Here is a 61,874-nt window from a genome sequence, read left to right as displayed (position 1 = left end):
GTGCCGAGGAGATGCAGAGCCGTGAGAGTTTAGCGCAACCTTATGGCCTTATATGACATGACAATGAACAGTTTTCAATTCCTTTGTACAACGACAACATGTGAGTATCGAGCCCCAAAATTTCATATGTGTATCTATCATATTAAATTAAATATATCGACTTTATTTGGTAAAATAGATTTACTAAAAATCTACCTCTAAGGTGTTTTTTAAGTGTGTAGATGGGCTGTGAGGCTTTGCAGTGAAAGATACATTCAGGCCTGCGGAAGTAACGTATTTTTGGCCAGTTTGCTATGTTTGTTTCTGTGGTTCAGTTCTCATTCACCCCACCCCATTCCTCATCCTCTACTCAGCGCTGTCAGCCTATTTTCTTCCCATTATCAGCTCTCTCAGCCTAGAGAGTTGCCACAGTGCCAGCATTAAATAGAATTTACGCGAAATATATAGACGCCCGTGCGTCTTATACCGGAAATACGGTAAGGAAAAGAATGTATGGATGTCAACTTCTTTATTATGAGGAACACAAAGTTTCGGAGTATATGCTTACTCCTTCATCAGGTGACGAAGGAGTAAGCATATACTCCGAAACTTTGTGTTCCTCGTAATAAAGAAGTTGACGTCCATAAATTCTCTTCCTTATGTGTATCACTTCTAAATGCCTTTAAAAGATTTGGAAATCATTTTCTGATATTTTCAAGCAGGTGAATGTGGTATGTATCTCTACCCATGTATCACGCGTACCTGATCTCACTGCAGTTATGGAGTATGCCCGGACTGCCATGTTTCCTATCTAATAAAATCTCACAATCTTGTAGAATACAATGAGTAAGATTTGTTCATACATCCTGCATAAAAAGACTAGCCACTTTTGTGGAAACGGATCAAATTATTTGGGAATATTAAGGTGTTTTCTCAGAAAGGACCGCTCAAAAATTGATAGTATTTTTTTAAAATTTACCAGCTTTGGTACGAAAACATACAAGAAGAAGACTGGGAAGATTTTATTGTGCCTTTCTTGATTTAAAAAAAGGGGTTCGATATGGTTGACAGAAGAATTTTTCTTTTTTTTCTTTTTATAACTGGTATACATGGCAAACGCCTCACAATAATACAAGGTATGTATGAGCAAGTTTAATCGATGGTTCAAAATGGATTTAAATTAGCTGAATATTTCTTTAGCAACGCTGGTGTTGGCCAAGGGTGTACTTTCATTGTTTATCAAAGAGATGATGACACATTTTACATAAACGAAATATTAAATTAGAAAATTGTACCGAATTTGACTTTTGGAAGTGAGATATGGGGATTTACACAAAGAGAAAATATCGAATTTGTCAACCGAAAGTTCTGTAAATTTGTACCAGGGATTAATTTCCAGAAAGTCCAGTTACCAATTCTTGTCACCTGTGGTGGTTGTAGGGCAGTCTCTTTATATATTACCCTTTGTATTGGCTCCGTCTGAATCTCACATCATCTCACACTGAACCCAGGCTAACCAACGACTGTGGAAATAAAATACTAGAACCAAAGATTTTATGCTGAACCAACAATATGTACAGGAGTTGTGTTTCAATAGTTTTCGAAAACTAGCAGTTCTACATCAAATTATCAAAAATCGAGAACATTTTACCCTAAATGTTCCTCTCAACACAATACAAATTAGCACAAAATTCATCAAAATATTTAAAGAAATAGAAACGTTCGGGTGTAATCCAGTTGTAAAGTTGTTTATCTATAAGACATTGTCCTTCTAAAGCCACTCAAAGAAGTTACCACATTCGCGTGGAATCCAAACCACGGTATTCAACCACGCGACTATTCGTCGTTTCCTGCTGTTAATGTCTCGGCGTTCGAAATCACAATTATAACTTTTTAGCTTGTTTGTTAGTACTCAGCAATATCCAAGTCTGAACATCCAGTCCAGTGACTGACATCATGGGCATCGATCTACGCAATTGTGATCCGATGACATGCATCACCCTGAGTCTGACCACCCGATCCCGTTGGTCGCCTCACGAAAAGCATGGGTTGCTGAAGACGAAATCTAACCCGGATCTTGACGAAGCATAACTTTTTCCAAGGTGCAATACATGTGGAGGTAAATACGAGGTATTAACTCGTTTAAACTGAACATTGATTATAATCAGGACAGACATGCGCCTAATCATTCGCGAAAACGACGTTTGTATACTGGGTTTAGCGCGTTTTCAGTCTCGTCTGATGTGTATTTATGTGTTTCTTATAATAGCAATGGATAACAGTTGTGTCCTTTCTTTATTTTATTCGTTTCGGAAACTCTATTTCGCGCCCGGTAAAATTCAGATTAATTATATCAAGGTTTGCGTGATATGTATGTGTCATAAACTATATATAACATGTTAAATAGCTGTTTACAAATCAGATGTTCAACCGCTACCGGTTTCAATCGATTTTGAGAACAACCACGCGGCGTCATATTTACTTCTTCTTTCTGGAGTTGACCCTTGGCCGAATGAAAATGCACATTCACCGTGCGTGAGCTGTTTCTTATCACACAGCCCAGGTATGCCTTACACTAATGCACCCGTGAAGATCCGGCTTGGGCTTGTCCTTCGTGTAGAATGTCACAGTAGATGTTAAAGGGGGGCTGTGCTTGGGAAAATTGGCAGTCCCAAAGTTTGATTCCAGTAAGTCAAACATCACAAACATCAACTCAATCCAGTATTTTTCGATAACCCTCATTATCGGAGACAATGTCTTAGTTCCACAGTTAAACTTACACTTCACGACTTGGACTGAATATGTGGAACAGACTGTGCAGCATAATACCTTTTTTCAGACACCATGTCACGCAACAAACATGGAAATATGGGGAGCCTCAACAAAATGTGCAGGTAGAGCGTCGTTATGCCAAGGTTATGGACATCTTATTACTTTTTCGGATCACCAATACGGTGCGTGGTTTTTTTAATGAAAATAGTGGAAGCTGCCATTGTGGCGGGATACGCTTGCCCTTTTAGTGAGCGCCTGTTTTATCACTGATTTTCAGTGATCCATATGTAATAAACTGTGAAGACGGTGAAAGAAATGGCAGAATATAAGCATTATTTCATAGAATAATAATGTTTGAAATTTTCAGCATGGCTACTTTAAGGCTGCATGGGTGCATGCATGTTCGGGCCGAGACGTTAAAACTGGTGATCTTAATAAATATGTTCAAATAAAAATATCGTTTCTAGTTTCAACAAAATCAGTAAACGTGCTATCGTCAATGAGTCGATTGTTTACAAGCCACTGTCGTATGACAGGAGTAGGGCTGTGCTGCGTTTTGCAATGGAAATACACTTACCTTTTTATGCAAATTGTGTGGGAAGTGGGGCGGGCGTGCTTGCCCGGTTCGTTGGCGCCTGGTATCGTCGCTGTTTTTCGAAGGTCAATTTGTGTGGTTTTCACTGTTGTTTGCCTGTTCCGCCAAAAGGAATATGTCCCGGCTAATGATTGGGTCTGGTTGTTCTTTGGCGTTGACACAGATATATACGAGTATATTGTTCATGATCAACATGCCCGCCGAACAGATAACAAATATATCTTACTTATCGTTTTAGATAGAAAAAAACTATTCAACGGACTTATTTGTCCTACATTTTAACCTTTGAGTGCATTTGTGTCTGTCATCGTCCTAAGAGATGAAGGAATGTTCGAAGTTAAAGAGACACTAGGCTTACGAATGGTGCAAGATCGTAATTTCAAGCTTTTGTCTGCCTTGTTTAATTCATATTTCTCTTAATTTACAATAAACTATGTCATTAAACACCCTGTCCTGACTATATATGGTGTTAAGGAAGGGAGATTCCCGTATGGACGGCTAACAATAGATTCACGATAATGGGTCGTAACAACAATAAGTTTTTCACTAAATAAAAGTGACGCAACACACGAATAACCAAGAACTACATGTATATGTGTGTAAATTTACTCAGCTCACTTTTTTGACAGACAAAGAAGACACAATATTCATCTTTGAATTAGACCATCTTGGCAGTTATGACATACACCGTCATTTACATGATATTTCCTTTTGCAACATATGTATTTCTGTTAAAGTTTTGACACAGATATTCTTAGTGAACTCATGGTCTTGATGAGTTCTTTATCTTGGAGATTTGAAATGAATCTACCTGTCTCCAATTGAGTCTTGAAAGTGTGATAACAACTTTGATAACACTGGTATATGCTGTAATTATGCCTGCCTTCATGTACCTGTCGGGGCGTCGGAGTAGTCTAGTGGTTAAAACGTTCGCTCGTCACGCCGAAGACCCGGGTTCGATTCCCCACATGGGTACAATATGTGAAGCTCATTTCTGGTGTCCCCCGCCGTGTTATTGATGGAATATTGCTAAAAGTGGTGTAAAACCATACTCACACACTTACTCATGTTCCTCTTATTCTGGGCCGGTTCGCTCTCATTGTGTTGTTCTAGGTTTGTCAGTACCAAACCCACACTCGTAGCGAAGGCCTGCATCAGTCCTTCCACATCAAGCTTACACACTGTTAAATAACTGAAATAGTGTTCAAAGCGGTGTTATATCAAACGCACTATTTGACGAAGAGGACACGTGGATCTATGCAATCTACTCGTCATAATTTTGTCATGTATAATCGATTATCCAGTGTATTCTATCTCAATTCTATTATGATAAATTTCCGGAACCCATTATCTACCATAGGTTCGTTCTGGGCCCGATTCGAATGATATGACGCTAAAAATAGCCGTCCAATCAAATTACTCTTAAGAGCGAGAGAAATTTTGTGCAAAGTTAGAGAGAGGAGAGAGAAGAAACGAGGCTACTGGGGCGAAATGGTCAAGGATATTTATCATAATAGAATCGTGATATGACACATTGGATAATCGAGGATGCAGTGAATGAGGACGGATAAATGTATTGAATAAGTTAACTTTGCTCACTGTTCCCGTTCCCTTTAATACTGCTCACTCAGCTCAAACTGTAGAAACATCAGGAAATCTATGATTGGTATATAAGCAGAACAAGACAACTAACTATTTGTAATGAAATTAGGAATGAGAATTGTAGACTTGGCACATTGACGAATACACGTAGAGCATGAACTCCACGTCCACTATTCAACTGTCTCAAAACTGCCGTATTACAACTTATAAACCCCAGTGACCTCATCCTATTGTTCTCCAATCAGGTTAAATCTCATATACGGGAATGTTCATAAGGAAAAGTGTGGAATGATGTTAAATCAAAAGACAAATGTTATCTAAACATTTCAATGGATCGAACTGGCAACCTAATTATCTGAAGCCTCGTGAGTAAATCACAATGCTTTTAAAAATCACTTAATTTTCAAGTACATGTTCGCTAGCAAGATATATTTTACGTCCGTTTGCCAAGGTTCATGGAAAGTATGTTTGAAACATAAACTATGTTTTCTTGATTTTCTTTTCGGTTCATAAGGTAGATAAAGAACATCCCCTCGAGTTTTTATGAGATTTAAAACCCTCCCTCAAACCCTCCTACACTGGGATGCAGACCAGGGCAGCATTAAACCCTACTGCCTGAAGCTCTAAAGCCCTGGTTTCAGGAATACATTTGCATACTTGTGTTTTACAAGGGTTTGCAAAAGTGAGCATATAAACGATTTAAGGTACATACGTTGTATTCATCGAAAGAGTGTTCCAGTTGAAACATAAGTGATAAAACGAGTTTGAAATATTCACAGAGAGAAACTTCACTTCCAAATTTGCCGCTTTGTAGATACATTGACATGATATATTGTAACCTCTCATTGAACACCTGTACTATTATGACAATACAACAGTACATGCGCCTATCTATTATCTCTAAAATCTAATCGTTATCATATGCCAACATGACATGTTATCCATTCGTTCCTATTACTTTGTACGATTACGAAACATTTAATTTAGTTAAAACATATTTTATTTTCATAAAAGGGATTGGGCACAGGTTCTTGCAACTCAGAACGCACTCTCTAATGGTATGTTTATTTACAATTAATATACAAAAGAAAGTGGTGGGGACTGAGCATGCAATTTCATAAAAATATCCCAAACATATTCATGATCCCAAAACTTTGTTCAGTATACATTAAAGGACAGAAAGAACGTGATTAGGTAAGGCTGCATAGTCACCTAGAATCAAGTCTCTATTAACATCGTAAGTATCTTTCACAATTAACTACAATGAGTGGATCAATTCGTTTCTAGCTGACGTAAAATACGGACATTCAATGACAAAATTATATTAGTTTTCACATGGGCTGCAACATTGGTAGTTTGGATCCCCTTCTTGAATCCTTTCTAAATAAATCCCCTTTTTAATCCTTATCTTATATGTATAATGTTAAATTTTCTGAGACCACATGATACATATTGTGGGCCATGTATAAGTTCTAAAACTAGGTATAAATCGAGGTGAGGTGAGGTGAGGTGAGGTGAGGTGAACTGAGGTTTAACGTCGCGTCCAAGATTATTGCACTTATATTGCGACGTGCATGCACGTGTGTGTGCGTGTGTGTGGCTGCTTGTACCTGTCCGGACTGATGCCGATTTATAGTGCTAGACCACTGAGATACAAAGCCGCAGTTGAACATGAATACCCCACTCAGACACAGTATACTGACTCCGAGCCGACCAGTCCTTGTTTTAGCCCCTTAATGCCAAGCGCCAGACAGGGTAACGTCTTTTGATATAACGCGGCCGGAAATGGAACCCCGAATCTTCCGCTCTCCGGGCGGACTATAAATCGAGAGGTTTCAATAATCCTTTGTTGATTGGGTATTGTATTCCAGAGTTTAATTGTGAACGTTGCACACCAGGATTCAGAAATCTTTATACGTAATAAGGGCATGGTTATATTATGAGCAGCCCCAAGGTTGTATGTTATGTTTGACCCGACAGAGTGGGGTACCAGATCTTTAAGGTATGACGGTGTCATGTTATTGAGTATGATATGAAAAATACAAGTAAATATAGGTAAAATCCCAAACTCAACATGCATAGCAAGTTCGTGGCTACATGTTATTATTTATTTTGTGATGACATGTGTATCTGAAATTATATAATGGACATTTAACACGAGCAAACTAACACATTCGTGACCAACTCGTGTTATTCCGGGACAAGCCGAATAGCGACTCGTGCCCCTTTCATGGCCAATTTGTGCGACCGGGTTCCGTCTTAGCGCAAACGGGCATACCTAAAACAATTGTCAACTCGTTGCCTAATGGTCCACATATATTTCCCCATATATTATATATATTTCAGATGCAATTTAAAGCACATCGGGACGTGCGGAATTATACAGTGTGATTGAACACACGTAACTGTGTCTTGGGTATATTTTTAAACGCAGGACATATGTAAAATCAAAAATTATTTCTGAGGGATTCTTTGATGAAGAACTTGAAATCATACGCGCATTCTGATTGGTTTGTCGTATTTTCGCACATAACATTCATCGAAAGGGGGACGAGTCTTCTTACAGGTTACGGAAAGGGGCGAGTGGTGACGAATGCAAACTAACACTTTGTGCCGGAACTACTTTCATTCCGCCTCAGTGATACATAGGTTGAGGTCAGTAAATATATACACCATAAACAGAATATTTTGGCTTTCTCAACTGCGACCTTCCCCCCATTGAGGTAGTTTTGTGAATATTATGTTCTCGCTTCATCTTCATCACTTCTCCTTTCAGGGTTGTCTCTTGCCTCTTTCAATTGACGCAGGCGTTCATTTCCCACCTCATTGATAAAGTTTCTTTTCTAATCTCCCTTTAATTTGATTTCTTTCTTTATCCTCTTAACAAACCGCTCAACGTACCCGTGTTTCTTTTTCAGTGAATTACGACTGTCTGGATTACAGCGGTCATCTTTCGTTGATCTTCGCCAATAGCTGATTTCATTTACTCCGCTAATGAGGTAATTCCAACGACCCTTTCACATTGCTGGTGAATTATGGTACCACACGTGAGACGGATAGGTTGACTGCAAGTATGACACAGTACTCCAAAAAAATTCCGAGATGATTTGAGCACACACCATTGCCTTCGCTGTGTGTTGATGTTGTTTGCTTCAACCAGACGGACGACAGACATCTATTTTCTATATTTAGAATCAGATCCGGTATCTTGTCTAATTTAACTTCAGTCGAGGTTGCTGACATCGGCTGGTATTTAAACTATTCTATTGGACACATGAAAAGTGTCTGGGTAAGTTAACTGTTGCCGCTGTTTAAATGTACCTTGGTAGACATTGTGTTTAAGTGTAAGTATACTTCTAAATTTTATGTGTGGTTGAGCTACATAGCGGGAATGGAAGGTGAGCAAAACAGGAACAGAATAGAATGCCTGTGATTAAGAATGGTCAGACGCAACAAGTATTTGGAGTATTGCTAACAGTGGAGTAAAACCATACTCACTCACTCACTTCTTGTCTTCTGAATATATATCTGTGATGATCTGTGATCCTTCTATCCTGCGAGAATAGCGCCGGTCCAGCAGCGCTATCAAGAACGTTTCCACAAAGATAGCAAGGTGGTTCCAAAAATAAATTGAAAACAGTTCTTTAACATTGTTTCCAAGTCAACTTACATCTTTCACCTATTATCAGTGCAAACAAATTTCAATATTAGTGTTGCTACTGTTAAAATGGTGGAATAAGCTCCGTTTGAAATCTTTATATATTGGTGGCAGTATTGCAGGATATTTCAATTCACTCCGTCAAGTCAAACAGAATACCAGTAGTTAAATGATGTTTCATACTTCATTTGATATGTTGGTATAGGCAGTTCTGTCAGAGTCAGTATTGCCCGGAACCCAAAAATGATGAACCTATAAACAATTTACCAGTTGTGATCAAACTGATTTGTATTTTTTTATTACCAACTGTTACAAATCTTGATGTGCTGAAAAGAAACATATTACTGTATGTTATTAACAAATACCTAAAAAAACAGGGAGGAAGGCCAGATCTTTCCCAGCAGATGTGACACTTAATGTATTTCCGTCGTGCAGTAGAGGACAGTATTGGTGTACAGGGAGAAAAGCTGTTGTTGGCCAGATGGACGACCTGCCCAGCAGATGTGACACTTACCATGGCCTCGTGCAGTAGAAGACAGTATTGGTGTACAAGGAGGGGGGTTGTTGCTGGTCAGAGTATTGAAGACAAAGCCCTTGAGGCCACTGCAAACAAGCACCAGCTCCATGCAGAGGAACTTTGGGCCAATGATGAACGCCCTCGATTGTTTCCTGGTCCTTCTGAATACAAGGATTGAGCCGTATACACTGTAAGTGTGGACGCGACATCCATCATATCTATGTACAGGAAAGCCTGATTTGGCATCATCTGAAAGAGTGAGAGTGTGAGTGAGTTGTTTTAACGCTGCTTTGAACTATATGTCCGTTACATCACGGCATGTCAGCTTGATGTGGTCTTGGATGAAACCCATGGGTATGGTGCTGACAACCTTGTGACATAATCAGGACATAACACTTCACGGCGAACTGCGGTGTCTTATGTGCATCCAACAGAAAAGACCACCTAATTATGTTCTGAATCTTTTTCTGATTAAGAGCTGATGATTGATGGTGATTAGGAGATTGTGAAAGATGAGATTTATTTTAAGGCAGGATTTATACATAGAAAGATAGTGGGTATAAGACTACTTCAAACTAGCAGGATGACAGGTATGAGCTGTATTGTAAGGTAGTAAGATGATGGTTATGAAATAAAAAAATGTTGGGCATGAGATATATTTCTAAACAGATTTGTTTGTTTACCATTCCCCTCACACATTTGTCATCAACCCACAACACAGCATCCAGAAGCTCGGTCTTAATATGACAAATTGGAAAACAGACATCTTGATTCTGAAGAGGTTCTTCCTGAAAGAGTATAATGTCATCATCAGAAACCAGCCAACAATTAATTTTAGAACATTATGGATGAAGAGGTTTAGTGTTACCTCAAAAATACGTATGTCCGAATTGGATGGATTATGTGAGATTTCTTACAATCGGGTTGTAACAATATTTAGGCATGTGTCAAGATGAGGGCCCATTTCGGCTCACTAGTAAAGTCAATTTACAAAATTGTGGATAACTTTGAAACAGTGGTATCAAAATTAGCAGATACCTACGTTAAAATGTCTGACAACCAACCTTTTTTCCCATCTTACACCTGTAAGTTTTAGACTTATGACATGATCAAATACATAAGTACGACTAAATTTAGTGAAAAAGCCCGGTGGTTGTATTTCAAGATAAACTCTAAATATGAGCCGAAACATGCATATGGTTAATTGTACAAATTGTAGTTCTCTTTCCGATATACGTATTTCACACATTTTTAATGATTTCTGGAGAATGTGCTCATTTCTTTAATTATGCAGACTCTGTGGACCGAACCGGGCCCTTATCTTGTTCTGTGGAAATCCTACCCTAAGTTTGGCAAACGCCAATAAGTAAGAAAACATTTATTACAATGGTTTCTCTTAACCTTGGGATTATGTGCGCGAATACTGAGTGCACAAGCTCGCCATAAATAGACAGTTATGAGTAGTGAGGATGTCTTAATCTAGCTATTTTGTCCTAAATAACACAACCCCTTTGCATAACGAATTTTCGTTTTTTATAACTTTAAGAAAAATATTCATGAAAAGAGACACTCGGGAATATTTTGATTCAAATTGGTTATCTGGAAAACGGTATTTGAAATAATCAATGTACTTACGTGTTTCGGGCTTAAGACCCAATATTTGAGTCTAGATGCACAGAACTTGATACAACTGGCCCACAGTGAATGGAAGTCAGGATACAAATGTTCTTCACTGGCCAGTTAATCACCAAGTATCTCTCTTTATATTATAAGGATTAGGAAAGGATAACCACAGTAACCAAACTCAAACCAGTAATTTATCTAGACCCGGTCTAGGTCCTTGTTTTTAAATAGCAATGTATGAACACGATGAAGGTATTGATGGAAGCGTAACATGCAATTGTAAATATCATTATCGTTACCAGTTAAAGCATCAAGCTGTCTCATTGGCCAGTTCCTGTCTTTTAAATATCCATACTAGTGAACGTTTGCGTACATATATGTACCTTCTGCCTCTGCACAAGACAATTCAACTCATGAAACTCGCCCTGCTATTGACACATGTGACTCCTTATATATACCCAAAGGTGCAGGATAGTCAAGACACTAGGTTTCAGGCTACAGATGACCAATGATTAACCACAAGGTGTAAATCACTGATTCTATCTTTGATTGTTGAAACAGTGGTCATGTGCACTTGTCCTGAAACGATGCCAACCTACAGATGTGAAATTTTACTGACAAGCGAGACTAATGTACATGTTTATTCATGTTTCAAACGGGACATATAATGTTTTCCAGAAACAATTTAAAAGTGATGTTGTTTGTGTTACTTGTACATGTACAAGAAATCAATGACAAATAACCTTCTAATCGTTTACGGTTTTGTTTGGCTTGCATCACAGGTTGAGTTTGATGTGAATCATCTGCTGTTCAAGAATGGGAAATATATATAAGGAACCAGTAATATAGGGGTGGGAGGGACGTAAGGAATCTGGGGAAGCTCTCTAAAGGAGGGCCCTAAACGATAATACGTATTTGTGGAAGGTCACACAAAAATGGAGATTTTATAACAAAATATATAATAAAAATATTATAAAGTTTAATATAAAGTTTTTTTAATTTTGTCTTTTCGAGGAGGATCATGAAAAAAATTAATAGTACAAGGACATGGGAGTGTCATTCAAAACTATGACAAGTACTCCAGGAGGGTAATTATGTTCATTACTTTATTTCATCATGAACCTCTTACCGCCTCCCCCACCATGTAATAAATGGCCGGTCCAAAAATAGGCGGCAAATTCAAAGTCGGAGATAAAAATAATTTAAAGTATTCCGAATGTGTAGATCGATGCTCATTATGTCAATCACTAGATACTGTCTGGATATTGCTGATTGTGGCGTTAAACAACAAACAAAGGAATAAAAAGATGATAATTATTAATTCAAAAATGATATCATATGAGTGAAATTTTGTAACACAACCCCTTATTGACATTAGTACACAATACACTCTCATAAGGGAAGGAGTTAGTTGCTGCATCAGGCTTTAGGAACTGTGTATGCACACAAAACAGTGACTTTGGAATAATTGTATGAATAATTTTGTTAAGCGTTAAATCTTACTTTTATTAACGTGGCAAATACAAAATGCCAAAACCAGGCCATACAAAAATGAAAATCACATCTTGAACCATCAACGCAACATGATATTGAGTAAAAAATTACTGCAGAAAAGGGTTTATGGTACACTCGAAAATGATGGAACGGTACAAGATGTAATCCAACACTTTGACACCCACATGACTATTGTCACTGTGTAGAAATACCGGTACACGAACAATCATCAATCAACACACACATATCGCATGGACATCTCTCCGCGACACATGGACGTATTTTGATCTCTGACGATTCCTTGCATGAGATCACATGACAAGACACGTTTTTATACACCATCAACTACATCACTGAGCCTGACAACCCTATCCTTTTATCACCAGCATAGGTTGTTTGGGACTAATTCTTACACGGAATCTCCACTTAGTCGCCTCCTACGCTTAACAAACGGGTGCCGGGGACACATTCTACCCGGATCTTCACGGGGTCAATGAACTTTGAATTGTTAACAGATTGACAGATTTTAATCGAAGACTGCCTCACTCAAAATTGGCACTTTTCCCTAACATCATCAAGGAAATGCAATTACTAATCACAGTTCAAGTCATTACTAAATGTGGAATCATATATTACTTGTGATATGTCTTCTTACCAACATAGCCTTATAGCCATGTTCCGGTGTAATAATTTCAGACTTGCTGTTGAACTGGGGCGTCACAACAACATCCCATATAATAAACGTTTCTGCACTTTTTGTTTTTCAAAGGGGCATAACCATGTTGAAGATGAATTCCATGTTCTTATGATTTGTGACCAGTATTCTAGAGCAAGAAGAAACTCTTTTCCCAAGCGTCTCGTTACCCCTCCCTCTATTGAGAACTTTATAAGACTTATGTCAGCTGAAAACGAACAAATTATAAATGGCTTAGGTAAATTTCTCTCCCAAGTCATGAACATCGAAAGGAAACACAGTGTGGAACGGTAAATCATTATTAAATCTCCTCAGCATGCAAATATATATACAGTATATTTCCATTGTATTATGGGCCGGTGGCCTGAAGTACCGAATAAATTTGTCTGTCTGTTTGAATTGTTAAAACTATTTATCAAGGGCCGACGGGTTATCCTAATGGTTAAAGCGTTCGCTCCAAAAGCCCGGGTTCGATAACTCTTTTGTGTACAATTTGTGAAGCCCATTTCTGGTGTCCCCCTTCGTGATATCACTGTTGCTAAAAGTAGGGTAAAACCATACTCACTCCATATTTATTCAACCAGTCAATGAATCTTAACATCATTCCCTTGTTGATTAAAACAACTGTTAACAAAATAGAAATAGATGGTATGTGAGGCTGTGCAGTGAAAGGTACAAGTAGGTCTTCCACAGTAACCGACTGTTGGTGTTTTGGCCTGTTTCTTATGTTTGAGTCATATTTATGTAGTCCCGGAGAGTCCGAAGCACTTAAGTAAGTAATAAGTACGACAAGCCGCCAATGCATTAACCCTTAACCTATCGCGGTATCAAAGTAGCAACACATGCACTTTACACGGTTACCGTATTTCCTCTATTACAAGCATGATCTCCATTACACTCCGGATGATATGCTCTGTCCAAAAACTAGAAGCCGGACCTCGGGGCCGGGGTGTGGGGGTGTGGGGTGTGGGGTGTGGGGTGTGGGTGTGTGTGTGTGTGCAATTGCCAAAATACAAGTTTGGGACAAGCGATACTTGTACAAATATTTGCCCCCTCCCCGGTCAAAAAAAAGTTAACTACGGTATCTTCATATCTCCTCGAGTTTATGGTCGTGATTAACAATTTGCACGTGCATTGTTAATGCATGGCGTATAATTTGAATGTTTGCGTGTTTGTTGGGAGCATGATATCCACACTCGTGTTTTTTTAAATGTAAACAGCTATCAGGTGCTCATAACACACGTTTTTGTTACTGTAAATCAAGCTTATGCAATGCCACGGCTTGCTGGAAATCAATCACGCGCCGTGGATATGCTGCAAAAGGAAATGGCGCAAAACGCTTGAGGGAGCACAACATCCGGCCCTGACGTCCTGCGATACGCCCATTTATGCTTCCACGTCACCGACAGGCTAGCTTGGTGAAGGCAGTATCTGAGGTTCAGAAGACGAGACCGGGAGAGTATACTGTTCGCAGATGTTTCCAGGTCTGGACAGCTCTGATGATTGTGAAAGGGTCTACAGGCGTCCATGAGAACGTTTTATCGACGCTAACGTTTGGCGGTGGAAGTGTAATGGTATGGGGTGGCATCACAGTCATGGGAGAACTCATCATTGTTAATGGGAACTTGAATGGCGTACGCTTCCGGGACGACATCGTTCGAGGAATACCCTTGTGTAAATGCGGTTACGTAACGTCACGTTGCAGCAGAATAATGCCCGTCTACATATTGCACGTATTGTAACAGGAATCTTGAGATAGCATAACCTTGATGTACTTCCATAGCTGGCTGTTTCTCCAGATCCCCCCCCCTCCCTCTGGGATGAGATGATAACGGCAGCACCAGAACCAGCCGATAACGCTGGCTTAGAACACTAGTTTGGCGAACCTCTGGATGACATTTGTGACAACATCCCCCATGCTGTTTTAAATTATCTGGTGTCTCCAATGCACCGCTGCCGCCTCGCCTGTGACTACGCAAATGGTGATCACACCCGATATTTACATTGGTAATTAGTTTGTTACACTACCCCACTCTGTGGGCGTGTCACTCCGTTTCCTGTTACTAGGTATGGATTTTGTCAATGGTTTTGTTATGATTTATTTGTTTGTTGTTCAACGCCGCAATCTGCAACATTCCAGCTATATGACGGCTGTCTGTTAAAAATCGACCCTGAACCAGACAATCCAGTGATTGACATCATGAACATCGAACTATGCAAATGGGATACGATGGCATGCATCAACCATGTCAGCGAGCCTGACCACCCGAACCTGTTAGTGGCCTCTTATGACAAACATAGTCGCCTTTTACGGCAAACATGGGTTGCTGAAGACCTATTCTCTGAATTGTTTATGATAAAACATTGATCAGACGAATGACGATGCTATTACGATGTTATTTTCAGTGACATAACATTTACACTACTTTATATGAAGCACGGTTACTTTTACCGCTTGTAAATATGCGTGAATATTAATGACCGTTTCCTGCAAATGTACCCATTGTATGACCGTAGATTTATGGGATTTGGTAAGGCATAGTGAGTTGCCACACTGCCAGCATTAAACAGAATAGACGCCAAACCTCTAAATGCAGTCCTTGATGCCATTGTTTACTGTTTTAACCTGGCCCAGGAGGTATGTACATGTATCTCATGTAAACGTGTACCCGATCTCACTGCAGCTAAGTATGGACTATGCCCAGACCGAACTCAGGCTATGTCATGTCCGCGGTTATATTTTACTGGAACAAAACATTTTATACTGAACCAACAATAATAAGAAAGCTATGTCGGTTTTACTGCTCCAAATGGGAGCAGAATTTGCGATAATATTTTACTCAATATTTGCAGTGTTTCGCGACTGTTTTCAGCCTATTAACGGTTTGATAACATTTACATCTTATGGTCAAATCCAAGTTCAAGTTTGCTTTTTGCCCGGCAATTTAGTTTTTCATGAAGTGCGTTTGGTTTCAAACTACCCTCTTGGGTGTGTTTTAATTAGGTCGATGTTTATAAAGACAAAACGCTGTAGACGGCGACCCAGATATACTTCACAATCAACGTGCACGCCTTACTTATCGTCTGACCCGGAGATAGATAAAATATTTAACAGACTTGTTTGTTCTACATTTCAATCTTTGCGGGCATATTTTTCTGCCATCTGTCCAAAGGACGAAGGAATGTTCGAAGTTAAAGGACACTTGCCTTCTTTACAAAGGATTCAAGATCTGAATTTCATGTTTTTGTCCATCTTACACTGCATGAAATTGTGCATTTCCATGTATGCCCTCATGTTTGGAATAAGGTGTGGAATTGTTAGATTCTATGCCCATAGACGACATCACCTATGGAAAAAAATATTGGCATGTGCAACTATGCCTTTATATTACACCCGCCGTGATGTTGCTGGAATATTGCTAAAAGCGGCGTAAAACCATACTCACTCACGCGCGGACTTTATATTACAAATGTTAGGAACGTATACTCTTAAAATGAATTATTTCCATGTATTCCTCAACTGTGTCCACAAGGTTTGTAAGTGATGCGAATAATAGTATTATTTACACACATTCCAAACGTGATGAGATGTTATTGGGAATGTTTGTAACTTGACATCAAACCCCAGTACTCAGATACTCATTCATGACGTAAGTGGAGAGGACATGGTGGTGGTGACTGAGGGGAGAGGGGTACTGGGTATTTAAATGAACAGCTACTTGGCTTCCTTTGTACCGAATGAGATGCATGTGCTTAGTAAAGACACCGATGGACAGAATGCATTGCAGGGATTGTGACCTCGAAATGAGCTTTATACTAATTAATTAAGTTATCCACAGAGAGTCATTGTTTAACTTTTAATTGTAGTTTACCACCTGCAGATTATTGGTTGGTTCTGCAATCTACTACGAGGCACTAACTCAGACCACTACTTGGATACGTGTCAGCAAAATAATATAGTCCTAAATGTCTGCACTACATTTATTATCGTCTCAATCATTTCGAGAGAAATATCAATAATTACAATGACATATGAAATGTTTCACTGATATACAAAACGTATAGCATAAATATTACTCTAAAGATAATGGCGTAACAAATAATAATCTTTTGAAATTTTGAATGTTATTTATCAAAATTGAAAGAATGCCACTAGTGTCATTGTCTTAAATTTAGATTCTATATGTCAATTGGAGTAGGTGGTTAAGAATATCCTACCCCAAAAAAATAATATGCTCTTTATGTGGTATGAAAGTCATCGGTGACATCTGCCAAAACCAGGCATCGCTACAATCAACTTTTGACTTGACTCTAAAACCTAAAGACATACCATTCCTCTTTAGTACTGGATTCCAAAGCTCCATAGAAGTCCATAGAAACAGAGATACATTGCTGGGTCCAGCAAATGTACCACCAAGTCCTATAACCCTTAAAACAATCAAGGAAGGACTATCTTTTCACAGAAAGTATTTGAGACAAGTGAAACTAATACCATGTGGATTCTCAAAAACTTAATGGATTTGCTTGACTTTTTGTAATCTATTAAAAAAAGCCATGTTCCATTCTGTCAAAACATTTGATTTTGATTGTACACCACAATCCCACATGGCAAACTTAAGGAAAATCTTCATTCCCTGCTCCATTTTGCCTTTGTTACAAAACTCAGAGGTTCAGGAGGATTGTAACCATCAACAGTGTTGTGTATGTGAAATATCCTTAACATGTGCCCATATTATATCTGTAGAGGGAGCATCGATGTCCCAGTTGTGTAAGGTGCAGTACTTTGTTGTAGTCATGATCACCATCTTGTTTTTGTAGCACCACAGAACTGTAACAGCGTTTGAAGTGGCACTAAACTCAGCAATAGTGGAACCATCAGGAGATAAGAACCACTGTAGAGTAAATACCTCTTATCTTTATTTAGGACTTTAGATATCTACTCTACAGTGGGACTACATCAAATTTTAAAACACAGTGGGTTAATCTGCATTCTACCCTGACGCAACAGCGCTTTGTAAACGGTGCTCTCTTGCAATGCGTAACTACACACAGTACAAAGGTAGGCTATCGTAGAACATTCTGAAAAGGGGTTGCATGTAACAAATATTACTAAAGTTCAACATTAAAATACCCATAGTCTTGACTAGTTATACAAAGTGTTCAAAACACATAATTATTTAAATATAACTTGACAAATAAGTCAACAAACTCAGTCCAAAGATATTTTTATGTATATTATATATGTTTCAATTTCATCGCAACCTGCTGTGCACTGTTTGGACTGTTGGAAAGTCATTTCTTGGAAATCAGCGCAACAAGTCATTTCTTGGAAATCGAATATGCCACTTCTCATTGAAGGAGTGACAAGTTGGAGTAATAGTTTTAAATTGCTAAACGAATATATTTCTCCAACAAACTTTATGCCTGTCCACGCCGAATTTGGATGTGGCAGAACTTGATCTACTCTCACCTTACACCAGTTAGGCAAGATGACAACTTCTGTCTAAGATGTGGTTCAACATTAACCTGTAAATTTACTGGGAATGAGCCTGACGTTACAATGTGATTGCCAACGGAACTTGAGCACGACTGAACAGCCGCCTTTCAGGCTGACGACGAGCCAGCTATTATGACCAGTCAATTCCAAAATTTTATGGATTCAACACCAGCGTGTGAAAGACAATTGATGTGACATTTGTGGCCCAGGAAAAGAGGTTCGTGTAAGATTTGCTTAATTGTGCGTGTTCTGAATTTCATCAGGTTTGGCAAAATTTTATGATCCAGTGACTGTCCTCTGACTTCAGTTATGTAAGGACATTGTTTTCATGGCCTTTCGAATGGAAGAGTGTTTTCGGATGTACTTTTAAATGCCCTCCTACCAAATCCTTACAGTGGTGGTTGAGGGAGATGGCAATGAATATCGATCACCAGATGTTTGTGAACAACATGTTTTCATGAATAAAGTTTCTTCAAACACGTTTTTTTTTATAATGTTATATTTTACTTTCATTGTTGTTTGTTTAAATGAGGAAATTGCCTGTTTCGAGTCAGTTTCATAAACATTTCATTTGTATGTAAAATATGTGCCTTTGTAAAGTCTTGTAATCTCATCATCGAAGCTGTCAGGGTTACTGCAAAGAAGATATCATCGGCAAAAACATCCGATATCAAACTACTGCATTTCCTCTATTAGATGCTAGACCATCTATTAATTTCATGAAAGCTGTTGACCCCACGTGTATTAGAGACCTGGCTTGTATTGGAGACCCAGTGTGTAATAGAAGAAATATCGATACGTTTTACAGTTCATATGGGGGTGATCGATCGGCAGTCATTTGTTTATGAATCGATATGTAGGCTATCGATGTATTCATACACACGTTTTTTGTGTGAAAAGACTTTTTTTAAACCTGTTTTTAACCAATCAGAATCAAGCAATATTCAATGTCATGGAAGAATTCTGAATTGCCAACCTTTTGGTTTATACTTTACTGTAGAGGCATCAGAAATATGTTTTGTATTATGTCATATAAATTGTCATTGTATCAACTTTACTGAAAATGAAATATGATTGCAATGTTTACTCTGTGATGACTATCCATGAAGTGGTGTTTGTCCACAGGCAGTTGGCAGTCACTGAAGGATTCAAATTGAAATATAATGAAACTAATATGGAAAGCTAGCTCAGTAGCTGAGACTTTTGATTTGGTTATTACAAAAGACTGAAAACCGAATGTATAAAGTTTTATTACTCTATAAAAGAGGTGCTTTGTTCAAATACCCATATGATTTCTGTAAAAGCATGATTGTGTTAGTTAATGCTCATAACACTTGTATTGGAGGACAAAAATATATACACATGTATGACAAAAATAATATCACCACGAACATTTTTAGTTCACATTATGGTTTACCAAATGAAAGACATCAGTGTCCATAAGTAACTGACACAATATGCATACTTATTTCATAAGTTCCCAGTCTTCTGGCCTTTAGGTAAAACACTCAAAAAGCATATGTATACATCAGACTTGGGAATTGGTATGTTTAAGTCTCTGCGTAAACACAGAAACGTTGTGTACTATACAGTGATATTGCGGGAATATTGTTATTAATAGCATATCTTTCTAACTCTAAAAGACTTGATACCTGTGACATGTATGAGTGGAAGCTGGGTTAAAATAGGTCCCCAGCAACCTGTGCTGGTCGTAAGAAGAGACCAAATAGATGGTTAATAATGTGTCATCATACCATGTTTAAAATATCACTGGACTGTCTGGTCCAGATGCAATTATTTACAGGCATCTGTCATCTAGCTAGAATAGTGCTGACTATTTAATCAAAAACAAACATATTAAAACATGTAGATGAGTAAATGTGTTGATATTTCTGTGACTAGTTACTCATTGTGCAACAGAAACACAGGCATACCAAACTAGTACAAGTGAGTGAGTCTATTCGGGTTGTCACCACATGTCATACAACTATTTACACGGATACAGTCTTGTGCACTCCAATCTAGACTCGACACTATGTCCGGTGTTTGTATGGCTGTTATAGAGCCAACACTGTTTTGGATGGCCTTTTTGCAACCTCACCAAACAGCCTTCATATTTCTGTGACTGGTTACTCATTGTGCAACAGAAACACAGGCATACCAAACTAGTACAAGTGAGTGAGTCTATTCGGGTTGTCACCACATGTCATACAACTATTTACACGGGTACAGTCTTGTGCACTCCAATCTAGACTCGACACTATGTCCGGTGTTTGTGTGGCTGTTATATTGCCAACACTGTTTTGGATGGCCTTTTTGCAACCTCACTAAACAGCCTTCATATAAAATGTGAATTGTGCGACTGGGTACCAAAAAGATATTGATTACCTGGGTACAGAGTAGTAATACCTGTGTCGTAAATGACCAAAATGTATCCCTGTGGTCGTGTACGTTTGCAAATATCGTTTCAGTGCAGCATTTTCCTACTCGAGTTCTTACACGTTATATTTAATCCGCTGATATTTTAAAAGCAACACTTATCTGCCATCACTACCAAATAATTTTGGTTTTTACTAAAGAAGGAACACACTTGTTTGCGTGTACTTCATTTAATGTCTTTTACAGCATTGACAAGGTGTTTTGATAAATGCGTATAACTCGAGTAATTTGGGAAAATACTGCACTGAAATGTTTGCAAACTTACCTCTTGCAGAGGAAAGAGTTCACTTCCTTTGTGGAGAGATCGCTTGCCATACACGATCACAAGGGGTGCAATAAGCTAAAGTGACATTCTTATCTGTTTCAAAACGAACGTAGCTTTCCAAGCATTAACATGCCAAGAATGGTATTTAAGTATTAAAGAACTTCATCAGAAAAAATAAATGTATTCAATATTTCTAGAAAACAACTTAACTGCACACCATATAGAACTGATTGGTTAACTACTGAAGCAGTTTTCCCATCTCTTTAGACTTCTTCAAATCGTTCCTTGATATTATGCTACATCGTATGTTTTTTGTGTCTATGTAAAGTATAATAACACAAGTCGTTTTGTGAAACACGGTCCTGTGCCCTGTGTCACAGTCCTCTGTTTCCATCAATCTGCAACATAGCAGTTCCTGTATGCACTCTACTCAACATCTACATGTAATTAGTGTGGTCCTCCGATTCCTTTTCACTGCTAGTGTGCTTCAATATGTTGGTGTCATTGTTCAAGGAAGAATTCTCGTGCTGTGCTGTGTTTTTGTCACCTGAGCTCATAACATCAACATCTGCGATGACCTGTGATCCATCTATCCTGCGATAAAGGTGCCGGGCAAGCAGAGCTATCAAGAACATTTCCACAATCATAATCAGGTGGTTCCAAACTGAAATTGAAAACAGCTTTTTAACACTGTTTAAAGTCAGTTTACATCTTTTAGCTTTTATCAGAGGAAACAAACTGATGATACTGATTTCAATATCGGCGATACTAGTTTTAAAAATGAGGAATAGGCCTTTTAAAGCTCTATATATTGGTGGAAGTGTTGCAGGATATTTAAAATGACTCCAAAGTATGCATACTGCAAGTCAAACACAATAGCAGTAATTAAATGATACTTCATTCTTTATTTGATAAATTATGTTGTTAAAGATAGTTCTGTCACAGAGTCAGTATGGCAGGGAAAGAAAATCAAAATGATGAGCCCATAAAACATTTACTAGTTCTGTCCAAATTGATTTGGATTTTCCAAAAACATCTGTTACAAATCCTGATGTGCTCGAAATAAAGTTGAGTTTCATGCCGCTTCGAACAAAGTAATGTGTAAGGGAAGCCCAAAGTGATGCAGGTCTTTAATGTTTAACACTTTTCTTAGCATGGGTATGACATCATCTCTGTTTATAACTCCTTTCCCCAGCAGATGTGACACTTACCTTCGCCTTGTGCAGTAGAGGAAAATATTGATGTACAAGGAGGAAGATTATTGTTGGCTAGATGGACTACTTTCCCAAGCAGATTTGACACTTACCTTCACCTAGTGCAATAAAAGTCAGTATTGAAGTACAAGGAGGAAGATTATTGTTGGCTTGATGGACTACTTTCCCCAGCAGATTTGACACGTACCGTCACCTCGTGTGGCAGAAGACAGTATTGGTGTACAGGGAGGAATGTTGTTGAGTGCCAGATTATCGAAGACAGCTGTCTGCATGTCGCTGAGGACAAGCACTAGCTGACAGCAGAGGAACTTTGGGCCAATGTTGAACGCCTTAAGGTGTTTTCTGGACGGTCTGAATAAAAGGATTGAGCCATAGATGGCTAGCATTGTGGACGCAACATTCAACACATTCAGGTACGGGAAGGCCTGAAGTGGCATCATCTGAAAGAGTGACAGAGTGATTTGGTTTAACGCTGCTTTGAATGCAATATGTCAGTTATATCAAGGCATATCAGCTTGATTTGGGGGGAAATCCCAAAGTGTTGCTGTTCTCATTTGACACTTTGGTGAAACCTATGGGCATGGTGCTGACAAACCTAGTAACATAATCAGGACACAACAGTTCACAGCGAATTGCAGCGCCTGAGACAACTGGGCCCATCTGACAAAAAGAATCCATCCAATGATGTTTAACATGATATGTTAAGAGCTGATGAATTATTCTCTTTTCAAATCAACCTAAATTGAAACATATCAAGATGGTGGCTATGAGGTTACTTGAATCAGAGAAAGATGGGGGTATGATATGTTCTTTGAAACAGAGAAAGATGGCATTCATGAAATGTATTTTAAGACAGCAAGGTCATGAGATGCATTTTGAAACATAGCATGATAGGGGACAGGAGATGTACTTTCAAACAGGAAGATGACAAGTGAAAGATTTTGAAACAGACTTGTTTACTTACCAGTCCCCTCACATATTTGTTATCCGACCACACCGAAATAGTCACAAGTACCATGATCGGTCTCATGATGGCAAATTGTAAAACAGACATCTTGATTCTGAAAAGGTTCTTCCTGAAACAGTATAATGCTTTCATCAGAAACCAGCCAAAGTGTTATTTTTCAAAAAACTGTAGATGAAGAAATTTAGTGTTAGCTCAACAAATATATGCGTCAGAATTCTCTTGAAAAATGATTGCAACTGTGAGAACTATTACAATCAGGTTGACACATGCAAAATCCTGAATTAATGGTGACAGTGACAAGTATTCTTATTACTCATTGACAGCTATCTTTGGGCAGCAGACGCAGCAGCAGGCGACGGGAGGGCTGCGCAGGTTGATTGTCTCCCCTGACATGTGATCGATGAGAGCTTGCTCCCCTCCATAGTAGTGGATCAGCAGTTTGATGAAGATAAACACACAGAAGGATGCGTAGCTGAAAAAAGCATAGAAAACACATTGCAGAAAATCAATTTTAGATGACCTTTTTTTCCAAACCACCGTGTCGGTGGTCCAATCTCATTAAAATCATATCTTAGTTCTTGCTATTGCTAAACAAAGATCTGAGGACATCGAGTAACAGGTCACGTCAGAACGACCTTTTATCCGACCAATCAAAGCGTCGCTTACCAGATCATGAAAGTGACAGTCGGAATGTCTTTTCTAATTATGCAACCTCGAAAATGTTAACACGGGGTATTCCGAACGACAGTTATGGCCCGTACGACAGATTCCGTCAAAATTATCGTCTATCTCTCGCTTCCGTGGCGTTGCACAGTACGTGGGAAGCACTGCCTTACAATCTAAACCATATATTAGACATTCCGGAATGTTCGTTTGTTCAGTTTTAAAAATTATAATCGAGAACTGTGTCAACATATGTTTCTAGCCAGGTTGAAACGAGTGACGTAAAGCTCGAGAAAGCTGCTTTCTAATTGGCTGATGTCGACTTCTTGTTCGTCGTTTCAGTGGTCGGTCAAAGTCTGCGAAAGGTCGTTCAGACGTGATCCGTAATGGGGTGTCCTCAGATCTCTGTTCAGCGGTAGCGAGTACTAAGATCTGAGTTTAATGAGATTGTCGGTGGTCGAAATGAACAAAATACAAACATATGTCTTACCATTGTTGGCCAGGTGCCAAGAAGAAATATATGAAAAAAGGCTATAAGGAGCCTATCATACAAGATCAGAAGGTTCACATAAGAGTAAAGAAATCACAGATGTCTCAGCTTAACAGATATCTTCAAAGTATGTTCGTTAAGGTATCAAATGAGACATAGATTACTGGTTTATATGCAGAAGGCCAAGTTACATGTTCATCAGCAGTGTACAAAGGCCGGATGTTGAAGTTGTGACAAGTTTCAGCAAAATCTAAAGTGACATTTTCAGTCATACCACATTGTATAATATCTATTACATTTCAACACGAAACGTGCAGATGTAACTAGGCAAAAAGTACGTTTTCAATATGACAGCCATATTAAAGTCGGATCAGAATTGTGTATGCACATTTTGGAGACACCATTGCTTGGATTATTCTTGGAAAGTTTCAGGCATTGTAGTTACGATATGATGTAAATAAAGCAAAAGTTAACCAAGGACGATAGACAACACACAACATATCCGCACATAGGTACTTAAAAAGGAATGCCTTACGTTTTAATGTTCAGATGAAATCTGACATAACTTTTGCGAATACGGTAGCTAGGTATCTCATGGCGGCTAATGATCAAATAGCAGATGGCAAAAGTGTACAGTGGCTATTTAAAAAACTTGCCTCCGAGATTCCTTTTGTGTCAATCCAAACAACATGAGATCGCATAAATCCAAACATAGAAAATATTGAAGTCAATTCTTCCATACATGAACCCCGGACATGTGTTGAAGTAATGAGCTTTGTCCGATCATCAAAGTTAACTTTTTCAGACAAGGCGTGAGGATCATATGGTGAAATATTGGGAGTATGTCTCACAACCTAAAGAAGTAAGTTGTTTATACCACGTTGGAACTGCTCCATTAGTAAATAAGTATTTGAGACAATTAAAATAACGCTTGTGCAAATCCTAAAGACATTTGTTTGTTTTCACTTCAATTTCCTCATGGTATGTTGTGAATAACTGCAAGACTGCTGATATGGCATAAGCAATAATCGCTCGTTCATTCCGGTTTAGAATAGGTCCCCGGTAACGGGAGTGCGTCTTTAATGAACCAACATGTCCTCATGATATGATGTGAATAACTGCAAGACTGCTGTTATGACATAAGCAATAATAACTCATTCATTCCGGTTTAGAATAGGTCCCTGGTAACGGGAGTGCGTCTTTAATGAACCAACAAATCCTCATGATATGATGTGAATAACTGCAAGACTGCTGTTATGACATAAGCAATAATAACTCATTCATTCCGGTTTAGAATAGGTCCCCACTAACGGGAGTGCGTCTTTAACGAACCCACATGACCTCATTTTATGATGTGAATAACTGCAAGACTGCTGTTATGGCATAAGCAATAATCGCTCGTTCATTCCGGTTTAGAATAGGTCCCTGGAGTGCGTCTTTAACCAACTAAAAAACAAATCATATGAACCGCTACAGGCGTAGAAAAACTAACTGTGTCAATATAATATACACGTCCCATACTTCCCACGTCCTTGTCCTCCCATGTATATCATGTGACATATGGGTCACTGACCCAAGTATGATCATTTGAACGCTTTCTGTTGACACAAAGCCTACCATAGTGCAGTGAAACTTGAATTCAATGTGTTGTTGATTTTTCTTATGAACACAATCCTAACCAAATAAACCTATGATCAAATTCAAAGCGCGTCATCAGGGTTTCAGATAGGTTTAATTTCTGGGACACTGTTATCCAAAATGTCCGAAAGATTGTTTCCATATTAATTTTTGTATTGATATACAAAAATATCCAATTATATTTGATATATATAAATATCAAAGGCGGAAGTAATAACGTTACCACAGCTTTACATTTCGGCTTCTCTGTCACATACTGTGATGTCAAGTGTACCGCGTCACAGTAATTAGGGGACGTTGTTTGAAGAACATTATAATGCCATAACAGTGACGTGTACATTGGAACTAAACATTGCAAAGGGTCGCTTCATTTTCTAATGCTTTAAAGGGAGGATCGTCAGAGTAATTCTCACAGGGTATCTGCGCTCGAGGTTTGTATTGGCTCACACTGAACAAAGTTCAGTATTATGGCGAAAGTTGTGGTTTGAGTGAATGAAAGCAAACATTCGTGGAAAAAAACCGATCCCTGACCTATTAAAAATATTTGACCCAGGGGATGCCTCATCAATCACCATTTCGAAGCGTTCGAAGCCTGAACACGTTTCAAATTCAAAACCTCTCGCTGACGCATTTGGTTTCAAAAGGGAACTTACAGGGATCGAATCCAACTTCAAAACCTCTAAAGTGAAAACATAGCAGGTGTATCTCCAGGTAGGATTTTCATTCCAGTTCTTCTCACTACCAAACATGGGGAGCGAAAGGTCCGTGGTTCGATCCCCGGCGTCGTCGTGCCAAAAGACGCTAACAGATTGTACTTGTTACCCTGCCTAGCACTCGGCCAGATAGGACTGGTCGTCTCGACAGTATACTGTGTTTGAGTGGGGTATCCATGTTAAACAGCGGCATGTTATCTCACAAGTGCATGTACATCACTACATAACTTTGCAATAGCCTATAACGCGACGTTTAACCCCATTTTACCACAACACAACGCACCTCACAACCAAACACCCTGCATCAAATCATGTACACAAGGAGCTACAGGTAATCGCTATGTCTATTCCCTTCTTTGTTTAAGGGGCGGTCGGGTAGTTAGTGGTTTGCTCTGTCACGCCGAAGACCCGGAATCGATTGTCCATGGCTACAATGTGTAAAGTCCATTTCTGGTGTCCCCCGCCGTGTATTGCTGGATTATTGCTAACAGCTGCGTAAAACCATACTCACTCACTCACTCACTCACTTTTTGTTTAAGTGATAAAATACGTCCTGACAATGTATATCAATAGCTTGTATGGTCAATGTAAATATTGCCTCCTAAAAGCATAGAAAGACCTTAGTAAATCCCTATATTTAACTTACATGGCCGCCAGTAGATCCGACAGCAAGGCAGATCGCGGTACTAACACAGCTACCAAGGATGTCACTGCAAACACCTGTTGATAGCAATTACATGTAGTCAAATACACCTACACTTAAAAAAAGCATCAAGTGAGTACATTTAACCTGAAATGAAGATATAAACATTGGGAAAGCTTTCCGTCTGAAATTTGACTTGTGTGTTGTTGATGTGACAATTTACTCTGGTTTGCGTGCCCAATATAATCAAATTTACGACAAATATACTGGTACCAACTTGAAGATAATGTCTACTAACTACTATAAGTACTTCATCAGCAGATTGCTATAATGTGTTTAAATTTGTGAGAAACACCTGTTAAAACAGAGCCTTGGGGCTACGTAGCTAAATCTCAATCTTTTTTGGAATATTTGCAGTATTAGATTAACATGATAAAGGTCAAAACAAAGGCTCAGATTAGAACTTTCAGAGATACCAATTAAGGAATCATACAAACAACATTTCAGCTTGATAAGCCAGCGGTTGCAGAAAAAAACCTTATGACATATTATTTTGCATACCAAAGATACTTCATATAAAATTTCATAATGTTGCATGCAGAAATTGCGAGATATGAGATGACAATGCATCTAAGTCTGAGCATTGTTCTGAGACACCATTGCTGAAATAGTTACATCATAGCTTTATCGTTATCGTAGGAGCGATGCAAACTTAATAAAGTATATACAATAAGGTGAGGTGAGATGAAATGGGGTTTAACGTTCAAGATTACTGCACTATGCACTATAGAGATGTGCATGCACGTGTGTGTGTGTGGCTGCTTGTACTGGTCCGGACTAATACCGACTTTATAGTGCTAGCCCTCTGAGATACTAAATCGCATTTATACTGTGTGGCATTTGGGGTTAGGTTGGTTGGTTGGTTTGTTGTTTAACGCCACACTCAGCAATATTCCAGCTATATGACTGCGGTCTGTAAATAATCGAGTCTGGGTCAGACAATCCAGTGATTAATATCATGAGCATCGATCCACGCAATTTGGACCGATGACATGTATCAACCAAGTTAGCGAGCCTGACCACCCGATCCCGTTAGTCGCCTTTTACGACAAGCATAGTCGCCTTTTACGGCAAGAATGGGTCTTTGGGGTTAGGCAGTCGTATAAATTTGGGGACGCTTTAATTTCAAGATTTACAGAAAATGAACAATAGAGAAGTGGGTAAACAATGGAGAATGTACCATGACATAAAGTCCAATGGCCCATGAGGATTCCGGGTTGGAATTGGTCCCCACAAACCTATGCTAGTCGTAAGGGGCGACTTAATGGAGTATTTTGTTGATCTTAATATCAATCACCGGTTTGCTGAGTCCAGATTGGATTATGTACAGGTCGCTGTCTATAGCTGGAATATCGACGAGTGCAGCGTCAAACAACGAATAAAGATAAGCTTCAAAGAACTCCAGGTAATCTGAAAGGTAAACATCTTGTTAACTTACTGTTGGTAGGCCAGTCAACCATATGGACAAAGCGTTTGCCTTCTGAACAGGCAAGTGTTTGACCAAAAACCTGGCGCTCTCCACAAACATGACGACATTAGCTAAAGTAATCACTGCACCAACTGCAAGTGCCGCCACTTCCCCGGTAGATATTTCTGCAGAAGACAAATTATAGTGTCATGCGGTTTTGTTTACAAACAAAGGGTATAATCATCATGTCGTGAACTTCTAACAAATGTCCAAGAGATGGTACAGGTGGTAATCCACAGGAGATATCGCCCTGGTGAATGAATGCTGTATGTCCCTCGCCAAAGACTCGGGAATAACACTATTCATTCACTCGGGGTAGGTGATCCTTAACCATTCATCGCTTATTGGTTATTTTCTAAATTTCACATACTTTGGCATCTTACAACAAACGCAAGGTATCTGTTGCATTTGAAAGGTGAGTACTGGACACTCAAATTAAGCCCATGTCTGTAAGCAATAAAGATATTTTCATCACGTATTTGTATTTTTGACATGATCCTGTTAATCCTGAAATCACATGACATACTGTATGGTAGGAAAAGGTTGCAATCAACCAGGACGGCAAGATGAATTCTAGAGAAATTCTGGTAGATATTTTGGGCTTAGTCCCTTGCATTGCACTATATAATCAGAGCCGGCAGTACCTAAATACAATCGATAAACTAAAAGTTCATGCAGTGTAACAATAATGTTTGTGATGTTAATTACCTGCAAAGTAGGTTTCTGAGAATGGTGCAACAAAAGGACAGCGTGCCATAGTACTGAAAACATACATGTACCATATAAACTCTTCAAAAAATGAAACGCAATACTGATATTTTTGCCATAAAGGCAAAATTAGCGGACCAAGAGGTGCGAAATGAAGAGGTTTAATCTGTTTTAGTGTCAGTGACAAATTTCTGGATCAAAATGATCACAACAAGGACATGCAAACCATTAGTCGGGAAACACGTACGATTCGCAAAAACGCACCCAGGGCACTAACAAAAGGGCCATTGAGCTGTACGCACTGCACACGTGCAGCAGCACTATGAACGTATTAAATTGCAGGGTTTTTGATTGCCTGGCATCTGCGTCAATCGAACAGTCATAGTTCAACAACATGTCAAGACTAACAGAAGTGCAAAGAAACAACATCACAAGCCGCTTGCAGGCAGGGGAATCCCGATCAGCTTTAGCCAGGATTTTCAATGTAGCGTGGGTCAACACGTGATCGGCCAAGGTTGGGACGACCAAGAGTAACCACCCCCAACCAAAATCGCTACATTCGACAGCGCCACATACATGAAAGGAGGACCACAGCCACCCCAACCGCATCCCAAATACCCTGACTACGCAGAATCTCCGACCAGACCGTACGAAACCGTTTAAGAGCAGCAGGTCTACGAGGTCAACACAGGGTATGGCCTCAACTGCGATGGAGAGATTTCTGGTTTAGCGAAGAATCAAGATTTCCCCTCCGTCGAGGGGATGGAAGAGCACGGGTCTACAGATGTCGGGGAGAACGTTACGCCGGAACCTGCGTACAGGAATTGTACAGGTTTGGGGGCAGCGTTATGATGTGGGCGGCTATCTCTCATCATGGCTGGACAGGTTTAGTATAGATCCAGAGGAGTCTTACGGCTCAACGATACATCAACGAAATTCTCCTCCCACACGTCCTCCCAAATGCAGCCAACGGCAACGGTGTACATGTGTTCTAGCAGGACAACACTCGACCGCATACAGCACGGATCAGAGCCTGTCTACACAATAACAACGTTGATGTTCTCCCCTGGCCCTCCAGATCCCCGGATTTGAACCCGATAGAGCACCCGTGGGATGAATTGGATAGACGGCTACGCTGACGTCAACCACAACGCCAGACGTTGAAACAGTTGGTTTTTGCGTCGCAAGCCGAGTGGGCTACCATTCCCAAGGATGTTATGCGCATACTCGTCTGTATCATGGGCAGGAGATGTCAGGCCGCTATCGATTCCAACGGGGGACATACGCGTTATATATGGTAGCTGACTCTCATTTTATTAAATGTGTGAATGGTGGGTGCTACCTGTAGGGCAGGACATGCTTACCCTTTTCGCAAACAACTGGTGTCATGACTGATTTTCACTGGTCAATTCATAAAATTTTCACAGCTATTTTGCCCCTTACGCCAAATTTTACTCTGTTTAATCTGGACATGTTATTGTCTTTCATAGACATTTTATATTAATAACTTTTTTTTTAATCCAGTTACAAATCATGTAAAGAGACAGTCAGAGACAATTTATTCCAATTAGATATCTGGACAACGGTATATGAAATTGTCACTTTACTTACGCGTTTGGGGCTTCAGATCCCATATTTGAGTCTCAAGTCGCAGAACTTGTTACAGTTGCACCACCTGGTCCGTATGGAAAACAGTGACTGGAATTCAGGATACAAAGGTTTTTCACTGAACAGGTAATCACACAAAGTATCTCTTAAAAGAGGTTAAGGCAGTTTTCTTTTTAAATTATAGAGATGAGGAAACCATTAATCTACCCACAATAACCACAATCAAATCAGGGACTTATCCAGGCCTGTCCAAAGGCCGATATTCAGCAAATGTCAGCAAAACCAAATTGGCAGTAAAATATCCCCAATAATGTTGTTATAAATATAACTAATGTTATGGCTTAGTAGAGATGATGTGCAGTTCAGCAATAACAGACTGATATAGAGGTTTACATGACTGCATCAAATACAAAGTTACATTACCTCCGATTATATGAAAACATCATCTGCCCGTTTAGGGTTTTGAACAATTGCCTTTTACTTTTTCCCAAATTTGCCTGTCAAGGGCACCTTAAATACCAGTTAGAATTCCAAATACACCCTTGCAAACACAAACTGAGCATATTTTTAAAATCTTCATTTCAATATCCATTCGCAGGCCCACGCTGAGGTAGATATGGTGTGGGTCCATCCCCCCATCCTCTATCCAAACAAGCAATTACTTATCACATGAACAAAATACAGATTGTGTCGAGTATGATCTTCCATATATTTTTTATTTGTTAGACTCAAGTGCATAAAGTGATCACTTTCGCGTGATTTTGACATATTTATGATAATTTATATACCATAAAGTATTAAAATTGTTCCATTAGCATAGCTTGGATACCAATTTTCCTTAGATTTCAAACTATGTTTTATCTGACCTCTGCCGTCAGCCGTTTTCATTGCACACACAATGAATATTATGTCAAATGGCATAATTGATATCTTTTTTGGTAAAATGTAAAAACAGTGGATTCAGATATGTTATGAGCTGTACATTGGATAGTTACCTATACAAGAGACTGGAAAGTATGGTCAAATGCATCATTACCAGTGCCGCGACATCTCGACGTTACGTTGATGACAAGAACAGCATGGAGGGTTACGTCCCTCGCCGAACAAACATTTCCGAAAAGTTGCACGGGAAATCTGTAAATCTTATTTCGATAGTTTGTGGTCAAATTACATATTGACTGGACTACAATGCAGAAAATAGTACAAAACAATAATAATAGTATGACTATTATGGATTGAAATATTCAGCAAATATGTGTTTAAACTACTCATTGACAGTTATTACACAGTACACGCTCACAAATTTGCTGCCTGAATGTTTTGGATTTGCGTATTTACACAGTAAAGTGCCTTCATACGTACTGTTTGCACGTTGAAATAATTGTGTGTGGGTTTATTTAGAGATAAATCAAGCTTTGTTGAGATGACAAATAAAAAAATGTAAAAAGCAGGCCATACAATAAATTGAAATCATATCTTGAACCATCAATGCAATATGAAATTGGGTAAACGTATACTGCACATACAATGTAGATGTTGATGGTCCACTCGAAAATGACGAAGTTGTATAACTTTGTAATCCAACACTCGTGTAACCCTCATGACGATTGCGCTATCAGCTGTTGAATGCACAGTCACTGTGTAGATATACACAAACATTTCGTCTCTCACCAGCTGGTGACAACACAAACAAATCACATGACAGCTCAATCGGTCGAGATAGTCAACTTATCCAAGTACATACAACAATGTTGAATCGATGTTGAAACAATGCTGTGCTTCAACGTTGAAATGACATTGATTTTTGGTTGGATTTGAAAGTTAAAATGATGTTGAAGTGTCGACTTTTAACAACAGATAACACTTCCGGTGGCGCTGCGCGCGCATGACAGGTTGTTGAAACAACGTGCTTAGCAATCCTCTCCCACCCTAACCAACATGTCAAACTCAGACCCTTTATTCGTTCTAAACTACAACTGAACTTGCCAATATTAAGAAAACGTCTAAATTAGACGCATTCGATACGTTTATCCCACATTCGGAAAATGTCCCGCCAATGTCGCCACGAAGAAACGTAACAGCGTCATGATGCTACACACAGAAGAACAGCGGCACGATTTGAAGCTATGAAAGAACAACTACTTTATATGCGTATTCCTGAAACAAATGATAACATTAAATCAATTAAAAAAAAAAAATTAAAGACTTAAAGAAACTTCTGGAATCCATCGATTTTAATGCGCAACAGCAAGTCAAGGCGAACAACCACGGGATTTGCAGTATTACATTCAGTCTCACTGAATTGAAGATAGTGTATGAAAACAAAGCCCCAGCTCAAGAAATGTAAAGCAGAAATGTCAATCTGCAGGTCTACGGCGTACCCGAGACGGAAGATCCGGACCGAGCGTGCAGGGAGTTGTTCTTGCCTTTGGGGAATCGACAATACGAACGAAATTTATTTGTCAAAAAAGAAAATACCGATCCCGCTAGTTACGTCGCCTATATACCGAAACCAATCGTAGTGAAAATCGTCTTGATGCAAGGCAAACAGAATGTATACCACGCCAGTACACACTTCTTCGAGACAAGAGGATCTCGTTAAGTTCGGACTTCCCATGGTACTTAATCAGCACAGAGGAAAACTGGCCAGAAAGATCTACCCATGACCTTTGCCGTACATACGCGTATTCAGGAGAGAGGAATAGACTTCTTTCTACCGAAGAAACAAGGACAGCACCTGGTAAACCATCGGCCTAGAAGAGGAAATTAAATTGTAACGAACTTGTAATGGAACGTTTCGTTTTTGATGAGGACGACATGTAACCACTGTGAATGTGAGACACGGATTATCAGTTGTGCATGGACCTATATTTTAGAGGGAACAACTTGGAAGGTACTATAAATTTGATAAATATTATCTATATTTTCTACACGCATGCGTGGCAAGTGGAAATACAGGAATAGTAAACAGAGATACCTTTTGGTGTAAAAGGCAGGATTTCTTAAGTGGAAAAGTAAGCTATGGGAATGTCGAGTGTGTCTTGGAGATTGGGATCGGAAGATTTACACATCCCAGAGGACACAGACAGATATACAAGTTGAATGTCTACTACAAGCGTTCTATGTGAGTACTATATTATGCAAACATGTAGCCATTTCTAACTCGCGTTTGTCATATTTATTCTATCATATGATCAAATTCTACGTCTCAGATCAATCATGAGTCTTAGGTGCGCCTTCACTGTCGTTTCAGTGATCTATATCACTGGTGTACCTCCTTTTAACGCCCAAGATGTAAACAAACAGTTGTTTATATTGTCTGGAGATGTTGAGAAGATATAATGTAGGAACTTAATGAAGGCTTTAGAACAGATGTTGCAAAGGAAATTGCTGATTTGCGTACTGATATACGCTCACAGCGTATGACCACAACTATTCGTCGTCGGAAACGCTTGTGTCACTGCTAATGGCCACAACTATAGGTGGGACTGTGGCTTGCTGAAGTCCATCACGTAACCAGTATCTTCACTCCATGCCGTTGCCGACTTTGGTAACGCAACGTTGCCATGTCTCCACTGTTCCCCGGCCAAAGGATTCATTTACTGGGATTTCAACATCCAACATTTCAACATTCAATCGTCCAAAGTCACCTTTGACGATACCCCATATCAACTCTATTGGGTTCAGATCGCAGTGGAAAGGGAGAAGGTGTGACCTTGACCTTTGATGTAATTTTCAACCATATACATGTATACGGGCTTTGATTAGATTTGATGCCTTTATAGAGTTGTCGTTCTGTAACCCTGGAAGGAATGGCCATGTATATCCGTGGCAGCCATGTCACCATATCTCCTTTCAGGCTATTAGACGTCCGGGCCTTACTGTCTGGATCCTTCATACTGTGATATGGGGCATTGTCCATGGTAACAAGGGACTTGGCAGGCAAAGCAGGGACCAACTTATTTTTCAACCACTCCGAAATACTTTTCCGTTCATTTCTGTGTGGTAGTCCCTGTTATCCTTGACATTGGTTCGAAACAAGAGGTCACAGCCTGGGACAAATCTCTGAAGAGCACAGCCAGCATGGAGAACGATATGCCTTTCACCTTTTCCCACTCGTATTTTGTTCCCAGGCTTCTTATAGTCCCAACTGGGTACCCACTGACTGCTGGCTGTGTGAGAGTAATTTACCCACATCTCATCTCGGAAAACAGGCACATGTCCTTCTTCACGTTTCTGATTGATGGTTCGAAGATATTGATTTCGGAGACGAAAGATGTCAGATGGTTCACATAACAGAGCCCTATTTACACCTCTCATCATTTTGTATCTGTATCCAAATGTGTGCAAAAGTTGCTACAGCTTGTATTTTGTAACAATGAAATCATGTTCAGTTTCAAGGTATTTTTTCAAGAGTCTAAGTGACATGTACTTATTTTCTGAATGCAGTTTAACAATTGCACCTCGGACCTGATTTTTCAAGAACTGTCTAATTTATCAACTCAACACGGTTGCTTCCCTGATTGCTGATTGTCGATGGACAACTGTTTTCAGCTTCTTTTCAGGAGAATAAGCCCAGAGCTTTAGAAGCATGTTTCAAGTACTTATTAATGACATCAAAAGGGTTTCTTCTTTCTGCTTCACACTGAGACAAATCATACACCTTAAAAATCAACTTTCTCATCAGCTGAGTAGCTCATGTTCTAAGTCAACAACGACGTATACTATGTAGCACGTTCAGTACGTGTTTGCGCTGTTTCTCCTACCGTTGTGCCCCCTCCGTTCAGGATGTCAACATGATAGTTTCTTAAACATTTGTTTCCAGTATTTGTAATAAAAATAACAAACATCAGATATTGTTGGGTACAGGGCATTCATTACCGTGTACTGTACTGACATTTCAAAATAGACTTTCTCGATTTTGCAATACATCATTCTCATTTGGAGCCAAACGGACTTACATAGGGTTTCGGTCCGGCCACAGTGAAGAGTAAAAAAAACTTCTGCCTTTTGGGATATAGAAAAACTCCTACATAAAATCGATGATACTGATTTTATGGACAATATCAATAAACTTGGGCAATGACTTTTATATTTATAGCTACTTTAGTAATTACAGTACCCTTTTCTCAAAAGGCGTTACTCAGGTGGCATCGCAGTGCTTGTAAGAAATTGTTTTAGTAGATACATAAATGTCTTCAATCATGTCACACTGGAATATTTTTAAAATTTAGCCATGAATTGTTCCGTCATTCAAGAGATGTGCTTTACATTTGTACTTATATCCCATCTCAATATTCAACCTATTATGAAACAAATGGTATTGTTAATTGCATCACCAATATGGAGGAAATTGTTGTTGATATTTTACACCATTTCGATAACGATTCGATTATTGGGATGCTTTTATTGCAAGAACTGGGGACTTAAAGGAAGGCTAAGAATTGTGTCATTTCGACTATCATCGTAACTATGAAAACACAGAGGATATTGTACTTGATAGAAAATAGCAGGATAATAAGATAAATAGATAAGGTGGGTCACTCTCAGACATATGGAGTGCATTTGGTTTCTATAGTGTAAATGGTCGTTTTGGGTTCGGATGCATTGATTGGATCAATGACCTTTTTTGGAAATATGATATCCAGCCTTATTGATTATTGCTTGATATCAACAAATTTAATAGAATACATCAAAGGTTTCACGATGGATAGGAGATCCGAATCACAACATTTACTGCTTGCAGGTGATGCATTTGAAGTATCAAACTGCAACTTCATTACAAATAGTTTTTCTTTTGATAAATTAGTTTGGGATGTGGAAAAGAAAGATGACTTTTTGTCAAATCTTGTTTCTATTGAGACTTCGGGAAAACTAAAAATGCGAAGGACATGATTAGTGAAAATATAAATAAATCTGTAAAAATGTTTTGCGACACAGTTATAGAAGCTGGGTATTGTTTGCGTAAACAGTTTGATTTCAGTATTGAGACACGTAAATACCGGGGTAAATGGTTCGATAATGACTGCAGATTGGCTAGAAGGAGGGAGAGGCGTACATTACGTAGACTTAGAAGTAACAGATCACTAGAAAATTATGGAATCTATGATAACGTTAGAAATGGATAAAATGCATTGAGAAGAAAAAAAAGTAGTTTAAAAACGCAAATCAGCTGCATATTTAGATAAACGTCTCAGTGAAGATTTAACAACGTTTTGGTGAAAACTTCGGAAAATCCGCGAAGTTAAATGTTTTGTTCAGTCATAGTTCACTCATTTCAGTGCACTTTACTCAGAAAATCAAGATTATGAGGATATTAAGGATACATTTTCGACAGAACATGAATAGTACACGAATTAATGATGATATTACTGTTGAGGAAATTACAAAGGCAATTGATAAACTGAAAGTAGGAAAGGCACCAGGGCATGACAAACCTATAAGTGAATTTGTTTAAGGCAGGAAAACCGTATTTACCTGTACACATCGTTCAACTACATTTTTCGAAAGCGGATATTCCGACAGCAATGGACGCTTTTTATAATTCTTCCAATATATAAAAGTGGAGATAGAAATAATCCTGATAATTATAGAGGCATAACACTGGTGAGTGTTATGAGTAAGCTATATACTTCAATTGTAATGATAAAGTATCTTCATGGGCTAGATTGCGTGGATCGATGCTCTTGATGTCAATCACTGGATTGTCTGGTCGAGACTCGATTATTTACAGAAAACCGTCATATAGGTTGCATATGGCTGAATGCGGCGTTAAACAACAAACAAACAAACAAAAAATGAGCTAGAGAATATAAAAATATATCTGAGGAGTAAGCTGGATTAAAATCAGGTTACTCTACAACACACAACGGCTCTGTTAAATGATATGATCCAATGTAATATTAATCTAAACGCAAAGGAAGATTTTACGTGGCCTTTATTGATTACAAAAAAAGGATTCGAATCAGTTGATAGATAACTCCTCGTTCTTTTACTTGAACAACTTTGTCTTTCTGGTAGAATACTTCATGCTCTACGTTCAATTTACGACAGTGTTAAAATAAATAATTCATTTTATGAACTAATTGATTGTACAGCTTGTTTAAGACAGGGCTGTATCCTCAGTCCGTTGTTATTTTCCCTTTATATTAATGAACTAGTAAACGAATTGAATATAAAAGGTGGTTGGGGAACGCAGCTTTACCCAGCTGTTATAGAGTTGATGATATTACTATTTGTAGATGATACGGTACTTTTCTCTGACACCGTTTTTGGATTTCAGAACCATTTGAATACTCTACAATCATATTGTGATAAATGGAAATTATCGGTCAATATTGATCTAACTAAAATATCTGTCTTAGAAAATATGGACCTCTGAAAAAATGTGAATGTTGGAAATTTGGAGATGAAGAAATAGAAATTGTATCATTGAGTTCTTTTCACTTCAAATGTATGAACAAATCCACAGATGCCAATTTTGTAATGGGAAAACGCGTATTGTATTGTATTTATTTATTTATTTATTTATTTATTTATTTATTTATTTATTTATTTGTGTCCCAATGTTACCATTTTCATGACTACATGTGTATGTTACAACTTTTTGGTTCATATGTTCCAGAGAAATACCTAATATTATTGCTTGCAACATTATCTATATTTGCTGTCATAAGTCCTACAGTAAATAGATTTTGCTGTGTCATGATGGAATAGCAATACTAGGGAATAAATAGAATACCCACTTACGTAACAGTAAAAAAAAAAGATAATCCCCTATCAGTGAACACACATTTTTTGTAATGATACAACATTCACAACATCATTAATATTTCATGTAACAAGTCGTACAGTATATAGAATCTGCTGTGTAATGGTGAATAGCATAACATATTTGACCCACTTATTCAACACAACACAAATCTGATAACCTCTTTTCAGTGTACACACACGCCTTAGTGACACAGACCCTGGTACAACACTCACAACATCATCTATGTTGAATGTTACAAGTCCTACAGTAAACAGAATCTGCTGTGTAATGGTGAATAGCATAATATATTTGACCCACTTACTCAACAGTAGAGCATCTTGGAAACCCATGAAGAAGGAAGACGATCGACCTTTGAGAGGAACAAAGGGGATATAGAAGATACAGTTCATAGTAACTTACAGAATATTGATGAACTGCTTCTGGGTTGGTTGGTTGGTTTGTTGTTTAACGCCGCACTCAGCAATATTCCAGCTATATGACGGCGGTCTGTAAATAATCGAGTCTGGACCAGACAATCCAGTAATAAATCTCATGAGCATCGATCCACGCAATTGGGATCGATGACATGCATCAACCAAGTCAGCGAGCCTGACCACCCGATCCCGTTAGTCGCCTCTTACGACAAGCATAGTCACCTTTTACGGCAAGCATGGGTTGCTGAAGACCTATTGTACCCCGGAATCTTCACGGGTTCTGGGAGACTTGTCGACGCATGAAAATGAATAAAAAGGACGAGAGAAGAGGAATACAGATACGAACTTGAATCCTAAGGTATGAGTAAGGAGAAGAAACATCTAAATATTGGTGTCATTTTGGAAAACAGATTTATTTTTATGTTTAAAAATGGTGATATTATCACAGACGGAAAGCTGATATCAGATAAACAAAAATAACTTTATCCAAACTTATACTCTCGTAATAATACGAGTGATGGTGAAAGTTAATCCTAATGAGAATAAAAGTGACAAAACCCTTTCCATACTCATATCTGCCCCAAACAGAGTCGATTGTACGATTCCGACTACATCATGTGTTTATGAATCACTGTCAAATACCAGGTGTGAAATGATTACCCCCAAACCACCAAATTCTATAATGAAAAAAGTAGACAAAGCAATCGATATGGATGAAATTTCCAGGAAAATCAATGAAAAATAACAAAAGTCCAAGTATTGACGAGTCTCTGAAGAGATCTTCAAGGTCCTCTGAAGAGATTTGGGAACATGGATTTTTAGCTATATCAAACAATCTGTTGAAAATAAAATAAAACAAGGTCTCTTGCTGTTGGTAGATTTTGAGAAGGCTTTTGAAACAGTATCAAAACAATTTCTCGGCTTAATGTTAAGAAAATTTGGATTCGTCCCGATCATGATAATAGTAGAGTCATATCCCTGGAATCCGTGACCACTTTATTCCTACCTTTTTTTTATGATGGATTTGTTTAACTGACATGTTTAACTAAAAAATTAGCCCCCATGACCCTCTGGGAAATGACGGCTAACTCTGCCAGAACGCAAAATTCAAAATGGCCGTCGACGCCATTTTGAATAGCATGAAATAGTATATCAATGGAAGAATATCAGCCACAGACACATATATGGTGTCTAATTCCACTAATTTGAACGTGATAAATCCATTGGAATCGTTATTTTTTACATGAGAAGCAATTCTGACCTTGAATTCCAAGATGGCTGCCGGCTGCCATCTTGAAAAACAGAAAATATCATATCTCGAATACTAGATGGGCTACAAGAACAAATGAGGTGTCTTATCTAACTAATTTTAACATGATAAAACTATTGGAATGGTTAATTATATCCTTGGGATCATATTTATCTCAATATTCAAAATTGACACCATATATGAAATTATTTGGGTGTTTGAAATTCTTTTAATTATATGAGAAGGTAATACTGTACTAAGAACTACAGAACGTAACTAAAAAGATGCTTTGGAAACTCTTTACAATTATTCACTACATGAGTCATTGCATGAGCTCTCATCACTACCGTCATCAGAATCACTAGATAGATCACTGTCATTATCGTCTGCTGCTGAGATTGCAGGTAAGGTAATTGTTGAAGGTAAAGCAGGCTGTGTGTAACGATCAGGCAGGTAAAGGCCGGCATCACAATGCCAACCATGACCTATTGGAGAGGGGTGACTCTGGAGATCAAAATGCTTTTGCAAATATGCCAAGTAGTTTGCCCGTTCCAAGTGATGACGGAGACTGTCCGAATCAGGTGCAAGTCTGATGGTGCTTTTTTTCTTTTGTGCTCTCCACTTGGATGCCCTGACTTCTCCCAAACTTGAGCTTTTGGAATCACAATAGACATAACCAATTACAAATCGTTCCAAGTCCTCTATGACTTCTTGTGTGACTGGAAGTTCTCTACCACAACTTGTTAACAGGTTCTGTGCTTCTTCAGAATGCTGGGTGCGATGTACAATACTCTTCTTGCCAATCCCATAGAAACCAGAGTTATGGTCACATCCAGTAAGCACATGAATTGGTATAATGCATTCTGCCATTTCCTCGTCACACAAGCATCTAGCAGAGATCAGTTGGTGTTTCTTTTTGATACACATCAGGCCTGGTGTTTTTTTAGCAACATATGCAGCCTGTACATAGTTGTCAGTATCTTCAGTGTCAACGACAACAGCCTCTGTGTAGCCCTCAGACCGAAGCATACTATATGTGGTAAATATGGCTGTGTCTGCCTCTGCTTGGAAACATGTTAACTCTGGCATAAGCTTACCTGTGGTTAGATTCTTTGGACTGCTGCCTACTACACAGTAAATGATTTCCACATTAGTTGAAGCAGCAGCTTTCTGGAATGCAGTTTGCAAAAATACCTGCAAGCGAATCTTGTTGCTAGGATTATACAAGAGAGAGTGGAATTGTTTCCTTGAAGGAAATTTTTCTTCAGACTTCATGAACACATTGCTGACTGGTTTGGCATTTTGGCGCAGGATACGCTCACTGTCTTTGATGGAATTCTGATCATATTTGTCATTGATGCAAATGATCCGCTCAGCATGCTTGTGCCTTGTAAAAACAGTGTGCACAACCTTATCCGCATAGTCTCCCCATCTGTACTTTGTGCCATCACCCTTTTCTCTGTCTTCAGTGGTTGGAGTAGCCAGGTGCCAGATGAGACCCATATCAACAATAGAGGTATACACATCAGGTTCGGGAACAGGGGTCATAGTAAGTTTCTCCTGGAGTTTACTTTTCTGGACCTTCCGCATGGTTCCATTAACATTGAAGATTGGAATTCACTCAGATGTAACACGATGCTGCAACACATCTTCAAGTTTGAGGGCACCACTGTTTTCAACAAGCCCAAGGACAGAGGCCAATGCTTTAGATTCCATTTCTCCAGTTTTCTCTTTGAAGTTATCTTCATTTACTGTCTTCAGTTCTTGATTTGCAAAGTTTTGGTGCTTGTTGAGGGGGATACGGTCATTCAGAGATTTCTTTTTAGAATACACTCTCTCTTTCATGAAGTCTTTCACCTTATGTTCACCATCTTCCTTTGCTGATTTCAAATCATCAGCCAGCTTTTCTGAAGCCTGCATTCCTGACTGCAGAGAACGAAGGGTTTGGTTTGTGTGATCAAAGGGATCACAGTCAAACTCTGTGAAACATGCACTGATGTCCTGGACGGCTTTTTCATCCTTCTTCATTCGACTTGATGAAGCATCTGCATGCTTCGGTCTCTGCTGTTTCTTCATATCAGCATGGCGATGGACACTTGCCCTGACTCGATTGATGTTATTCACATTCCGTGTATTTGACAGGAGCTGCTTTTCATTGTTCAAGATGACCATCCAGCCAGACTTTAGCTTTGAACCCTTATTCATTGTAGACTCGATCCAGATGTCTAGAGCCAGAGAGGAATATGGCTTGCCTGTCATTGACTGAGCGAAAAACCCACTCTCCATGAAAGAAGCCTGTTCGTCAGGAAGGTTGTCAAGTACTGCACTAAAATCAGGGAGATGTCGACCATACTTGGTGTTGTCATAAGCCACCATCCATGGCAGCGTGAGCTTCAGTGAAGATTTGAACTCGGTCCAGTTCCTTGTTCGTATAGCATGGATGTTTTGGGTGAGAACTTCCACTATTTCCATAAAAGATATCCAGTACTGTGCTTGTGGTGCATCATGATATTCTTCGAAGAGAGTATCAACAAGGTGTTTCAGCTCTGCATTGCTTTCCAGTTTGCAATACGCTTCCGCAAGTTCCTCATCTTTTGCATCAGTCTGCTGTCTAAGCTGGGAAATAAAAGCCTTGACTTCGTCAGATAGAGCTGTACCTTCCAAACGCCTGTTTAGTGCATGATGGACCATTGTTTCATAGAAGAGGTACAGACATCGTACACCACGCTTGAAATGTTTTCCTCGGAGTGCTTGATCTACCGACCCTTCTGCAATTACACCTGCTGCCACTAACACATCAGAAATACCTGAACCCTTAAACCTCTTGTAAATGGCGTAGATGAATGACATTTGAATGTGGAAGGGTGCCATGAACGGCAAAATTTTGCTGAACTGAACCGCCTTCTCACTTTTCAACTCCAGCAAGAGCAAGTAGACCGGATAATCACCTACAATGATTGCGAAAGGCATCTTTTTTTCATTAATTGACTTAGCAAGTTTGCACATCACATCATAGAGGATGGTCTTACTAGGCGGGTCAGAATATGTCATGTAGTATATTGCACGGCTCTTCTCTTGTGGTTGTGACATGTTAGCATGAAACCCTTTATAACCAGGCACTTGCTGTTCTTCTGGCTTTGGTCTTGAGAGGTCATCTTGGGCCCTGGACAGTGCATGAATAACACCACGTGTCCTCTGAGTAGATGTGTCCGAAAGAATACTGTTGTTTTCTGTCTCTGCCCTGATGGGTGGCTCTCCACGCTTAACTGTCTTGTATGGATCAATCTTCTGCATTTCACTTCCAAGTTCCTTGAGAAAGGCAGAGAGAGATGAGGCAAGTTTTGCACTGGGAACTGGACGAGTTTCATGACTCTCCAACGGTTCCGAATCAAAAGATTCTGGTTGAACAAACATCACGTTAGTGCGGTGTGGTTGATCAGCACCAGTGAGTGTGTCACTCTTAAGTCATCATTGTCTACTATAGCCACAGCAGGTTTGCCTTCAGCAAGCTCGAACGGACAATTCAATGAATGTTTTAGGTCAGTCGCTACCCAGAAATCCCGCAGCATAAGAACATCATTGTAGCTGATGCCCAAACCATCTTTGTGCATTACATCAATGATCTCCCTACTTTTTGTCAGTCCATATAGCATGACTGACATATTCGTCTCAAATGCAGTGTGTTTTCCGGTGATGTAACTTGTGATGACAGAAGCAATTGAACGGACAGTTGGACAATCATCAATGACAGCCATCTTTGGATGCTTCATCCAGGTGATCAGCTTCAATAGAAGTTCACTCAGTTCTTCTTCTCTCTCCAATTCATGGATGTATGGAGGCCAGGGGACAGTGTTCATGCTCATGACTTGCTCCTTGAGTCGTGCTGCAACATTCATAGCTAGCTGATCATTGCTGACACCAAGTGAATATATTGCAGCCTCAACATATGTTCCTCCTGCTGTGGTATCATAGACCAGTTCACTCTGATTCTTCTTATTGCGTTCATGAAATCCGATGCTTTCACTAAATTCTTTGATCAGAAGTTCTTTTAAGTAGCTAGATTTAACTATTGAATTATGCGCAAAATTTGAGATGATGCGCTTGTAATCATTCAGGAGACTTGTACTGTACGGAATTCATGATCTTTGAAAATTACTTGATGAACATGATTGAAGAAAATACTCTGTGCTTCTCGGAGGTTCACCCGCTGAAGATGCTGAGCGCTTTCATCCGTGATATTCTTATGGTCACTGAGATACTTTCGCCAGCATCCACGATGATACCGTATTTCAATTCCAAATGCTGTTTCAGCATCTGGGATAGAATCTATTAAAGTGTTGAGTCTCTCTCTCATGGTAACATCATCCAGATGGATGGTGTGAAGCTTAAACCTTCTCCAGGCATCTTTTGTTGAGAGCAGAATTAGCTGCTTGTCACGATCTTTCTGTTTTGGGTTGGCTTCTTTCATGCACCAAATGCATCGTTCCTTGTTATGAAGGCAACCGATACTGGAACGTAGTTTTTTTGGTGCCTGTGGGACTAGATCATCTGAGTCTTCCACTCTGCACATGCTTTGCTTAGATTTTGATAAGCGGTTCTGAGATTGCAAGAGCTTGCTGCCACTGGATAATGTCACATAACAAGAATTATGCATGTGGTGCCCTGTCGGCCCTTTCGCCCAGTCTACTGTGCCACAAACATTTCCAAATTTGTCCAGTCCTTCCCATTTTGTGGCCTTTTCTTTCATGGTATTCCATTTAGCAGGAGTCATATTGTCAATGTTGTCACCTTCAGGACAGGCATTCTCACATATCATACAGAAGAATGATTTTTGTTTCCGCTTTAATGGAGCACCATCATAACGTCTGCTAGGTCCATCCTCTGCCTCCGCCATTTTAATGAATATGGAAGAGGAAGATCTTCGTGATCACTTTTACCACTACAGAAGCTTTATTTAGATCTATTACTACAATGCAGTGACTAATAGGCACCTGATACCGAATCAAATATAGCAAAATGTTTTCCTTGGCATCTGCAAATAATATATTCTTTGCAGAATTTATGATAACTACCTTAGCATTAAGTTATTTGCTTTAACATTCAAAATCAGTTTTAGGTTGTTGATGTTGTGCTTCAAACAAATTGTTGAGGTCAAACAGACAATTTTCCCCTCAATCCTTAGATATTGACCAATATCACATTACACTGGCATTGGATGAAGATGACAGTTAGATAGGGCATATACAACTATGTACATTAAAATATATACCAAGATCATTACAATCGGTTTATCATTTCTTAAGGTATGACAATACTACACCCAACTGGTAAAGAAACGCATAACTCAAAGACACGCAAAATTAATGTTAAATACTTGAGCATGATCAATTTTGGTCGTTACTAATAGATTTGTTAAATTCAACATTTTAGCTCTAATCACCTACAAAAAATATCTTTCTAGCTCATATAGTTTCCAAGATATAACCCTTTAAACTTATCCGGCATGTGCGTTTCTTTTGTAGTTGAGTATACCTTATATCCTACATTGTTGGTGTCCATTTTGAATATTGAGATAAATATGATCCCAAGGATATAATTAACCATTCCAATAGTTTTATCATGATAAAATTAGTTAAGATAAGACACCTCATTTGTTCTTGTAGCCCATCTAGTATTCGAGATATGATATTTTCTGTTTTTCAAGATGGCAGCCGGCAGCCATCTTGGAATTCAAGGTCAGAATTGCTTCTAATGTAAAAAATAACGATTCCAATGGATTTATCACGTTCAAATTAGTGGAATTAGACACCTTATATGTGTCTGTGGCTGATATTCTTCCATTGATATACTATTTCATGCTATTCAAAATGGCGTCGACGGCCATTTTGAATTTTGCGTTCTGGCAGAGTTAGCCGTCATTTCCCAGAGGGTCATGGGGGCTAATTTTTTAGTTAAACATGTCAGTTAAACAAATCCATCATAAAAAAAAGGTAGGAATAAAGTGGTCACGGATTCCAGGGATATGACTCTACTATAAAATGGATATCTCTCGGAACTAAATATGCCACATCCTGTGTTATCCAGAGTGAACATCTTTCAGACTTTTTACTTAACTCTAGAGGTTGTAGACAAGGCGATGTTATTTCGACATCTTAGTTTTGCTTGTTCCCGACATTATAGGTAAAATGATCCAAAATATTATTATTTTCAGATTAAAATAAAAAATGCAGCAACGAGTGTTTGGGTGATCCTGGTAGTCAGGCTGGTTAGGCTCATCATCAGCTCAGAGCCCTTGCCCCCACTATACGCAGCCCAGACAGCGAATGGGACCTCGCCCAGGAAGCGCTGCCTAGTCAAACCCATCCAGAATTTTTCGGGGAATGTGAAGACTCCAAAACACTGCGTCCTTCTGCATTACTCAGATTGTCAGAAGGGCTGTATTCCTGATAGCAAACCCAGGTACTCTCCCAATGTCAGTCAACAGATTGGGAGTTACCAAACCTAAGGCACCGAGAACAATGGGGAGTCGGACAACTTGGTACTTGGGATGCAAGCGTGACATTTCGAAAGCGACGTCCGCATATTTTCCATGTTTTTTCAACGTTAATCAAACCACGGTCTCCTATTATGATTGGTAAATGTTAGCGATTGAGGGAAGAGCGAGGGTGGTGGGATCTATTATCTGACAAGATTCTTCGTGTATGTATATCAAGTTTTGGGGACAATAGATAGCTTGCAATTTGTCGCTTTTCTACATGTGACTGTGAGGTCATATCTTTTGCGTCACAATGAGCGATATGACGTCATAATGGTGACGCGCGGTGAAGAACAAAAGCTTTGCAAAGCTTGCTTTCAGGGGTGCCCACCTCATCTTAGCAAATCAAGTTGCTGTGCTTGTATGCTTTCAGTGCCTGTCATATGTTCGAGTTAATTATTTCGGTGTAAACAAACTGTTTGAGCATATACAGCGCCAATAAATGCTGTCGGTGATTCTGTAATTCAGATCGACAAGCCACTCAAAACGCTGTACTCAATATATTTGTTAACACCAATGAGTTCTATATTGTCATGTCAGAATGGAGATAAACATACTGTGTTTTCAGTTTAGAGCTAGGTTACCTAAAGATTTAACTGCGTTCTGTTCCAAATTCAATTTAGCGCAGTTAAATCAACAGGCAACCTAGCTCTACATTGAAACAGTATGTTTACCTCCTAATTAACTGCGATTAAAGAATGTGTGTGTGTGTGTGTGTGTGTGTGTGTGTGTGTGTGTGTGTGTAGACTACATAAGTAAATAAACCATCTAGTTATAAGTATTGAATCTAAACCATGTAGGCATTCTGTTACAAAACAAATTTACGTAATATAACTTACCGTCTGGACTGAAATATATTTAGCTGAGGGCAACTTGACCTGGGCCGCGTTGACTGAGCCAGCACCTGGAAATAGTGAAAGGCAACGCTAGGGTGAGGTGGAATAGGATTTTACGTAGCGTTAAAGATTATTACGCTTATACAGCGACGTGTGCGTCCGTGCGCGTGTGCTTGTACTAGTCCGGACTAATGCCGATTTTATGGTGCTTGCCCACTGAGAAGCCATGCTACACTCATACACACTGACTCCGAGCCGACCAGTTCTTGTTTATCCCCTTAATGCCGAACGCCAGATAGGTAACATCAAGTACAATCTTTTAACGTCTTTTGGTAAGATGCGCCCGGGGATCGAACCCCGACCTTCCGCTCTCCTGTCAGACGCTCTATCCACTGGACCGTAGAGGTCGTCAGCGTTGGGAAGCGAGTCTATGCAACAGCGCACTACCTTCCCGTTTCTTAAACACCTGTGGGCGAGAAACCCATTTGAGATAACTGGTATCAAACATATGTGTGAGATCGAATTCCAGGCCCGTGATTGGCTACTCCATGGTGGTGACCTGAGGTCAGATGATGACGGACTACTTTCCTAAGTGTAAGTCATTCATAAGTTGCTCGTGCTTCAGTCGAATGTTGACCTTCGTCGTTGTTGATTAATAATACTAATAAACAAACTCGTCCTCGTCTGCGAGTTTGTTTGTTATTATTATCAGTTACATTATCTGTTGTTATGTCAACGTTATGGTTTTTAAGAGTGTAAACCCTCTAGATGCCACAGCGATACATATGTCTCTCCTCTTCAACCCTCCTATAATACTCGAATAATTAAAGTAGAAAAATAGCACATTAGTGATCACGGGTAACAAATCACTAATCATAATTCTGAAACGTCGCTGATAAGCCTAGAATCGTTCAAAATGTTTTGGAAAATACGCATACACGAACGCCGAAGTGTACGTTCCGCCATATTGGATTGTGTTTACAAAATGCCGGTTATGAGACGCCTATTTGATCAGGTATAGCCTATTTCAAACTCAGCTGCTGTATATGCATCCCTGAATTCCTCATACGTTTTAGAAACAAATAACAAATGGTCTCTGTCACTAATGCAAATTATATAGATGAAATACTGTGCTCGGAAAACTGTAGAAATGTAAACAAAGCAAAATTCAGATTTTACACTGTGTAGCATCTTTAGAGGTTCTTTCGTCTAATTGTTGCATACATTGACTCGATCACGCGTTTGAGAATATTCATGGGAAGAGTATCGTTGCACTAATTATGGAATTTCAAATATATACATTGCAATGGTGTGATAAATTCAACAGAAACCATAAATGTTTCCGTCCTTTGTGACGCCATGACTGACGCAAAATCACGCACAACGACGACGGTAGTTATCTGCATTTCTGACTTATTCTTTTTGTTTCATTGGAAAACATGGTAAACAAATAACAGTACACAGATTGTCAGAATGTTTCTGATTACTTACGTGACACATTTATGTATATACGATCCCTCAAGCAACGAAAATCCTCCTCTGGATATCCCGCGTACTGTTGTCCCTGAACATGCCATTTTGTAAAAGTCGGTCACCGGTAGTGATGTCATACGGAAGTAAACATTGTTGTACATATTTGGTAATTTCTTTGAGGTGTAAACTTTTAACTCGGCATCCAGCGTGTTCTTTGTTTAGTCTAGTTTGCATTATCATCATCGCCTTTGTAATCCACAGATATGGCGGAAACCTTTTTGTGTAGGGTCACATTATTTATGAGTAGTAAGCAGTACCTTGGATGACGTCACTTTTTACTGTGATGTTATATATCAATGCGCTGCTGCTGCCATCATGAGAACAGACAAAATGCATCTATTCGATGTTAAAAAGGTGCGATTTTAGGATTTTAAGACTCGCTTTCGCTCGTCAGATACGTTTTGAAACAACTCGTAAGATAAATGGTATCTGACAGACACTCGTGTAGTAATCTCTATTTATTACCCACGTGTTGAAGATACAGGTGGTAAGATACTAAATCCGTACGTCACACGTGTGTCGTACAAGGTTGACCTTGTTTTATTCGTTTTGATTGGATAACCGTGACCTCTGTCACACCGGGACTACTTTTTTCATTCATAAAAAATCGCGAGACGTCATTCATTTTGCGATTACAAGGCAGAACTGAAGAAATTCATGAGAACGAGAGATATTTACAAACACTTTATTAAACCAAACAAGATAGTCACACGCATCAAATTCGGTTTGCATTCTATATAAGTTATGCATAGAGGTCCTACAGACATATAATCGAGCTAGATCTATAAATCGATTTACAATGTACGACCGCCGATCGAGCGCGTCCCTTGAGCGTGACGCACCCGACCATTTTCGCAACTTTCAATTTGATTTAACGTAAGAGGATAGGCGTGGTGAAATGAAGTCTGTTTAAACTATCTGGACAGATATCTAGACTTACTTGGGATGATCCGGTTGTGCCATCGGTGTCCCCCTTGAAGCGTATTTTGTGGCGCTGTTTCGGGAGGTGTTGTTCATGAATGAACGAACACGACAGCACGACCAGATCACTTAAAGTTCACAGTTCCGATACAAATCATTCGAAAACTCCGTGGAAGTGTGCTTGACTTCTGATTTTGTGGCCCCAAACATCCCAAATGTGAACAGTAACATTCCCTATCTCTAGCGTAAAACGCTGTGAGTGGATCGCGGTTGTCTTTTCTTATTCTGGTGGCGACCTTGCCCTTCGATCTTTCGAAGCTGTCACTGACATGCAAGCAGATTTGAGTTTGTTGATTTTCACGTCTTCAGTATATAAGGGTGGTACAGTTAACATGAATGTCTTTGGCGAACAGTCTGATTTCCCTCTTCCAAAATGGTACGGACATGATATAAATTCAGCTGATAGATCAAGGAAACCGAACCATTTTGATTGCACAGACGGGACCCCGGCAGTGTGATGCGTGTGACTGTTGGTCCGATATTCAAAGCACGGCGCTAATGTGACATTTCAAATTTTCTTATCGGTGTCCTGGGTACTAACAACATGGCGCTTGAATTGCCATAAGTTGAAGACTTTCTTCCAAAAGGAACTTGAGCGTCGGTGCTGGTTTGTTTGCAAACAGAACAGCAGGCGCATGTTGTTAATGCGTATGCATAAACATGTCAACAATGCCCATATTTGGTCATATATCAATATTCATGCGCAACCAGCTTTTGCAACCGGTTTCAGTTTGGTCTGTCAACGAACGAAAGTTGTTATATATTTACACTTAAATATATATTTAACGTGGGTAATAAATAAAATACCACACTCATTCTCGTAAGATACCATTTTCACGAAACTCGTGAACTTTCTATGGTATCTGACCTCGCTTTCGCTCGGTCAGATACCATAGAAAGTCCACTCGTTTCGTAAAAATGGTATCTAACGAGAATGAGTGTAGTATTCTCTATATCTGTACACGCAGATACTAGTATACCTAACGTATGTGCATTTTACGAAAAAGAATAGCATACAGAACATAGCTTTTGAATGACTCTTTATATTTATATGTTTCTGTTATATAAATAATTTTACCATACTGATGATGTGCAACAAGTAACATAAAGCAATGTGCATCTCCCGCGCTGATCAGTGAGGGGTAGTTTTCTTTCATTAACTCCTTTTGCAAACATTTTAGCTGAAACAATAACCCGAACCCGATGCAGAGTACTAAATGAGTAAGCATCACTTACTTGAACACTGACGACTTTATCCTGAGAGAGACACACGGTCCCTTTGTGTTTTGTTGTCATGACCTACGGTTTTTGGTAGCCATTTTTATTTTCCCTCTCAGAGTTGCCGACTTCCACTCTTCAGCGCTGTGACACGGCGAGGTGTTGTATAGCGCAGCGATGGACAGCACTGGATAACGCCAGGCCTGGGCAACTGACCCAGATACTTACTTTGCACGGCTGCCTTTATTTAAAAAGAGAATAGCGCGCTGACACAGAGTGCATGTCTGTTTCATTCGTCATTACTCGGCCGCTCCCAAATACGCACCAATGTTCAGGTCAAATGCGGAAAGTCCTCACAGTTTCGGTAAAATATAATTATATTATATTTTAAAATATTTAAATGTACGAGTATATATATTTCTTAGTTAAAATTGTTAAACCAAATTTTGAAGAAAGTACATCTTTAAATCATATTTTTTTGGCATGAAATATAGAGTCTAGAGTGTATAAATTACAACGACATAAATAAATATTACATGAAATATCGTAGCATTTATGATTACATGAAATTTTTAAATTTAGATTACTTTTCAATGTTAAAACAATGTCACATTAAAAGGCCAATGCTGATACAATGTTTTTTTCAAAGCAGGAACCTCAGATGGCCAATGCTGATACAATGTTTTTTTCAAAGCAGGAACCTCAGATGGCCAATGCTGATACAATGTTTTTTTAAAGCAGGAACCTCAGATGGCCAATGCTGATACAATGTTTTTTCAAAGCAGGAACCTCAGATGGACCAACGTCATGTGTCGGCTGGGATGGTTCTTGATGTCGGCATGATATCTCAGTGGGCTAGCATAATACAACCAACCGTCATTCGTCCGGAGGACTACCAACAGTTGTACTAAACCGTTCACAATTAGTTTATTATTCACAGAAATATGTGCCTGGAACGCAACATGGCTATATAGGTACACTGTTCTTTTGTGTCATGATAAATATAATATTACATATTATACACTTTTCCCTTTCCCCAAGACATATAATTATTATTTATCTGTTGTTGTTACTATTTATTAGTCTACCGCCTGGCCATGCCGAACCGTACCTACAATAATGTTGTGAATGAAGAGTATACAATACTCTAATACAGTATTGAACATCCTTTATACAAATTATACATATATAGTAGCATGTAATATTTCTGTCTCATGTCTGATTACAGTTAAAATGAAAACACTATATATTACACATAATAAATATGACATTATTTGTAGGGGAAATGTGTGGGAACGCAACGTGTCTTCATGGACACTTTTCAGTTTCCTTTCTTTCCTCATACTCGGCCGCTTTGGATCATACTGCATTGTACGTGCCTTTAACAAATTTGCCTCACTGTTTTCATGAGGTCACACATGTAGCACGTGCACTTGTGCTTACGTGATTCAGTGAAATGAAACTTTAGCGTTAGCATGTTAATTCCATGTAGACTGACTCATAGACCGACTGGAAGTACATTAATTTAGCCTAAATATAATGTCATCAGTAATATTAATACAAAAAATATTTCAGAACAGGGAGGGGATAAGTCACATTCAAAACTTCATATCCCCCAAATCATTCAAATAGACAGCGCGTGTTTTTGTGCATAAAAAACAACACTGGGACAGTACGTAGCTTCGTAAATTTTTAATAAAAACATGTCAGACAGCTGTCACTACTATACATGGCTGTTTCTTATGAGAAGTGTAAACATTACGAAAGATGAGCTGATTAAATACAGAAAAAGAGGGTATACAATTGCTAACAATGTCAAGCCCAATAGTCCTTTTAGGAGCCAGTGGGATTCAAGCCCACTAACTTGCGATTACGGAGGTCGAGGGCAGCAAAGAGATAAGAGGATTACCAGTCTTAATGACACCTATCTGACAAACAAGTAGTAGGCCTAGCAACTGCATTTTTCCAACAGTGATAAAAAAGTCACCAGCTGTTCCATGAAGACAATACAGCCTCTGTCTGCACAGACCTTTGTTTACTGAATAAACGTATTGACAAATGTTCAGACTTATCTATTAAGATATTCAACCGACATACTCGCCCATGGTTTCGATAAAATTTCCGGGCTACTTGTCATGGTTTTGTGCTTAACACATATAAATGAACAAGAATGCTGCCTTATATTGATGCATCTTAAAAGCGATTCGACAAAGTAGATGTATACTGTGTGGTACATGACAAAACATGTGTTGGGACCTGATGCACACTTGCTGGTGGGATACAAATGAACCCTGAAGAATCGACGTCACACACACTAGGAACATTGAATATTAACAATATTACACGAATGTTACTGAGCAGGTAGTGAGAGCTCATATCTCAACGCTAAATCAGCAACATTGAACCGTGTATATATTGACGTATCTTACAATATTATTGAAAAATGGAGTTAACTTTCCTTTCAAGAAAAATCATGGAATGGTGATATAGATGCACTTTTACCCAAAGGGTGGTTGACTAACATTTGTTTTGTTCTTTTAATTTTGATTGATAATTTTTACCTAGCAGGAGTTATTATGATTTTTACACTCTTCAATACTGGGCCAGAATCCTATAACCATTGGTCGAAACATTCCCCGATTATACTTATTGGTTTTTCAGGACCTTACCCGTACTATTGATTACCACAGTAAAAATAATTATCAGAGCTCCCGTAATTGCACTTTACTTTTTTACCTATTACCGGGTACATCAAATATTACTTCTGTTTCCTTACAAATACTGATATATAGATCATGCTTTATAAATCAGACACTCTGTTCTAATCGTCCTAACTATATTAATCTCTTCGCGTCTCACTCTCTCTTTGACGTCTTTAGTTAAAAGCCGATTTCATTTTGAATTTACAACTAATGGAAACTTGATGTTAGATTAAGGAACAACATAAAATGAACGAATGACGCTGACGTCATTCGTAACGAACGCCACATACACCATGCCTTAGGTCTTCGACCCGTGAAGATCCGGGGTAGAATAGGTCTTCAACAACCCATGCTTGTCGTTAAAGGCGGCTATGTTTGTTGTTAGAGGCGACTAAAGGGATCGGGTGGTCCGGCTCGCTGACTTGGTTGATGCATGTAATCGCGTCCGAATTGTGTGGATCGATGTTCATGTTATCAATCACTGGATTGTCTGGTCCAAACTCGATTATTTACAGACTGCCGTCATATAACTGGAATATTGCTGAGTCCGGCGTTAAACAACAAACAAACAAAACCTGTCTTTTATTCTTTTTTTGTGTTAGAAAAACATAACACGTAATTATAACATGCTTTATATTTGTATTGTTTAGGATATTACACAATTAAACATATATATATATATATATATAATATATATATATATATATATATATATATGTCTTTAGAGAGATTGTTGTTTAACGCCGCACCAACAAGAAGGGGAGGAGTCTGTACAAGATGTTTATGTATTCATACCAGAGCTCCAGATAAGCTGCGTATTTGCGTAAAATACGCAAACTACATTTGTAAATCACTATAATTTGAGTTGTTTGCGTACAAATACGCATGAATAATAAGATAACCCAATAGGATTACCCAATGTAGCTTTTTCAACTTGCGTACACAATGTTTTACAGATCTCTTTCTTACTGACATGAATAATGCACAAATATGCATCATCTCGTTTGTTATAACTTGTTTCACTGTAATAAAGTTTTACAAAACCTGCAAGAGAGTAATAATTCACTGAATACCCCATCAGACTATCAATACCAAATGTGAATTATAACATGTGAGTAAAATGCTCAATAGCTCAAAATTTATTTGGAAACCCTGGTCTACCACACTCCCACTCAATTGTCTGAAGAACTCCCGGTGAAGGGAAGTGATTAAGCTGGAGACCTAATGAGAAGGTGTCAGCTTGCAAAATAGTGTAAATGTTAATGATGTCATATAAGCCTTGCCCCGTGGGGACCCGGGGTAGAATGTGTCCCCAGCACCCCATTGCTGACCGCAAGAGGCGACCGAATTGGCCATCTGTTTCCCGTGGTTCCCTATGTCGGTAGAGGAAGTGATTCTGATGGCTGTCGGTGCCGGAGCCGGAGCCGTCAACAGCCCTCCTTATTACAACACACCACTTTGACCCTTACTTTGAGTTGACGGGTGGTTGGATGGGCCCGCTCCTATCAATCGGCTGACCATGCCAAGCCCTGTGCGTCATTATTGTCTTACACAAGTTTGTCAAAATGAAATACTTTGTTTAAGTCTTGGCCACATAATGGTCACTAACATTCCAAACGATAGTTTCATTTTCTCATTTCCCTAGATTCGTATGTCCAGAAGGCGGTTCAGGGGCCAATCTGGTACATTCTATTGTTCTGCTGGAGTATGACATTCCTGTATCCCTATGGTGTTCGTTTGCTGGAAGACTGCTGTTGGCGCTCAGGGTGGACAGGGACAGTTTTTATGAACCACAATAATTAAAACCATAGGTAAAAAAACAAAAGCAAAAAAACCCCGGCAACTATCAAAATCTGATTCTGAATTTGATTTGTCTGATTATGAAATAGTGACATGGTTATTGTATTCCACAAGGGAAACTTCCTTGCCCTAGAAGTTAAGCGTGATCGTACTCTAGCTTCATATTCACCATTTCTTTTTGACAAAAGACTTGCTGGTGTAAAGCTGGTGAGTTGAAAGATGTAAAGATTACGTTCTGGTGCCCTTTTGATAGAATGTATCAGAAAAACACAAGCCATCGACTTGATGAATTCCACAAAATTAGCTGATATCCCCGTTAGCTGTTCTGCACACAAGACCCTAAATTTCAGCGAGGGCTTAATCTGTGACCGTGCTCGCAGTCTAGCTTATGAAACCATTGACGACATTGTGTCAGAACTTCGCAGACAAGGCGTGATTGAAGCAAAACGATTCACATATCGGAAATATTTTTTCTCCATCCAACACGTATTTTCTCACTTTTGATGCTACAGTACTACCAAGTTCAATAACCTCTACACCCCACGACCTACTCGTTGTTTCAAATGCCAGAAATTTGGATATTGGCTGAATTCCTGTACACGTGAGGCTACTTGCTTCAGATGTGGTGAGACTGATCATGACGGTAACACCTCTTCTCAGTCATTGAAATGCTCCATCTGTCAAGGTGATCATATGTCATCTTCAACTGACTGCAGTGAATATAAGTTTCAATTCGTCGTGTCAAAAAATAAATATCAACAAAAACATCAGCTACTCCGATGCCAGGAAACCAGCAAGAGCAGTCACATCCGCTAAGAGGGCATCATTATGCTTCTGTAGTTAAACAGTAACAACGACATCAGTTCACTGTCAGACAGATCTGTCATGCACAGTAGGAGAATCTCCAAACCAACAACCGAAAATAACCAACCTCAAACAATCAAAACTACAGAATCCGATAATGTTAAAAGTCCAAGGAAGAAAATTCAAACTGACGGAGTGCCAAAGGCACTAAAAGATCCGGTACAACTCCACAACAACTGTTGGTCGCTCGAGGATATGGATACGGAAGTATCCCTCACATAACATGAGTACTAGTGGCCTATCTCCCAAAAAGAACACACATCATTTAATTTAGTGGAATTGCAGAGGTCTCATGACAAATTTTAATGAGTTTAATGAGTTCCATCTAATAATACAAGACTATACGCTGTCAGCAATCTATCTCCAGGAGACATGTCTTAACCAGACCGACAACTGAATTGCGTCAGTACACTTCATATCATTCATTTTCTCCACCGGGTAATAAACCTACTGAAGGATCTACTGTTTTGGTGAAGCAGGGAGTGATCCACAGCCCTGTGTCACTTCAAACTGATCTTCAAGCTTGTACAGAACGATTTACTTTGCACATAACATCTACGTTGTGCACGACGTGCTTATAAACAAAATAAGCATCAAACTATGTCTCCAAAATTAATTCACGCACACCCGTGTCCAAGGTGTGGAACATGGTTAAAATAATAAAAGATAGTAGTTTAGAATTTGGAAACCAATAATCTCACAAATATTCAATGTGATTTCCGAAAAAATAGAAGTACCATCATTCAGTACTATTAGAATCCTTTGTTAAAATGCTATTGCAAATAAACAATACGTTGAATCAATTTCCGGTTATCAGTTTAACCGACAGGCAATTTTAAGTCCGTGTGGACTGACCATTATAAATCAGGATCAGGGTGTCCTGCAAGGCGGTATTTAGTCTCGCGGTAAATAGTCTGTCAAAGATTTTAAATGATTCGGTAGATGGATAACTTTTCTTGGATGATTTTAACATTTCTTGTCATGGTAAAAATATGCATACAACAGAGAGGCAGTTAACAAATCTGTCCGAACAAAATTCAGAAGTGGTCCTCTGAAAACGGGTTTAAATTTTCTAAATAAGAAAAACTATATACATTTCTGCAAAAAATATAAGCTACATAAAGACCCGGAATTATTTTTGAATGGTACCCCTATCAAATTTGTTAAGGAGGTCAAATTCTTGGGACTCATCTTTGATAGCCATTTAACTTTCTTATCACATATTAAATCACTTAAAGCTAAATGCCTGAAGGCACTCGATTTGTCGAAAGTTATATATATTTCAAAGTGGGGGAAACGCCGTGATATAACTGGAATACTGTTTAAAGCGGCGCTAAACCCAACTCACTCACTCACTCACTCAAATTTGGGAGGAGATCAAACAACCCCCTTACACTTATACAGATCAGTGATCCGTTCAAAATTGATTACGGCTTCATCGTCTATGGTGGGGCATGTAAAAGTAGTTTACAAAAACTAGATACTATCCATCATCCTTTGAGCCTTTTGAACTTCTTCTATTCATAGTCTTATGTGGAGGCGGATGAGCCATCCCTTAAACAACGCTGTCTGAAATTATCCTTACAATATTTTCTAATCAGTCAAATCTAGCTTTTATTTGCAGATGTAATCCTCTCTACGAAGATATTTACAATAAGAATCAAATCTGCCATTTCTGCTTCTTATATTAAATTGCACGATATAGCTCCCACTCAACTTTTCTTCATCGCCTTCATGGCAAATGGTAAGCCAAATGTCGACCTGACATTAACTTAACTTAAGAAATAAAAAACAAACCCACTAATTTATAAACGAGAATACAATGAATTAAGAAACATATGACACTTATACAACTATGTTTACAGATGGATTGGTGGATGGGGGCGCAGTTACTAGTGCAACAGTCATTGGATCCAGAACTATATCTTCACGATTGCCAGATAACATTTTCATATTCACAGCACGAAAATATATCTATAACCAATCCAAACATAAACAATTCATTATTTTTTCAGATTCTTTTCGGTGCCTTCAGGCTATTAAAATCTGTCATTTAAACATCCACTTTAAATCCAAATGTTTGAATTATTGAATGATCCTGCTAGTGGCCAATAAGGCATCGTCTTTTGTCGGTTACCAAACCATGTTGGTATCATTGGGAACACAATGACCGATGCTGCTGCAATAGCAGGACTCAACAAATCTGTGACACCATTTCCCATCCCACACAGTAATTATAAACCTGATGTTAAATAGATGTATAAATGATATGTTACATCCGTCATCTGATGCAAAAGAAGTGGGACACCCAAGTAGTTATCAATAAATTACATGAAATTGAACCAAATATGGGTTACACCTACTTGGGTTGTCAGTCCATATTTGAGGAGTCAATTATTATTGGCCGCAGCAGTTAAACCCATGAATATTTATTGAAAGGTGAGGATCCTCCGTTTTGTACCCCTTGTGATGAAAGAATCACGGTCAAGCATGTCCTGCTTTACTGTATTGATTATCCCATCACAAGGGATAAAATAATTCACCGTTTTAGTCATGCAAATTCTCATTTAATATTGTGCTTTTTAAACGACATAGAATTAATTCATAAATTTGATGTACATGTACATACATGTAGTGTGTCATTTTATATATTGGTAGTGCTAATTAGTATGATTGTTAGTGGCTGTACCCTGGAAAGGGGGGGGGGGGGGGTGGTGTGGTTGAAGTAGCGTACAATTTATTTTCCCCCTAAGAGGGTATGTAAGTTCCACATCATTCGAAGTATTTTTATGCATGCCAGATTTTAAACGTAGTATATTCGTCATTATAATATTTGGCTTAACTGGTAAACTATCGCCAGTGGCTAAAGGATTGTACAAATCATATCGGGCTCCATTTAGGAAGCAAAGGTACTTTTTATATTGTGTTACTGACTATACTTTCTTCATTTTAATGTTCCCAACTAGTTATAAATCAAATCTGTGATATTCTAGTTAGTGTACTGTCCATTGATGTCTGATTAAAATTCAGTATATGTACATATATGTATTATTTATGTATGATTTGTCGTCACGATATGGCTGAAATATTTCTGATGTAACGTTAAATACTAACTCACCCATTCACATGATCCTTGATGGCAAAGGTATCAGCACATGTGAAAATAAAATAACGTGAACCTAATATTTCAAATGTTGGAAACATATGATCATCTAGTTTTAGTACCGGTAATAGGAGCATATAAAAGCTATTCAAATACATGTCCTTGACATACGAAATGATACATAACTTTCTAAGGCATGAAAACATTTGAAAACTTACAAATTTACAAATGTGTTTCCACCTAAGGAAATGTCCATATTTCTAACCCAAGTAGACATAGAATAGAATCGGAAATTTCAGCACCTATTTCAACTAATAGGAATGCATTGGAAACAATCCATAATCAAGTATATACTGGGGGTATCAACTTCTGAATTTATGCTTGGATTTGGTTTGGTTTGTTTGTTATTTAACGCCGGACTCAGCAATATTCCAGTTATATGACGGCGGTCTGTAACTAAACGAGTCTTGAACAGACAATCCAGTGATTGACATCATGAGCATCGATCCACGCAAATGGGATCGATGACATGCATCAACCAAGTCAGCGAGCCTGACCACCCGATCCCGTTAGTCGCCTCTTACCTCAAGCATAGTCGCCTTTATGCTTGGAAATGTCTGCAAGGGCGGTCATAGCATTCATGACAATGTTGCATGTACATACGACAATACACGTTGATCATATGTATCAAAGGTGTTGCTTCATATGAAATAAACGCCCAAAGTTAGTGCATTTCGGAAACATATGCAAATCCGGTCATAGCATGCATTTCCTTATGTATTTGCGTTTGTTTCCATGGTGTAAACTCCGTCTTTTGGTCCTGTGATAGATCTTTCACTCGTCATGTTAAATTTGATAACCCAAATTGCTCACCCAATTAACTTTTATCAAGGACCCGAGTCTGACTATTTCCCTGTTGTGCACACAATCAGCTACTCACAGTTTTGGCAGAGAGACAGGACACCGATGTGCGAAGGGACTTGCGATCTGAGCGAGTTCTCGCCGTGACACATGAATTTATTTGGAGATTTAATCTTGAGATTACGTGACATGTGAAAGACAGTAAGTAAGACTTTATGTTTTTCTGCACCTACTTGAGTGTTGTATTCATAGGTCATATTGAACCCATGAGAATACTTTATCATAACATATACATATATGTCAAACGCGTGTCTAACGTCTTATGGGAACAATGAATCTTAGCGTGTTGTTGTTTAACGACCCACTTAGCAACATTCAAGCTATATGACGACGGGTTTTAATAATCGAATCTAGACCAGACAATCCAGTGATTGACATTATGAGCGACGATCCACGCTGTCGGGGCAAGTCTATACACCATCAGCCAAGCATAGGTTGCCAGGGACTAATTCTTACACGTAATCCCCATTTTGTTGCCTCCTCCGACTAGCAAGCGGGTGCAGGGGACACATGCTACCCGGATCCCCACGGGGCCAATGAACCTCAATATCATTCCCCACGAGTTGTTAAAACTTGTTCAGAGCCGATAGGGTAGCATAGTGGTTAAAGCTCGTCAAACTGAAAGCCCGGATTCGATT

At 39.0% G+C, this 61,874-nt stretch overlaps 1 protein-coding gene across 1 annotated transcript; it reads right to left on the bottom strand.

Annotated features, from left to right (window-relative positions):
* Positions 1-19,663: 19,663 nt before the first annotated feature.
* Positions 19,664-61,320, bottom strand: LOC124147961 (organic solute transporter subunit alpha-like). The gene is made up of 10 exons (XM_048399553.1): positions 61,256-61,320; positions 48,118-48,182; positions 31,311-31,397; positions 29,700-29,752; positions 28,962-29,116; positions 27,467-27,540; positions 23,630-23,788; positions 23,314-23,425; positions 22,537-22,789; positions 19,664-21,799 (listed from the first exon to the last, which is right to left on the bottom strand). The coding sequence occupies exons 3-10, from the start codon at positions 31,331-31,333 to the stop codon at positions 21,573-21,575; spliced, it is 1,056 nt and encodes a 351-aa protein (XP_048255510.1). The 5' UTR covers positions 31,334-31,397; positions 48,118-48,182; positions 61,256-61,320; the 3' UTR covers positions 19,664-21,572.
* Between the last annotated feature and the right edge of the window lie 554 nt (positions 61,321-61,874).

The sequence above is a fragment of the Haliotis rufescens genome, unplaced genomic scaffold (assembly GCF_023055435.1).
Source record: "Haliotis rufescens isolate VD_foot unplaced genomic scaffold, xgHalRufe1.0.p SCAF_2, whole genome shotgun sequence".
In the NCBI taxonomy this organism is placed as follows: Eukaryota; Metazoa; Mollusca; class Gastropoda; order Lepetellida; family Haliotidae; genus Haliotis; species Haliotis rufescens.
Note: the sequence above shows the minus strand (reverse complement) of the source record. Positions and strands in the feature narration are given on the sequence as shown.

Coding starts and splice junctions, on each gene's coding strand:
- LOC124147961 (XM_048399553.1), bottom strand. CDS start 31,333: ATGGGATCTGAAGCCCCAAACGC. Junction 29,753..31,310: donor GGATCTGAAGCCCCAAACGC/GTAAGTAAAGTG, acceptor GTATGTTTTCAG/TACTATGGCACGCTGTCCTT. Junction 22,790..23,313: donor ACAAATATGTGAGGGGACTG/GTAAGTAAACAA, acceptor TCACTCTTTCAG/ATGATGCCACTTCAGGCCTT.